Raw genomic sequence first — 72,089 nt, 5'->3', positions numbered from 1 at the left:
GAGCATTGGGTTTCTCTTTGGAGTTTTATTTTATAATGAGTTATACTGATTATACATTGTTGATATCTATTGGATTGCCAAATGTTTTGTATGCTCCAAGAGTCAAGCATTGTTTTATGTGTTGTTGGATACATAGGTTGGGCATGCTGGTTATGGCATTTGATTTTGGTGGGATGCTAGCTTGTGCCGAAATCTTGCAAGTTCTTTTTTGGAATAGTCTATTGGGGTAAGGCAATGTGTGCCTATTACCCCAAATTGGATGCACCATACATACCCAATCATTCTTTATAGTACAAAAAATAAGGGGCTCTCATAAATAAAGGCACATTAGGAAGAACTACCGGAAGTGAAAAGAGGACCTGAAGAAGGAGAAGCTTGATAATAGCAAGAAAGAGGACAAGGAAAACACCAAGATTGAAGAGGTTAATGCTATCACAACTAATGATGAAGATATCTTGTGAACCTCTTCATGACCTTTATATTTCTTCACAAGCAAAGATGGATCATTTACCCATGATTGGATATTTGACTTTGGTGCAACCTTTCATGCTACAACGGTTCTCTACTTATGATAGTAGTAGACATGGATGTGTACACTTGGAAAATGGCTTTGCTTGTGACATAATTAGGGCATGCGAGAGACATATCAAAATTGCCAATGTTTTTTTGTTTGGTAACATCAACATGAGGCACGTTCCTAGTCTTACAAAGAGTCAAATTTCCATTACACAACTAAATGATTGTGGCTTTTGCACATGCTTTGGGAATCACTCATCAAAAAATTCGGGAGGGATTGGCTAAGGGAGATAAGTGTGGCACACTATAATGCAAGATCATGTTGCACCATAATTGAGTAGCTAGATACCTCTTTGCAGCATAGCCGGTTGGGCAATTTGAGCCAAAATGGAATAAAAGGAAAATCTCTTTTGGTTTATGTAACTATGTTCAAGAGGTGTTTACTTTCTCAGTTTTTGAGATGTGTGAACATTGTGTGTATGAAAAACATCTTAGATGCTCCTAGTGGATTTGAGCATGCCCAAAGTAGTGGAAGTTCATCCAGTAACACTGAAACATAATTTGAATAGGAAATTCCTCAACCAAAACATGCTGCATTTAGAAGGTCAACTACTCATCAACTAGAGTTGCTAGGCCACCTAAACTGTATGTGCCTTCCATCATGTTGAGAGATTGTGGAGATTCCTCTTGCTATAATGAGACTTTCTTACATGATGACAAGCTTATAGGAGACTGCCCTGAAGTCAAAGATGGATTCTTTGCAGAAGACTCAGACTGGGAACTTAGTACCTCTACCAAAAGGAAAAAATGCTTTGCCATGTAAAGGGGTTTACATGCTAAAGATCACAGCCAACGATTGGGATTCATGAAAATATTGCATTGCAGTAGGAGTCATCACTAGATCTATGGAGCATCTTGACAATAAGCATCAATTGGGAGGTAGTGAAATTTGTGATGATATATTTAAATGGACAAAAGGATATGTACATTTAATTTGGAGGCAAAGATGCATGTGGAGCTGGCTACACGGATACAAATTATGGAGGGAATGTGGGCATCAATAGATCTTAGGCTATGTCTTTAAATTTACTAGTGGTGCACTTTCATGTTGATCGTGTTTGCGAGATTTTACGCCTCAATCTACCACAGAAGTAAAGTAAGATGCTAATAAGGAAGCTATATAGATTACTCATCTAATGGGAAATTTTGACATTAATCTAGAAGATCTAGTTTTATCGTGATGGAGTGATATCTAGCTAGCACAAAATGTGGAGTCTCCTATGAGGAACATCGATGCAAGATAACACTTCATTCACAAGGTGTTTGAACAGAAGCATATTGAGTCTGTCAAGATTCAAATGATAACCTTGTTGATCTACTAATTGTTAGGAAATAGGACGTAGCTAAATAGATATTTCAGTAGCTTACTTAATGGAGAGAGACAGATTTTCACACATGAGATTATAGAGTAGAGAGAGAGAGAGAGTGCACATTATATACGTGGTTCACCGAATGTGTGCTACATCCACAAGAAAGCAGCCACTCAATGGCTTTAGTACTACAAACAAGAAGTAGGTTACAAAGGGATTATTCCCTTAATAGAGCTCCAGCCTTGCTTCACTCTCACCACTCACACCCACCTTGTTGCATCAACTTCACACTATGAAATATGTGTAGAAATGGCCTCCTTTTATAGGCCAAAAGGGCTACCCTCTCTCATGAGAGGCAGCCATGTGTAGCCGCCCTTGTGTAGACAAGTCCAAATCGGACCCTCCAATCCACCCATGTGTAGCCGCACTTGAGAAGACAAGTCCGCCTTTGAATTCGGCCATCGACCATTGACTTTCGATCATCGGCCACCGGCCATTGGATTCCAATCACCGGACACCAGCCATTAACTACCGACCAACCGGCCAAACGACCGACCGTTTTTCGACCACTTTTCGGCCGTCGACCGTCGGTCATAATATTCCGGCGAAAAGGAATATTCCGGTGAGAAAATTTTGGTCTCCGAAGAGTGATTTTTCTTCACACACGATGGCTTCTCCTCATAACGGGAGCCTTACAAGTGTGCGTTTTTAATACAAAAAATTACAAGGGGTAAATTAGGCTCCATACTTAACAATCTCCCACTTGGAGACTGATCTTCACACCAAACCTGTGACTGCTTTCCATCTTGGCTTCTTATCCTTGAATGTCGATTGAAGATGAACAGAAGCTCAACTTTTCCTTGTTGACGACCTTTGTAAACATGTTTACAGGATTTGCACTTGTATGCACCTTTCCTAGCTTTAGTTGTCCCTCTTCCAAAAGAGTGCGTATGAAGTGATATCTCACCTCAATGTGCTTTTTCCTTGAATGAAAGGCTGAATTCTTTGCAAGATGGATAGCACTTTGGCTATCACTGCACAAGACACAATTGTCTTGTTTGAATCCAAGCTCTTCTAAGAATCTGTGAAGCCACAGAATTTCTTTGCTTGCCTCTGTCATTGCTACATTCTCTGCTTCCATGGTAGAAAGGGAGACCACTTTCTGCAGCTTTGAAGCCCAGTTTATCGTTGTGCCTCCAACCATGAAGACATAGCCAGTAGTGCTCCTTCGTGTATCTTTGTCACCTGCGTGCATCAACATACCCTTGCAAAAAAATATTAGTTTCTCCAAAATACAAAGCATTTGTTGTTGTCCCTTTTAGATACCTAAGTATCCACTTCACAGCTTGCCAGTGCTCTTTACTTGGGTTGTCCATGAACCTACTTACAACTCCCACTTCATGTGCAATGTCTAGCCTTCTCCAGACCATAGCATACATAAGAGAACCTACCGCTGCAGCATATGGAACTTTAGACATATAGGCTATCTCCTCTTGAGTCTTTGGACACATATCTTTGGTTAGTTTAAAGTGACCAGCCAAAGGTGTAGAAACTGTTTTCGCATTTTGCATTGTAAACCTTTCCAGTACCTTCTTGATGTAATCCTCTTGAGATAGCTTTATTGTCTTCTTCGTCCTTTCCCTTGATATCTTCATACCAAGTATCCTCTTTGCAGCACCTAAATCTTTCAATGAAAAAGATTTAGACAACTCTTCTTTTTGGTCTTTGATGTCCTGCATGTTAGCACTTACAATCAGCATGTCATCAACATACAACATTAGGATGATGAACTTTCCATCTCCCAAATTCTTTGTGTAGACGCAATGATCTAAGTTGCACCTTCTAAATCCATGATCAAGCATCCATCAATCGAACTTCAAGTACCATTGACTTGATGCTTTCTTTAAACCATACAAGCTCTTCTTTAATCTGCAAACCATTTTCTCCTTACTTTTTACTTCATACCCCTTTGGTTGAAGCATGTAAATTTCCTCCTCTAAGTCATCGCGAGGGAATAACGTATTTACATCCATTTGCTTAAGATTTAGATAATGAGCAACCACAAAGCTTAAGAAAAGCCTAATTGAGTTCATTTTTACAACAAGAGAAAATATTTCATTGAAGTCAATACCTTTCTTTTGAGAAAACCCTTTTACCACAAGCTTAGACTTGTACCTTTTCTTCCCACCTTCTTCTTTCTTCAGCTTATACACCCATTTGTTCTGAAGTGCCCGCTTACCTTTAGGCAACTCAACCAACTCCCATGTTTGGTTGCGATGTAATGATTCCATCTCCACTTGCATGCTCTTTATCCATTCTTCTTTGGATTCGTGTTGCATAGCTTCCTCGTATGATTCCGGCTCTCCAGAATTTGAGATCAAGAGATGGTTGAAGGAAGGAATAAACCTTTCTGGAGGTCTACTTGCTCTTGTAGATCTTTGGGGAATAGGTTGAGGTTCCTCATTTCGTTGACGTTGTTGTACATTGTCACTGTTTGTACTCCTTGAGTCTTCACCACCCTCAAGCTCCATGTACTCATCACTTGTTTCTTATGTTTGTTTTCTTTCCAAGTAATCTTTGTATACCTTGTTCGTTAAAAATTACATCCCTACTCCTAAAGATTTTACCATCTTCAGGATTCCATAGGCGATACCCAAAGTCTCCTTCTCCATAGCCAATGAAGAAACACTTTTTGGACTTTGCATCTAGCTTTGATCTTAGGCTTCTATCTATGTGCATGAAAGCCTCATACCCAAACACTTTGAGAAATGAATGATTCAAATGAATAATTTACCGGTTTACCTGTCCATGCCTCCTCTGGAACTCCCCCATCCAATGCCGTTGAGGGTGACTGGTTGATCAAATACACAGACGTACTTACTGCGTCTGCCCAAAGCTCAAGCGATAAGCCTACATGTAGCCGCATGCTTCGTGCTCGCTCCATGATTGTCTTGTTCATCCTTTCCAAAATCCCATTTTGTTGAGGTGTCCTTGGGGTTGTCTTTTGCCTCCGAATGCCATTGCTAACACAAAAGTTTGGCTGCAATATTCGCCTCCATTGTCAGATCTGAGGCATTTAACCTTAGTACCTGTTTCATTCTCCACAAAGGCTTTCCACCTTTGAAATATGGAAAACACATCGGATTTATTCTTCATTACATAAACCCATATTTTCCTAGTTGCATCGTTGATGAATGTTACATAGTACAATGATCCACCAAGTGATGGTGTACTTGCAGGACTCCAAACATCAGAATGAACCAACTCAAGTTTTTTATTTTTTGAATTTTGAAATTTTACCCTCTTTTGTTTACCATAAACAAAAATCTTCATAGAACTCTAAGTCCACTTCTTTCAAACCTGGTAGAAGCTTCTTTGTTTGAAGGATTTGCATTCCTTTAGCACTCATATGCCCAAGCCAATAGTGCCACACCACACTGTCGACTTCTATAGCTATTGCACAAGTTGAAGATTGTGTGTTGAAAGTACACAAGTAAAGTGTACCGACTTTTTCTCCCTTGGAAACCACCATACTTTACTTGCCACATTGGCCTCCAATGTTGGCTTGTTGTCTTGAGACTCCGACTCCTTCTTCTTCTTGGACCAACAATCCTTCTTGACATGGCCCTTCTTGTCGCAGTTCCAACATTCAAGAACTAACTTTGTGCGTGACTTGATCCGCCTTAAGCAATCACGACCCTTTTGGTTTTTGAACCTCTCCTTAGGCCTTCCTTTTGTTTCCACTGATAGTACAGCACTTGATGATTCTCTTGTGCTTCTCCTTTGCATTTCCTCACTTAGGAGAACAGCCACAACATCATCAAACTTAAGAGTATGTTTGCTAGAGATAGAGTTACTTGCAACCATCACAAGGTTGTCCCAACTATCCAGTAGAGACGATAGTATAAGGCGAGCTCGCACTTCGTCATTAAAATTGATTTTCACTGATTGAAGTTGACTTATGTTTGTGTTAAAGTCATTTAGGTGCTCTGCAATTGAATCACTTTCTACCATCTTTAAATTGAACAAGCTCTTCTTAAGAAATACCTTATTGGATGCCGATGGTTTCTCGTAGAGTCTGTCAAGTGACTTCATCAAGTCCTCCGTGGTCTTCATCTCCAAAACATTACTGTTGATGCCAAGCTTATTGGGATTGTTCCTAGCACATTTTGATCAAGGACAATCCATGCTTCATCTGCCATCGTTGTGGGCTTCTTTGCAAGACCGCCCAGTGGAAAATAGAGGTCCTTCTGGTAGAGATAGTTTTCAATCTGCATCTTCCAATGTTGGTAGTTTTTGCCGTTGAACTTCTCAATCTTGAGCTTCCCTTCCTCCGCCATTACTCCCACTCAATTCCTTGAGATACTTTAGCTACGAGCAAATCCTGCTCTGATAGCAGTTGTTAGGAAATAGGACGTAGCTAAATAGATATCTGAGTAGATTACTTAATGGAAAAAGACAGATTTTTACACACAAGATTATAGAGTAGAGAGAGAGAGAGAGAGCACACACAATATACGTGGTTCACCCAATGTGGGCTACATCCACGGGAAAGCAGCCACTTAATGGCTTTAGTACTTTAAACAAGAGGTAGGTTACAAAGGGATTATACCCTTAATAGAGCTCTGGCCTTGCTTCACTCTCACCACTTCACACCCACCTTGTTGCATGAACTTCACCCTATGAAATGTGTGTAGAAATGGCCTCCTTTTATACGCCTCTCTCATGAGAGGCAACCGTGTGTAGCCGCCCTTGTGTAGACAAGTCCAAATCGGACCCTCCAATCCACCCATGTGTGGCCGCCCTTAAGAAGACCAGTCTGCCTTTGAAATCGGCTACCGGCCATTGAATTTGGCCACCAAGCATTGACTTTGGCCACCGGTCAAAGTCAATGCTTGGTCACCGGCCATTGACTTTCGACCACGGGGCATTGACTACCGGCCAAACGATCGGCCACTTTCCGACCGCCGGCCGGCCATAATATTTCGGCGAAAAGGAATATTCCGACGACAAAATTTTGGTTTCCGGCTGTGATTTTTCTTCACGCACAATAGCTTCTCCTCATAATGAGGGCCTTTCGAATCTATATTTTTAATACAAAAAAATTACAAGGGGTAAATTAGGCTCCGTACTTAACACTAATCACATATCCATCCTCTGAAAAGTATGCACAATGTAGAGAGCTTATGGGTATTGTATAGAGATCCAGACTGTACAAACCTTGTATATATTCCATAGCTTGCTTGAAGACACATTTGGCTTTAAGTGGGGGTTGTTGGGTAAAGGGTCAATGTGGCCTTGTTGGACATGGCATGTCCAACTGACAAGTATATACTAACCGTACAAGAACTATTCTTTGTGTCAACAATACACATGGATAAGGGAGCACAAACAAATCTGTAGTGATTATACGAAGTCTTAGTCTTCTCTCTCTATTCCCTTGGTGCATGCACTGCCTAGCTCTAAAACCAAGCATTTTATGGTGGGTCAAACCCACCATGCGTTGACCTCTAGTTAAAAGTATTTGATTGGTATGCTAGCGAAACCAGCAAAAAGTTGGTCCTTAGATTGTGAGTCATAATTAGCCATACATTTGCTTTTAAAATTCTATATCAAATAAGTTGAAAAAGGTCATAAGCTGAAACTAGTCTTTCCCATGTTGCTCAAAAAGCGACAAATGTCAAATGTGGTAGTTTTGAAACTTTCTAGCCACCATAATTGTGCTACAATTTAGAATGAATACCCAAAGATTAATATAGTTTTCATGTGTGACGCCTTTAGTTTGTATCCTTGGCTTTATGTATGAGAGAGAGAGAGAGAGAGAGAGGAGAAGTTGTAGGGAATGTTCCCTAAGGGACCATTCCTTGCAATCTTGCTCACACAGGACTCTCGGCATGTGTGACACCTTTAGGTTGTATCCTTGGTTTTATGTATGAGAGAGAGAGAGAGAGAGAGAGAGAGAGAGGTTAAGGTGTAGTGAATGGTCTGTTAACCACTGGCGTCCACTTCTAGTAGTCATGGGCCGGGCTTGTCGGTCCAATAGGAAAAGGGTAAGAGTGATCGCCGATGAAAGGCACACTCTAACTGGAACATTCAAGGGTTAGTTGGCTAAGCATGGGCGCCCAAGTGTGAATGTGCGAGCTCATATAAAAGTCACCTAAACCTAAAAATCACTCATTCTCTCATTTGTGCAATTGAAGAGTGCTCTTACTCCATCTCCATCTTCTTCTTCATCTTGGCTTCATCTCCTTGTGTGTGTGTGTGTATCTGTGTGTGTGTGTGTGAGAGAGAGAGAGAGAGTGTGTGTGTGTGTGTGTGTGATCGAGCATTGCGACGGCACAGTAGTGGCGAGGCGGTTGAGCGCGGCATGGTGGTAGCTCCTCTTCTTCGCGGTGAGGAATCCTCCACGAAGGCGAGCGTAGGGCGGTGAGTGACACACCCTTGCTCTCTTGAGCTTGGTAGATTAGTCTGGTTGTGTGCTTGCAGCCATTTGTGGCTCGCACACAGTGTATGGCAAGTCCCTTGCTTTGACACGTGCGACAAATGCACACATTTTTGGCACCGTTGCCGGGGAGATGCCGTGCACTAAGCTCAAATAGCACTCTATGTTTCTTTGTGGTGCAATATGAGATGTAGGAAAGGTAGAGAAAGAAGTTGTGTGGTTGTTGAGAAGGATTTTTTAACTTTGTTTTTGTTGCAATGTACTGTTTTTTGTTAATAGGGTGTTGCAATGTACTGTTTATTGTGTTAGAATTAAGGTATTAGATCTATGACGTTAGATCTGTAAGGTGTAGTAAGTAGATATGTTAGTTGTTTAGTTGTTGTAGTACTATGTTAGACAGTGTGTAATAGTAGCTCTGTTAGTTGTAAGTAGGTAGGTTAGGTAAGTGAGTGTGCGCACGTGCAGCACGGCCGCGACAACTTTATCCCCAACAAAAAAAATAAAAAATAAAAGGGAGGACTGGGATCGGGAACATTCCCCAAGCCCAGGCTTAGGCCTCAATCACCCTTTGTACTTACTTATTTTAGCATCACGCCTAAGTAAAAATCGACCCTTTTCAGGACCATCAGAGCTTCGGGTAATCGAACGTTGTGCTATAAAGCACACCACGACCCTCTGAGTGATACACTCGTTTCGAGCTATTGATAGCCGTTTTTTCGGCTCTTTGTAATTGCCACAGTGAGTTACCTCACCCTACCAAAATCACCCAAACACTGTGGCTATCCCTACCATTTCACTGTACATAGGCGTGCGTGAGTCACGGGACTTTTCCCATATCTTCTTAAAAAACCCTCAATTAGCTAGTCATTGGGCTAGTTGAGCCAAAAAAATAAAAAATATAAGTATATTATGGCCCATGCGTATGTAAATATTTCTTTGTATATAGGGCCTAAATAAAAGATTTTTTCATTATTATTTTGGTATTTATTCAAATATTTCTACCTAGGTGTGTGCTATTTATGCTCTGTACATTGCCTCACCATTACCACAATTTTTTTTTACCATTTTTCATACTCTTTATTCCATATAGAAATATTTTCATGTAAGCTTCTCTTATATTTGGTGTAACTCCACCCCAACAAAAATCCAAAAAAACTAGTTTTATTTATGTGTATATTTTTTTCACTATTGTGATTTTTCCCTTCCTACATCTATTTTGTTTTTTTTTCTAAAAAATTAGAACACCAAAAATATTTATCTTTTTATGGTAGCCTCATAATGAGAGAGATTTCTTTTGACCCCTTTATATTTTTTTCCACTTATATTATTTATATTTGACATGTACATATTTTTTAGACCCCTCAATATTTGATTTTCTTAGTTGTACTATTCACTTATATCATAATCTCAACAATATCTTCAATTATAGACCTACCAAATAAGGTCAAGGGTAGGTGGCATGCATACATGCACTATGGAGGGCTCACTCTTGGAGGTATTCAAAAGAATCATCCAAAGAAGGACCCCACAAGGACCTTGTGCAGTGGAAAAAAACGATCGGTTTTGCTGAATTTTTAAAGTTCACTTGCTCTCCGAATTTGAAAAGGTGATACAAACAAAAGTTGTAGCTCGTGGACTGAACTTTTGCCTCAAATTTTTTCATATTTTTTTGAGCTACGAGCTGTGAGCTATGATTTTATTAGTGGACCCCAGTTTTCCCATGCTATGCAGCCACACTCTCTCTTCCACTTTATCATTTTCCTCTTTCACACACACTTCTCCACTCATCATCCCCACCTCTCTCACCACTCCTCTTTGCACCCTACTCACCTTCTCCTCAACCTTGAAGAATAAGAGAAACCATGGTGAACTCATACCTCCCACACACAATTCCATTCCAAAATTGACCACCTAGTCTCATTTTTCCTCCTCCAATTTACCCATATCTATCAAAAAAACCACAAAATTCAGCCTCTTCTCTTAAAAGATAGCATCATGGTGGTTGATTACTCAGCTTCAATTACCTTGTCTCTCAAGGAAGGTCAAGAGTGGAGAAAAAATGTACCGTCAAAGCTAGTGGACCGTCAACAAGCGTCAAAATTGGCCCTACTCAAGAAACTTGGAGCATCAACCTTGTAAGAAATCCACCTTTTCTTACCTCTTAAGAGTTTTTCTTCCTTATTTGTATCCTACATGGATACTCCCATTGTAAATATCCAATTCCATTTGTAAATTAATACTAACTCTACTAACACTAACCCACTATGAAAAGTCCTATCACCTCCATTTCTCTCCTCTCTCTTTCCCCACCAACTTCTTGATAATTCCAAGCAAAAGAAATTAGATAAATGGCTGAAAATCTAACCCAACCATGGTTAGAGGAGTAACCCTAGCCTTCAAAATTGCTATAAAAGGAGAGTGTGGCTAGCACAAAAGGGGGAGCCATAAGCAAGAACACTATGCTATAGCTTGAGAAGCCAAGCTCAACCTCTCTAGAAGGAGCTCTTGAGTGGAAGCTCATAGTCTTATGCATGTGCATGTGTTGTAATAGGGGATTAGCAAGGGAACTCTATGCCATTGTAAGAGAGAGAGTGATCATTCAATTGAGAGTAGGAAATCTATCATTTCTCCTACTAGTGTAAGCCCAACATTTGCTGAATCAAGGAGGGTGGATTTGGACTAAGCTTGGATACTTTGTCTCCCTTCCAACGTGAAATAATGGACAACAATGATGCGTAAGTGTCTTAGTGTTTTTTGTTAAGTTCTTGAGAGCTTGTCTCTGGTGTTGTCATCAATCTAGCCATAAATCCCACATACTGTAAGAGGGCGATAGGGTGGAGAGGACTCCCCTGGCCTTAAGACAGTGATTGGGGTGGCTTTTCTTGTGATGTGTTGTGGTGAAATTTACGCAAGCTATGTTGAACAAATACTAATCTCACTTTGATTTGTCATGACAGATTTGTAAGAAGGTATTAATGCAACAAGCACCCCCTCCCCCTTTCTCTCTCTTTCTTACATATATATATATATATATATATATATATATATATATATATATATATATATATAAATATATATATATGTTTGCTTGATCATTACCGATACACTTCAAAGCAGCCCGAGCACCATCTCTCTCTCTCTCTCTCTCTCTCTCTCTCTCTCTCGTGTTTTAGTGTGTGAGAGTGTTCCATTGGTGTTAGGGTTAGTGTAAATTCCTTGCTTGTTTGTGGGTTGATCTAACGATTCTCCTCTTTTGCGTCCTAGTTCGCTCTTAAACTAGGTGGTGCCCCTTGTGTAGTTGGGATTTGGCTGTGGGTTTGTTGTTTTGGTTTGTGTTGTGTTGTGCCCAAGCCCCATTGAGCAGCACGGGAGCCTTGAAGGGTGTCTAGAGGTTGCTCTTCTTGTTGCCCGCCCCAGATCGCCTCACTATCACACGCTCCAATCCAAAAATTGATTGTAAAAAAACATCAAAAAACGAGTGAAAACGGGGTGCAAAATGCCCAAAAAATCCAGCGGTTAAACTTCGGGGGTATTTGCCGACGCTTGTAGGGTGCCAAAGGCACATGCATCTGCGCTCTGGTCGTGTGCTAGAGGCCGAGAAACTAGCGAGCACTTCAACTTGTGCAGGTTCTCAATACCCACCTACCTTAGGTTATGGGCCCTCGGCGGTGACCCAAGGTAGTACAACCCAAGACCCAAACATAGCGGCTAGTGACTCTTCATCTAGCTACGATATTATGAAAGGACATCCTACACCAAACCCCAAGCAAGTAAATGAAAATGTACCTGTCTGGGCCCCATAGCTTGGATCTAGTGTGTTTAGTCGCTTTATAGAAACCTTTACTAGAGCTACTCGCTCTGGACCTGTGCTAGTGAAGTTAACGAAGGTGAGGGAGAGGTAGATTCACCTTTGGTATCTCAGGGGGAGCCTATACTCCACAAGAGTATCCACGTTGATATCCTGACCCCTGCTTTCATGGAAGACCCTACAAAGCAATCACCCCCCGAAGTTCTACTACCCGATGGTAGGAGTCTTGCAGAGGTGCAAGAAGTTGAGCGCTATATGCAAGCGGCTAGGGAGTGGGATAGAACAACACCGAGCCATGAAGGGAAAGACCCCTGGGACAACAGGCATGGCAATCGAGAAATCGGGTTCTCCTGAGTTAGTAGGCAATGTGGATCAAACAATGGGGAACAACATAGCTTCCACCTCAAGGGAACCTCTAGTACGCCGGGCCTAGAAGGGTTATTTCTCAACAAAAATTGGGAATATGACCTACAAATTGAAACCTTGACTGACATGTACATGGGTTATACATACCATATAGGTTGGTTAGAAGTTGTACAATCTACTTCTACCGCCACAAGTCTAGAGGAGCGGCAACATACGGTCTGCAATGTCATCCATAGCATCATCCAATTGGAGAGGCAAAATCGAGGGATTAACATTCCTTCAACGGGCCTTATGAGATTCTTGGATATAGGCAAGGCCAAACAACCGACACTATCACAAATGGAAACTCCTTCAGTGAGTCCAATGGACCCTTCATATATTGTGTCGCCTGGAGTTTCGGTACAGTGTGAACCCACAAGTAGTAGTTTTACTTTTCCAAATCTAGCTCATCTGTCTCTCGGAGACACTACGGCTACAATACCTACTCCGACGATGAGTACAAAAGATACACCTTGGACCTCGTTTTTTAGCACTGCACCGCTACCTAGTAGCACAGTGGCCCCAACAATACCTCCAGGTGTGCATTAAGCCTATGTACCCGTCGCACCTCATGCCCACGTAGCTCCCACACCCCCAATTATGCCAAGGGCTTGCACTCCACAATGGCATTATCCGAGCTCTTTGGAGCCATACCATTTAGCAATAACATGTCGTATTCGGCACCAGCTATGCCTAGGGCCATGTTGGGTTTCCAAGCCCAAGAGGTGTCTAAGCCGCGTGGGAACACTCTCATAATGCATGCAGCTATAGGCCACCGGTTCAGTTGAGTTTGCATGATACACTTTTTTGCTTTATATATATTGTAAGGCTTCTACACAAGGACAAGAATGAACAATAGCGTTATTTTTTACGTGCTGAATCTTCTCTCTCTCTCTCTCTCTCTCTCTCTCTCTCTCTCTCTCTCTCTCTCTCTCTCTCTCTCTCTCTCTCTCTCTCTCTCTCTCTCTCTCTCTCTCTCTCTCTTCTCGCATAGCTTCTCGCCATGAGTCCTGCACCTCAAAGGCTTCACCCACGATAGCTGCAACCCGGCAAAACTGGTATCAGAGCCTTGGCGGCCTCGGATCGACCTGGCTTGTGAGAATTGTCGCCTGTAAGGAGAGGAGAAGTTCATCAGCTTGCGACAATTGCGGCAATTCAATCATAACCAGCATCAGTCAGCTCGCCTTGGTATTCTGGTGTTTTTTTGAAACTGGATGAGCTTCTAATCCGCCCGCTACAGCTCTTTGTAAGCAAGTAACCCTCAGCGCAATTTTTTTTTCCACTATCTATCTGCATTACAGAGTTGGAACAAACAAAGCTCGTTTTTCTTTGGATTCCACACTAGTTCTTTAGTTGTCCATTTATTTAATCCCCTCAAGAGCTCATTCACACCTCACAAGAGCAGCCACATCTTTCGTTGCTCGGTACCCATTGAAAAAGGCTCACAAAGTTGGCCTCATAGGCTACAAATTAGCCTCGAAAGCTATTGGTTTAGCTTGCCATAGTATTTCAAGACACACCGATTGCTACAAGATGAGCATCATACAAAAAATCTGGTTATTGATGCTAAAGAAAAGCATGAGAACGACTCCCAAAAAAAATCGAAGCTTCTCGAGAAAGAAAGACAAAGGTGATTATTCCATGGTTTTGCTTCAAGCTAGGTTTACGACATGCAAGAACCAGATACATTGAAACCACAAAAACAACAAAGATTTGCTTTCAAGAATTTGGTCCATCAACAATTGATTTTACATGTTCAGTGTCATAGGTTTATTTCAAATTTGGTATGTTGTCAATATAATCTCAAAGCCTTGTTTTAGCCTTTCAGTTGCCGGTTACTGTCATGCTAAAAAATTTGTATGGGTTATAGACACTGCCACATAAAAAGTGGTAAGACCACCCCTTTGTTGTTTAGTCGGGTTCTGGTATGTCTCATGCTGATGGTTGTTTGACGAAAGTACACACACACCTATGCTATAGTCAAGGGGGGGACTTCTACTCATGGTTTCAAGTGAATGAACTTTGCCATGGTCTGTCTGTATCAAGTCCATAGTCAGTGGTTTGGGCTTGAGGGGGGGGTTGTTGGGTTTCCAAGCCCAAGAGGTGTCTAAGCCGCGTGGGAACACTCTCATAATGCATGCAGCTGTAGGCCACAGATTCAGTTGAGTTTGCATGATACACTTTTTTGCTTTATATATCTTGTAAGGCTTCTACACAAGGACAAGAATGAACAATAGCCTTATTTTTTACATGCTGAGTCTTCTCTCTCTCTCTCTCTCTCTCTCTCTCTCTCTCTCTCTCTCTCTCTCTCTCTCTCTCTCTCTCTCTCTCTCTTCTCGTTTCTCTGCTCGCATAGCTTCTCGCCATGAGTCTTGCGCCTCAAAGGCTTCACCCGTCATAGCTACAACCCAGCAGGCCACACCTATGAACTTTGGACCACCACGTGGTACACCACTATACGAGGTATGGAACCCGAGGACCGCACGTATGCCAAGGCCAAGGCCAACTCCCATCCCACATGTAGTTCCAGGAGCGCTTGCACCTACGGCCACTATACTTGCTTATTTAGGAGATTTGGCAGCAATTGCTCAAACCATCGGTCGATCTATTGCTGAGAATATGTGTAACACACCTGAGAGCCCAGAAGTAAGGTAGTACAAATAGCCAAGCTCACACAAAAATTTAGTGCAGATGGGGACGTGAGAAAGCATATTGAAGTGTTTGAAAAAATATGTGATTCTCTAGGAGAACACAATGACCTGCATAAGAGTAATGCTTTAAGCCTAACCTTAAGTGGGAAGGTTGGGGATTGGTATAGAACCCGAAGGGTGGAAGAAAAAACGATTTAACCTACTCTTAGGAGACTGTTCTTGAAAGATGCATACGAGAGGGAGTGCTTTGGGGTGTAGCATCTCAGCTCCAAAAAGCCCAATGAGAGGAAGGAGAGTCGTTGAGAGACTTTATTAGTCGCTTGAAGCATTTGAATTCTCGTTGTAATCAAAATGAGTGCTTCAATAATAATCAATTACTTGATAGATTCATTAGGGGATTACGACATGAGGATATCTACAATGGCCTAGTCATTAAAGGTATCACCACTTGGAAAGCAGTCACCACCAATGTGATCCAATTAGAGAATAATTTAATGATTCAAGGAGAAAGAGTGTCTGTTGAGCCTAAATCTACTAGCTCGCAAGCGTCAGGGCATCATCCAATGACCCTAAAGCCTATTTCTAAGGAGCCAAAGATATATGAGATGAATTTATCATAACTCACCAAGGCCATTCAAGAGAGTCTTAGAGATAATCATGCTTTGCAAAACAATCATATGTATCCAAGAAGGGAGCAACAATGGTGCTCAATATGCTATGGTCCACATAGTACCACTGAATGTCCTACTTTTAGAGTAAAATTCAATGGGAATTGCAATGCCTGTGGGAGGTTTGGTCATCAAGCTAAGGATTGCATAGTATTTAAGCGCGCAATGGCCAATAGGCCAACCTTAGCATGGATAGACACACCTCCAGTGCCTGCATTGATGCCGGCCCCACCTCTTGAACAAACGTCACAACACATGGTCCCTAGGGCCCAAAATGTTGTTCAAACAACACCCTTACCACCTCCAGTGCTAGGACTGCAACCACCACATCCGAGAATCACTTATGTAATCAGGGGGTTGTGAGTCATCTATTGCTTGTTTGGAAGACTGTGAGGAAGATATAGACCCTAATATTGCCTATGGGATTGATGCGCTTGAAGAAAGTCCACAATACTACATGGAGGACTATTGGGGACAAGTCAAACCTGTCTATCAAGCAGCTGCTTTTGCTCCAAGAGGCCAAAATATCAATTACACTGCCAAGAGACCACCTCTTCAATGATATGAGTGTGGAGGTCCACATCGTGTGGCCAAGTGTCCTAGTAGGCTACAAAAGAACGCCACACTAATGCAAATCAATCAAGCGAGCACGTCTACAATGCCGATACTCATGTGTAGTCGATGTGGCATAGATCAATTGCCCAATGTCTGAATAATCCAAATGCATCGAAGATCACACCATTAAACTTGATTGAGGTTACCGAGGATCCATCACAAAGTACATCTGTGGTACCAACAAACGTACTCACACAATCGATGCTCCAAAAACAAAATTATATTCTTAAAGCAAGAGACACGGCATCAATTGCCCAATCTTAGAAGAAGAAGAAAACACGAAGGAAGAGATCGCAAAAAGCAGTGAAGTCAGTCCCCAGTTCAAAGACCAACATATGGACTGGTGACGACCCCGTATATATGAATGACGCTAAGAGGATTCTGATTTAGGTGAAACCATCGAGACCAAACGACCACTAAGAAAGAAACCAACAAGGAAGATCGTCATAAGCCACAATGGCCAGGATCCAAGAAGAAGATAGGAACTTATCCAGACCCTACAGAGGAGATTGAGCAAGTCAAGCAATTAAGGAGTTTGGTAGAAGATACCCAAGGGGGTCTAGAACCCGCAACTAGGCAGATCCAGATTACAGACACATTGTTCCCTACGCAACAACAACCTCACAAAGTCCATAGACCCCTAACCATACCTAGTGTCATCCAAGAAGAAAGTGACTTAAATGGGAAAGTGGACGTACTCACTTCTTGTTGGAAAGAATGTTTACAGAGGGACTACCTGACCCTATCAAAGAAATGGAGATCCCATCTTCCCCACGTCAAGGAACTAAAGTCCAAAAGGTGCCATTAAATTTTGCCAAATTGATGGATTTCATGGCTTCAAAAGTCATAACCACCATCATGTTCAAGCTATATGGAGACCCCGAGCTATTCTTAGCTCTTTGAGCTTTCCTCAACGGAGAACTGAAGGTCGGGCTACCACAATTTACACAAATGGATGGAGCTAGGGAGATGCCAATAGAGGAGGAACACTTAGATCCACAACCCAACCTAGATGAGAACCCTGTTGTAGTAAAACCTGTTAACAAGTTGGGACAATACTTTGAGGGCGATGAATCCAATGCAATCATACCAATCACTACCAAGGGATTAATTGTGAAGGGAATCCTTGATGGTGGTGCTGGGGTTAGCATTGTGACTAAAAATTGCTGGGAAACTATGGGAAGACCTCACTTTGGGACCACAACCATAGTAGTAAAGATGGCCAATGGGTATATTATTAAACCTATTGGGATGCTAGAAAATCTCAAGATCAAGGTCTTTGAACATAAAATAAGAAATACCTTCATTTAATGGATTTCTCTAAGCACACTATGGCAATTGAGATGATCTTAGGATATCCTTTCATGAGGGAAGCAAAAATGGTTCACGACTGGTCTAAAAACCATGTCTACTTGCAGTTCCAAGATTCTGTCATTTGAGTGGATCTTGTAACTGTTCAAGCACATCCTCTAAGAAACAGGTTTATAATTGATCATAGATATGACACCACAGTTCACTCGGTCCCATTGCAGTATTGTTACACATGTAAAATGGACATTGATATTAAGGAAGATTCTCCTTATATGGATGTCCTACCTGGGATGAGTGAGTTGGAAAATGTGGATTGGGTCCACTTAGCAGCAACCATAGACACTTGTGGAAACAGGGGGATGACCTAGGTAACACCTGAGGGGGATGAAATTCCACCACTCATACCCATAAATATGCTAGAAGCAATGTATAGAGCTTCTGATGCCATAAAATCTAATATTTGACCAACCCAAATGATTTTCTCATATTAAATTGATCATTTAATGTGGGAGAATAAATGAAAACAAGGGTTAGAATATAGACACGTGTTTATGGATCTGTCTCAACACGGTGCCAAGGTTAAAAGGGGTCCAAAGGAGAGATGGTATGTTAAAGAGCAATGCTACCTAATGGAGCTTAAAGACCGTAGGGTTAGCTTCATTAAAGACCTCCAAAAGTTAGTGTTCAAAAGTCCTTTGACCTTAGGCAATGACTTTAGGCAAGTTAGGACTGACCTTGAGGTGGGAATCCTACCCAAGCATGAGGTGCTTGTTGGCTTGCTAAGTGTTAGTGGGAACCTTACTCAAAAGCTTGAGGTGTTTCTCACATGCTTAAAATGACTAAAGTTCTTGAAGTATTCAATTTAAAGATAACTCTCAAGAGGCATGAATGTTTCCATGCCTGATTGACTAAGTCCTTGAAGTATTCAATTCAACCAAATGACTTAATAAGCATAAAAGACACATGTTCAAATGATCCTCTACATGTGGCCGTCATGATGTGTTTGAATGCTATTGGATAGATTTTAAAGGGGTCCAATGATAATTTAGATACATAAAAATAAATAATTAAGTTCTTTCTCTCAAAGAGGAAAAAGAGGACACATGTCCAAATGGAATAATAAAATAACGAGAGAGAGAGAGAGAGGTGTGGACCAAGCATGAGAGGATGGGTATACTCTCCCACACACACACACACACACACACACATTCTCTCATTGTGTGGAGTGCAAAATGCAAGAGCTCCATCTCCTTCTCCAAGCTTGTTGAGAAGTGGAGAGCCTACACCAACACTCTTGGCTATGAAATGCAAATCCAACCAAGAGTCATGCTTCAATGATTAAGATTGACATCTTCTTCATCTTCATTACTATTCTATGCTAAGCAAGAAGAGTGATAAGTAAGTGAGGAACTATTTCTTTCTCCTCTGGATGATTCTTCTTCCTCTTCCCTACCCTCATTCCCCGCTAGCTCTCTCCACCTTCGAAGGTGTTTGAGGCCTTGGGATTGAGGCTTGAGATAATTAATGCTTTTTGCAAAGTTTATGGTAAGCTCGTGATGCATGAAGATTTCTATCTTCATAGCATCACCAAGGTCACAAGGAACACAAAGATTGTATTGTAACAAGTCTCTCTCTTGATGGGAAAATCTATAATACAAACGCCTTTTGAAGAGGGATCGGCTCCAATTAAATCCGATCGTCAACTATTGTCATTTTCTCTAATATGCTCTCTCTTTTGCAAAAGTATTTTTCATGCCAAGTTAATTAAGTACTATGTTTATGTTGCTACCATCAATTAAGTTCACCCTCCATGTTCTCAAAGTAACCTCACAAAAATGCTCACTTTAATTCTCTTAATTCTGCTATTCTCAAAGTTTATAGGCCATTTCCATTACATTAGTATCAGAGCATTTGGTTTCTCTTTTCTTGCTTAAGAAGAGAGGTCCTTAAGTAGCCTATTAATGGTTGATTTTGTTAATTATATTAGGGTAAGTGGGATTGGGACCTATTATCGGTTTTGTTGAGGCCACTATGTGGGATATGGTGCACACCTCGGGAAATTTGGTTTTAATAATGGGGTCTTTTTAGACTTGCCTATGGATTTACCATTATTGAGCCATAAGAAGTTTGAAAGGAGATATCCCTCGGCAATTCTGCTATGTTAGACCCACCCCACTACTCTCTATAATTAACCAATTCGAGCCATGGGTGTAGATACTTAAGTGCTTATTTTCAAAGGCTAAGAGGAGTAGCAACTAAGGTTTTAAGTTGCCAAATAATACACCAAGTAAACACATAAGTATAATTAGCATGGATGACAATAACCGAGAGAGTAGAATGAACATTGATAACTTTGATTTTGCACATGAAGGTGCTAATGATGATGCCCCATGTTTAACAATTATCTTGTTACTAAGTTGCATCATCAAGCTATGGGCACCTTACTTTGCAAACCAAAGTTACTCAACAACTTCGTGCTTATGGGATTTCCCTTCCTCTCCAAGAGGAGAGAGAGAGCTTAGGAGGCCTCTTAATGAGACCCCAAAAGAAGACTCTCTCCCATATGAGAGGAGGAATCCAAAGAACAAGAAATTAATAAATCCCTAAGTTCCTCTAAAGATGTGTCTCCACAAAGACGGCAGTCTAAGATGATTGCCAACTCCTCCCATGGGGAAACGGTCAACACATAGTTCTTCTCCTTGTCACTCCAAAAGGGAAGAGAGAAAATAAAGGAAGAAAAGGTCAAGAAAGAGGTCACCCTCTTCTCCTTCTGCTTTACCTTCCTCCTCTCCCGAGGAAAGCTATGGCTATTCTCCTAGAGAATACAAGAGTGGAGGACATCGAAAATCATAACCTGCATGGTGAAGATCACAAAAGCTCAAGAAGTTCAAAGAGGGAGGAAAGAGTATCTCTTTTCTCACCCATGATGGCACCTTTGGTGCCATCGATAAGGTATTGGCCTTCATCCAACCATTTCATGCAGCCTTTGGAGACGAGGGCTTCAAGGAGTCCTCCAAGCTACACCATGTAGCTATGCACTTCCAAAACTCGGCTCGTCAATGGTGGGCTAGCCTTCGTGGCAATGGTGAAGCCCTAAAGACATGGAAAACTCTACGATTTTACATCATGAAGCAATCACTTGCAAGCAATGCAAAGGACAAAGTACTTAACGAATGGTCCAGTTTAAAGCTTCTCTCACATGAGTCTATTCATAAATACGTAAGTTTTGGGATTTACATCTCAAGGCTACTGTCTTCCAAAACATAGACTTCGTCGAGCAAAGGTTGCAATTTTGTGCGAGATTACTTGAAGAAATGGCCGAGTATGTCAACTCCCAATGGCCTGGTTCTATCACCGAAGTAATCCACCACACCATGGTTACTTCCCGCATCAATATCCAACAAGGGGCTAGACGGAATGTCAAACCCATGGAAAACAAAGACAAAAATGATGCAAAGGGGAAAACCAATGCCCAAAATTCTTCCCAAGGCACTTCCTACAACAACAACAATAGGTCCAAGGAGAAGGGATTTTATAAAAGTAAAAACAAACTCTCTCATGAAGAGCTTGAAGCTTTTCGCAAGGACCATAAGTGTTTTAAGTGTGGGGAGCAAGGAGATGGCTATCGTTCTTGCCCCAAGAAAAATGCTCGCAATGAGACTCCTAGGGCTTTCACCATCGAAGCTCCAAAAGAGGATGCTCATTGCAAAGGATCATCTCTCCCCTATGCTTGGGGAAAGGTAAGGGAGCTCGATGCCTTCATCTTGTTTGACCCTGGCTCTACTCACAACTTCATATCAATGGAGTTGGCCACCAAGTTGGCCATTCAAGCTTTCAAAATGGGAGATATTGTAACGGCTGACACAGCTTTCAAGGGATAGTAAGCCTCCGTTACTCCCTTGATTGGGAAGTTGAGGCTTCATGTCCAAAGCTATGTCGACAAAGAAGAATTTTTCATCTCTCCTCTTCAATATGAGGATACTATCCTAGGGGCGCCATGGTTTGATCGCATGGCTGTCAACATGAAGTTCATTGAAAGGAGAATCTACTTCACCTACAGGGGAAAGAACATGTATATAGATGCTAATGATTCTGGTCGTACTATACCACTTGTAAATTCACCAGCTTTTGATAAGTCAATGAAAAGCATGATTTTTGCGTACATGATTTTTGTCAAAGAACCCACTAATGATGCTAATGGTTTATCAAATGAAAATGGTAGGAATCAAGAAGAGTTAGACTTTTCTAACTTTCTAAAAGGATTCCAAGATGTGTTCATCGATGATATCCCTATGGACTTACCTCCAAAACAAGAGGATTATGACCATCGAATTGAGCTCCTATCAGGAAGCTCACCGCCTAACAAGCCTCCTTATAGAGTTTCCCAAGCTCAACAAAAGGAGATTATGAGGCAAGTACAAAAATTGGTAGACAAAGGGATGGTGAGGCCTAGCTCCTCTCCCTTTTGTTCTCCAGTCCTTTTAGTGCAAAAGAAAGATGGTACATACCGCATGTGTGTGGACTATCGCGCACTAAACCATATCACTATCAAAAATAGATTTCTCGTACCTCGGGTAGAAGATCTGTTTGATAAGCTACAAGGCTCTACCTACTTTAGTAGGATTGACCTTTAAAGTGGCTATCATCAAATAAGGATAGTGAAGGAAGATATCCTAAAGACCGCGTTTCATACAACATTTGGTCTTTATGAATATCTAGTCATGCCTTTTGGCTTGACCAATGCACCTGCCGCATTCAATCGTTTGATGGAGAAAATATTTAGACCCTACCACAAGTTCACTAGAGCGTTCTTTGATGATATCATCATCTACTCCAAGTCCTTGGAGGAACACAAGCAACATCTCCAAGTGATTCTTCAAGCATTGAGGGAGAACAAGCTTTTTCTCAACCAAAAGAAAAGTGAATTTTTCCTTCAAGAGATTCAATACTTAGGTCATATTATCGCTCAAAGATGGTATCCGTATGGATCCATAAAAGTTAGAGGTAATAAAAGCATGGCCTAATCCAGGGAATCTACATGAGCAAGAAGCTTTATTGGTATGTGTGGATACTATAGACACTTCATAGCAAAATTTTCTCAAATAGTAGGACCATTACATGACTTAACAAAGAAGAACGTTAAATATTCATGGACTACTAAGGAGCAAATTTTTTTTGACAAGCTCAAAGAGAATCTTACCTCTCAACCAATCCTCACGCTTCCGGATCTCTCAAAGCCATTTGAGGTCCAATGTGATGCTTGTGGTGATTGCCTTGGAGCAGTCTTGCTTCAAGAAGAGCGTATGAGAGCCGAAGGCTCAATACGGATGAATAGGTCTTGGGCATTTATGAGAAAGAGCTTTTAGTTGTTCTACATGCCCTAGACACATGGAAGCACTGTTTATTGGGGACTCCGTTCATTTTACGAACAGACCATCAAAGTCTCAAGTACTTCATGACGCAAACAAAGCTTTTCGACAAACAAAAGAGGTGAGAAAATTCTTTTTTGCAATTTAATTTTCATGTTGCTCACATTGCTGATAAGCACAATCAAGTGGCCGATGCACTATCACGACAACCAAAAGTTAATGATGTATCTATAGCAACTCACAATGATCTATCTTCTATGATAGATGAGTATGCTATTGACCCTGAGTTTAAAGACATAATGTCAGCCCTTGCTTCGGGGAAGAAAGTGGAACCATTCACCTTTCAGGATGGTTATCTTCTCCATGGCAATATGGTATGTGTTACCATATTGCCATGGAAAGTCATGTATGAATCCCATGCTCCTCCGTATGCAGGGCATAGAGGCATTCAACCTACTCTTCGAGGAGTAGAGACGTATTTCTATTGGCCTACCATGAAAGTGGACATACAAGAGTATATTTCAAAATGTGTGGTATACCAAAAGACTAAGTATGATAGAGGGAATAAACCTAAATTACTCTAGCCATTGCCCATCCCTAATTCACCATGGGAGAGTATATCCATGGATTTTATCTTTGGATTACCCAAGTCTATCCATGGGAATACGGAAAATATGAACAATAGTCAACAGGTTTAGCAAGCAAGCACACTTTATTCCTGTCAAAAAGATTATTAAGGCACACCAAATGGCAACCATCTTCATATCTCAGATTTTCAAACACCATGGATTACCAACATCCATTGTGTCAGATAGAGATCCTAGAATGACCAGTAATTTCTGGAAAGTTCTTTTTGAAAATCTAGGTACAAGATTAAATTTCTCTTCAGCCTACCACCCACAAACGGATGGCCAAAGTGAGATAGCCAATCTTACAATACTCGATCTACTAAAGACTTATGTTACAGAAGTAGATCAATGATCACAATGGGAGAAGTACTTACCCCTTGTAGAGTATTCGTACAATAATACTGTCCATACTACTATAGGAAAAGCACCTTTTGAGATCATAAAGGGAAGACCTAAAAGTCCCTTGCTACTTAAAGTACGTGGGAAGATCTTCGCTGCTGATGAGTATAGCCATGACCTACAAGAATCTTTTCAAAAGGTTAAGGAGGCTATATCCATCTCTCAACAAAGACAAAAAGCTGTTGCTAACAAGCACAAAAGGGTCTTAACATTCAAAGAAAATGATTGGGTCTTACTTAAGTTTCCCAATGCTTGATTGAGGCAAACAACGGGCAAAAATCTTACAGGCCATCAAAAGTATTATGCTAAATTAGCAAAAAGATACTATGGTCCTTTCAAATCTTGAATCCAATCAATGACATGGATTATCAACTCAAGTTTCCCAACCATTGGATCATACACAATGCTTTTCATGTGACCCTAATTAAGCCCTACAAAGGAGAGCCACCAATAGAACCAATTACTGAAGACCCTCCAAAAATCGAAGACAAAGAAGAGGTGCTACAACCCGAAGCTATCCTTCGGCATGAAGACAAGCTACTACGGCATGGTAAGATTATCCAACGGTATCTTATTAAGTTTAAAAATTATCCATTTGAAGATTATAGATGGATGCAAGGAATACAGCTTAAGGATAGTATGAACCTTGTCAATGCTTACAATGTTGCACTAGAGTAAGCAAATGTAAATGCTTTCTTAATGAACAATGTTTTTGTCTTATAAGACTAATCCTCTTTTGTGCACAAATTTAAATAGTATGCATGCTTAGAATCATGTTTGTGATGACGTCACTCAAACACCAAGTAGAATTTTTCACTCTACTTTGGGAGTATGATATGGACTAAAGAGCAGACATGCTTGCGGCAACTACGTCTCACAAGCACCAAATGGACTAATTATCCATTCTAGAATGATGTCGGAGGGTAAAAAGGGATCCTCTACCCGCTAAGAAACATAGACTAATGACTAAGACTTTATCTCTTCTACCTCATAGTCAAGGACGACTATGATTTCAAGAGAGATAATATCATAAAATCTAATATCTAACCAATCCAAATGATTTTCTCATATTAAATTGATCATTTAATGTGCGAGAATAAATGGGAACAAGGATTAGAATATAAACATATGTTTATGGATCTGTCTCAACAAGGTGCCAAGGTTAAAGGGGTCCAAATGAGAGATGGTATGTTAAAGAGAAATGCTACCTAATGGAGACCGTAGGGTTAGCTTCATTAAAGACCTCCAAAAGTTAGTGTTCAAAAGTCCTTTGACCTTAGGCAAGTTAGGGCTAACCTTGAGGTGGGAATCCTACCCAAGCATGAGGTGCTTGTTGACTTGGTAAGTGTTAGTGGGAACCTTATCCAAAAGCTTGAGGTCTTTCTCACATGCTTAAATGACTCAAGTTCTTGAAGTATTCAATTCAAAGATAAATCTCAAGAGGCATGAACGTTTCCATGCTTGATGATTAAGTCCTTGAAGTATTCAATTCAACCAAATGACTGAATAAACATAAAAGACATATGTTTAAATGATCCTCTACATGTGGCCCTCATGATGTGTTTGAATGCTACTGGATAGGTTTTAAAGGGGTCCAATGAAAATTTAGATGCATAAAAATAAAAAATTAAGTTATTTCTCTCAAAGAGAAAAAAGAGGACACATGTCCAAATGAAATAATAAAATAATACAAGAGAGAGAGAGAGAGAGGTGTGGACCAAGCATGAGAGAGGGGGTATACACTTCCACACACACACACACACACACATTCTCTCATTGTGTGGAGTGCAAAATGCAAGAGCTCCATCTCCTTCTCCAAGCTTGTTGACAAGTGGAGAGCCAACACCAACACTCTTGGCTATGGAATGCAAATCCAACCAAGCAAGAAGAGTGATGATAAGTGAGAAACTATTTCTTTCTCCTATGGATGATTCTTCATCCTCTTCCCTACCTTCATTCCCCGCTAGCTCTCTCCACCTTCGAAGGTGTTTGAGGCCTTGGGAATGAGGCTTGAGATAGATAATGCTTTTTGCAAAGTTTATGTTAAGCTTGTGATGCATGAAGATTTCCATCTTTATAGCATCACCAAGGTCACAAGGAACACAAAGATTGTATTGTAGCAAGACTCTCTCTTGATGGGAAAATCTATAATACAAACGCCTTTTGGAGGGGGGACCGGCTCCAAGTAAATCCGATCCTCAACTATTGTCATGTTCTCTAATACTCTCTCTCTCTCTCTTGCAAAAGTATTGTCCATGTCAAGTTAATTAAGTACTATGCTTATGTTTCTACCATCAATTAAGTTCACCCTCCATGTTCTCAAAGTAATCACAAAAACGCTCTCTAATTCTCTTAATTCCACTATTTTCAAAGTTCATAGGCCATTTCCATTACATCTGATGACCTATAAGATGAAGGTTTGACTGGCATTGGAACCAGTAGCGTCTCACAAGACTATAGCCCACACGATTTGGGGTCAGAATCATCAATTGAAATTGACTCCGAGGACAAAGAATCTGAGTTAAATCTTAGTGCAAATGTGGGGACAAACCATTTAGGGCCTAGTGGTACCCTATATGACAATCTATCCAAGGGAGCAGAAGACACAAGTAGCGATTCATCCAGTGACTCTTCACTAGAGATAGGCCGTAATCGAAAATTAGACAAGAAGAGTAAGAGATATAAGAGGCGATGATATCGAGCAAATGTGCATGCTAGAATAAATGAAAAGAAATCTCTTGTAGAATGGCTTAATTATATAGGAGAAGAGCTTAAAAAGATCCAAGCAAGAGTTGAGGCTCAAGAAAGACAACGTCTTAGACACCAACGAGAGGCTAATCTGAGAATCATGGAAGCGTTTTTTGAAGACACTGATGATGATTCATTGGAATCTGAGCCACCTCTACGATATCCAATTGAAATAGATAGCCTCCAAGGGAGAGTACTATATAACGCATTATTGGATACATGAGCTCAACATAATTTGTTATCCTATGGTGTTTGGTTTTAGCTAGGAAAACCACCCCTATCCACAAGCACCATCCAAGTCAAGGGTGTCAATAAGAAGAAGACCACTGTTTTTGGAATCCTACACACTTTTGTTATTTATGACAATGGAACCGTGGTTCAAAGATTTTTGGTCATGCCTGTTGGTACTATGGAGGGTAATATAAACATGGGGCGCAAATGGATGTCTGCAGTCAAATGTAATATCAATTGGGAGATCGGGAGTATCACGACGTAGAAACCAACTTAGGGCCCTATGACTCCAAGGAATAACACCTAAAATCTCACCTCTTCATAACACAAAAAACAACAAAATATTGCCAATCCAAAACGTCACAACATCCTTGCCAGTAGCACAATCCTCTAAAGCTTCAACTTCCATGGCTACGACAAACAGTGCTACATCAAAGGCTCCAGGTGATTTGACCAAGGGTACATATCAATGGGTCCCCAAGGTATCGTTATCGGACCCCCCTATGGTTCAAGTTAATTCACAAAGGAAACCTCGAAGGAAGGCGTCCACTCAGGTTAAGAAGGTGAAAACCAAATCATATTGGATTCCCAAACAACTATTAGAAGCCCAAGGCTACTATGACGGAAATGATCGAATTTAAGTACCTAAGCGTAAATCGTGTCCTTCCCTATCCGTTACGAAACCATGTGAGTCAAACCGTGTGATTCCAAAGCCGATGGAAGACCGTGGGAAGGGAAAGATCACAGAATGCTATACACCTATTCCAGAGCTAGTTTGGGTTCCAAGTCAAAACCAATCTATTCGGCTTAGCTCAAGAAAGGGGGAGTTCCATGAAGCTTCTAGCTCCTCATGTAATGCATCCATAGAGGTAAAAGCTTCTACACCACCTCCACCTACCATAGGCAGCCTCCATGAAGCTACAAAAGATTCGACACTTCCCATTGTTCAATTATTACCTGATGCACTACTTCAAGTTCGTTCATGGGAGAGTACCTTACCGCCCTTGCAACTCGATGAGACACCCAAGGTAATAGAGAACTATTGGCTAAAATCCTCACCTATTACCAATTGGAATAATTGGTTCCAAAAGGTAATAACATCCTTTTAAAGTATGATCTACCCAAGGAAGGGGAGAGTCTTCATTCATGTCAGCCTCGGTTGAATTATTTCCCTCTTGCCCTTCTTTCTCTGACCCTTAAGCTTTCCAATTTTAAGGATTGTATATATATAGATACATAGTAATTAACCACCCTAGTTTTTTTTATAAAAAAAGTAAAGAGTAAGAGCAATTAGCAAACGAGTGTGCCCAGACTAGTCAAAATCATTGACCCAGACCTACACTTGTTATATCAAGTACACTAAAACAAAAACCTATGTCATCAAACACCTAAACATCCTCTATTTGTGTTCACAGATATGGATGATTCTTACGAATATTCTTTTTACTTGTCCCAAGTAATGCACTTATGTTATCCTCATATTTCCTTTGAATGGGATTTGGTTGAAACCCTCGCTTGTGAGAGAAACGTTGAGGAGTTAGAGTGGTTGGTCTGCCTCTTGACTATGACGGATCCCTATTCTATTGAGGAAGTTCGCCCAATTGTCCAAGTTTACCCTTTTGCCCAGGCTGAATATGCACACATCGTGACATTCTTAATACTATTCTGCATGGAAGAGGACGAGGACGATAATGGTGATTGGACATACGAGACACATGGCCTTACCAAAGAGAATTAAACCTACCTTGATGATGAGGATGGCGGTTTAGCCTTAGAGCTACCGATCCGAGCTCTCCAACCTCCACTTACTTTAATCCTTATCACTAGAGTGATGGAGGGTAGGTAGGATTAGTACGATATGACTGTTTTTGTTTTAGAGTTTAGTGATTAACAAAGTAATTTTTTCCCACTGATGTGCCTCTGGAAGGTGGATGTTTGGTGGTGACTAGTCTGCACTTTGTGACTACATAAGGATGCCTTCGAAGGACAACGACAATGGATGTTTACATGTTACAACGGATGTTCTCCATTATATCAGGTGTACTACTTCCTTTTATCTATGCTTTCGAAAGTTACATGTTTGCATCTTGTCATTTGAGTTTCTAACAATGCACAAAATTTATGAAATTGTGACATTGCCAATTTAGATGCTATAATTTTTTCAAACTTCTAGTACTTTGTTCTTCTCTTTGAGTTTGGTCTATTAGTTGGCTTTAAGTAGGTATCAGGACGTTAGGCTAAATTAAGCCACTTAATTGTTGACTTTAATTCCTAAATAATCTATTAATTGTAGTAACTTTAGTAATGTTTTAAGCTATGAGGATATAGTTCTCTCTAGCTTATTCCACCTAAGTGTGACTTGTGTTATGGAAGTCCATGTGTTAAGCTGGTATTTGAGACCTCGAGTCTCGCAGCTGCTGGTATTTGAGACCTCGAGTCTCCCAGCTACTGGTATTTGAGACCTCGAGTCCCCCATCTACTTGTAGCAACTATGACCAAAAAAAAAAACAAGAGGAAAGAGAAAGTAAATAGCACAAACTTCCTTGTATTTTATGTTGATCACACTTAAGTGGTATAAGTGACAAGATCACTAGTCTTTAGACCACCCCAATGAACATTCTTAGGGTTAACTACTCTTTAATCGATATTTTTTAATTATCGTTGGCCAATCTAGTACTTACTTTAGCCCTAGCTCTTGTGTACTTCTCTTAGAGTCAACGTAATAGTCCTTAACTCAATTGCATTTCATTTAGGTACTACGCTTATTCTAGTTGGCAATGTTACAATTCATGATTTTTATTTTTTTTGCATTTCCTAAAATATCATGTATGCATCTCACTTATTGTACGCCTATACATGCTGCCTTTGAGATTTCACAATGTTGTTTTTCTTCTGCTACATGTACTCCTATGTGGATCCCGATGCTGCACTGCTATATTCCGAGGGTGGAATCTACATAAGGAAGGGGAGCATGTTAACCACCATCGTCCACTTCTAGTAGTCATGTGTCGGGCTTGTCGCTCCAATAGGAAAATCGTAAGAGTGATCGTCGATGAGAGGCGCACTCTAACTGGAACATTCAAGGGTTAGTTGGCTAGACATGGGCTCCCAAGTGTGAATGGGCGACCTCATATAAAAGTCACCTAAATCTAAAAATCACTCATTCTCTCATTTGTGCAATTGAAGAGTGCTCTTGCTCCATCTCCTTGTGTGTGTGTTATGCGAGAGAGAGAGAGAGAGAGAGAGAGAGAGAGAGAGAGAGAGAGAGAGAGAGAGAGAGAGAGAGACCATTGCGACGGCACGGCGACAGCAAGGTGGTTGAGCACGGCATGGCAGTAGCTCCCTCTTCTTCGCAGCGAGGAACCTCCACGAAGGCGAGCGTAGGGCGATGAGTGACACACCCTTTCTCTCTTGAGCTTGCTAGATTAGTATGGTTGTGTGCTTGCAGCCATTTGTGGCTTGCACATAGTGTACGGCAAGTCCCTTACTTTGACACGTGCGACAGATGCGCACATGGTCCTTTAGGGACCATTCCTTGGAATCCCTGCGACCAAAGGGTGACCGACGGAGCCGAGAGTCCTATGGGAGCAAGATTGCAAGGAATGGTCCCTTTCCTGGCCGTCAATGATTGTGGGGAGCAGCGCCACTGGATCAAGAGGTCAAACCCAGGCATTGCCAGACAGACGATTAGTTCTGTAGGTTGACTTGTCAAAATTCCCTGCATTTGTGATTCTGCGTGCTGAGCTAGAGGCATGCGATTGGCATGCAGCCTATTTGTGATGCTTGATATTCTGCCTGCTGAGCTGTCTAGCATCGGGTGGTTGCAGGATGACATTCTGGCCAGTAAAGATGAGTGGATGGAGGACCAAGATCTGAAGCCCTCCGACCCACAACCTTGACGCGAAGAGAAACTTGACAAATACCCTTAAAGTTTTAAATTTTATTGCTAGAAAATCACACAATCCCTTAAAATTTTCCAATACTTTTTAAAAACACTGTGTCAATCTCACAAACATATCTAAAGACATTATGCGTTGCAACTTTTAAGGTCATAACGAGTATATCTGAAACATATTTGAAGACATTATGTTTTGCAGCTTTTCAGGTCATAACGAGGATATCTGATGGTATTGTGGAGTGTTCGGAAAAAATGTGTGTCAGCTTAATATCGTGCCGTTTTCAATTTCAAAAATGCCGGTTGAGGGCAAGGGGAAAAGGAGAAATTCCGCCCCAAAATAGAGAAAAATAGTGTAAAAACCCCAAAAATAGACCTAATTTTCTAAATTTTCCTATTGGGAAATTCAAGGGAAGGAATTTTATATGTTTGGAGAAATGATTTTTCCCGAACAGTGGTATTGTGGGCCCATGAGATGAATTTTGTAGACACAAATACCAATGTTTGTGATTAATAAATGTCCTGGGATTAATCCCAACTATCCGCAAAGAGCATTGTTTTTTTCCCCAGCCAACCTTAATATTACCTTATCCTGGAGAAGAGTAACGATAGTTACGAACGTCGTACACTACGGACTATATGGCACGTTATGCTGCGTATTTTAGTATCAAAAAGAATTGCCATCACTTATTACTTTACTGGCAGACTTGAGATAACAGCATAAGTAGCACAGACAGAGAGAGTCTCTTGTGTAAAGTCCTTGGCACCCACCATGAATGCAGGATTGGAGGCAACGTTTATAGAACGAGCCAGCTCTTTATGTATCCTGGATTCTGACAAGAGTAAGCAGTTGCTCTGCGAAGAATGGAATTGCAACCGCCCAAATGCAGGTTTGAGAGAGAGAGAGAGAGAGAGAGAGAGAGAGAGAGAGAGAGAGAGAGAGAGATGTTGGTGGGCTGCGTCATGTTGACCTACTCTCGGCATTGTTCACAGGACAGTCCTTTTTGATTATGTGCTAATTTCATCACCTTATTCAATTTGCGTGGCTAGGTGCTCAATCTCAGCTTCTATTCTTGTTGAAAATAATTCACAGTAGGAAATTATACTCCATTGATTAGTATGCTTCTTGGTTGCCACAATGTCACTAAATTTTGTGCTGATTGCCTTTTCTTGATTCTAGTGATGATTGCTGTTGATGCGTTTTAGGTGAGCTTCAGCCTTCGCCAGCAGAACACTCTTATATGATGCTAGGCCTTTGTACTTAGATTGATTCGGTAACATCTGCCTATTTTCATATGTTGTGTAAGTGTTTTTATACCCTATTTAATCAGTAAGTTATGATGGTACATATACCAATATGACTGAATAAACAAAGAATTCTAATCTTTCAAAAAAACTGTGCATGCAATGCAGATGAATAAACAGACAGGAGTGTCAAACCGTTCATAAAACACACGCAAACAATGGGGTCGAATCTTGACTTTTTGATCTAAATCAATCATCTGTGGCAAACCATAATGGAAATGCCGGTGCTTGATGCTCAATCTTTCTTGTGCTCTTTCGGGTACTGTGTCATGCCAAGGAAGAGATTTTATTTCAATGCTCCTAAAGACAATATGAAACTCTGTATATATTGTGACAGGGCTGCCCTCTGGCACCATACTTGTTCTTATCTATGGTAGAGGCTGTGTCACTTGTCCTCAGAGCTTAGCAGCCTGCCCTCAGAGATTTGATTATGCTGCTAGCAGAGGAGGCGGAGTTGGTGGATCAAGAGTATGTAGATGACACCTTGTTGTTCTCGCAATATATGATATGTATGTGGGATGCAATTCGTAGAGCTCTTGATGTTTATTGCTTTACCGGTCTTGCCCGCATCAACTGGCACAAATCGAATGGCATCTTTCTGGGCTCTGATGATACTCCTCCATGGGACAACTCAAGAGGGCTTTACTTGGTTGCGCTCTGGACAAACATGTAATTATTTGAGCATTCAGATTGGAGGAGATGTCACTAGCGACTTACCCCTGCATTGCAGTTATGAGGAGGAATCTATGCCATTGATCTTCTAAGCATTTATCGTTAGCTGGTAGAGTGGTGGTGGAGAACCAGGTTCTCCTTGCTTCGGTTTGGTTCATTGCTTCATGCAGGAGTGTTGCCACAGCTTTGATGCCTGGTCTGGAGCTTCCTTTGAGGCTTGAGCATCTTACCTAGGGCAGAGGTGGGCTTGGGCATCACTGACTTCTTCCCGAGCTAAGTGTCCGAAGCCTTTCCTGGGCAATGAACTTTGGAAGATTTTGCTACAAGCCACAGCTTTGATGCCTGGTCTGGAGCTTCATTTGAGCATCCTACCTAGGGCAAAGGGTGGGCTTGGGCATCACTGATCCAGAGATGGAGAGCACTTCTTACCGAGTTAAGTGTCCGAAGCCTTTTCCTGGGCAATCAACCTTGCAAGATTTTGTTACAAGCCACGCTGGCATAAGTGGGATTGCGTTTTGGAGATAGAGATACGCATCCTTGGTGTCGGTGCATGAGGTTTCTATTTACAGATCCGCCTCTCTCACTCATGTATCTCGTTTTGTGCTTCAATTGAAAAAAATTGGATGTCCATGAGGCACAACGTGATCAGGTTGCCACCCTCCTCCAGGGTGGAGGTAGAGAGACAGCCACTCATATGGAACTTTCATGTTTTGGATTCGGAGCGCCCAGTTGAGTGAGAGGAAATTCATTGATTGGGCCATTTTGGACTAGACCAGCACATTCTGTGCTTCTTGGTTTGAGGTCAGACTCTTGCGAGCACATGACATAGCAGAACAGTACGATATTGGCATAGGAGTGAGTTAGAGGATAGGTGAGATTGAGGCGGTTATTCTTGTGCAGTAGGACAAGGTACTTCAAGGTGTTGCTACTATGCCAGAGTATGTGGATTGGTGGGCTAACTTTGATGGGGGGGGGATTTCCATCCTAGTACAATTCTTTTCAGTGTGGCTCTACAACAGGATGGATCTTGCGATATTCAATGAGGAGATCCGTGGTCCCATCCTAGATAGTAGTCCGTTAGAGTAGAAAAAGATGAGACACAGTGTAGATCCCTATTTATTTGCGGAGGAGACTTCATCCCGGTGGTTATGGATATGGGAAGGGAGACCGATCTTAGCAGTGGGCTTCTGTAGAGCATGTAGAGCTCTATTGTCATTCTTTGAGTATATAGATTTGGACTCATCGCCTAGTTCGAGAGTATAGAGAGCAGTGTATTGGATGGTTACATGTGGGTCTGTCACATGCATATTTGAGACACTACTTGTCAGCACGTTGGTATCTGCATGTAGCTAGATGGATCTCCTTTTTCCTTTGGCTGCTTGTTCATGGTGGATTACCCGTAGGGACTTGGGCTGCTTCCATGGGACATGATCCTACACACATCAGATGTATATTATAGATTGTTGTGTCTCCCAATCATTGCATATGGATGTGCTTTGCCTCACATGTCGTTTGGAGAGCGACGCCCTTCTTTTGAGTAGAGTATTTGCAGTCTGGCTTTGTCACTTGGGGTATAGTATCTTGGCTTACGCAACTTCTAGGAGAGCATCTATTTCAAGAGGAATTTGACACTAATCTGGTGTGCATGCTTAAATGACTAAGATGCTTGAAGTGTTCAAATCAAACATGATATCTTAAGAAGATTAAAAGACACATGTCAAGATCCTCCCCATGTGCCCCTCATGATGTGCTTGAATCTTATTGGATAGGCTTTAAAAGGGTCCAATGAGAATTTATATGCATAAAAATAAATAATTAAGTTTTTTCTCTCAAAGAGGAAAAAGAGGACACGTGTCCAAATGATTTAATTAAATAATACGAGAGAGAGAGAGAGAGAGAGAGAGAGAGAGAGGTGGACCAAGCATGAGAGGGGGTATACTCTCCCACACACACACTCTCTCATTGTGTGAAGTGCAAAGTGCAAGAGCTCCATCTCCTTCTCCAAGCTTGTTGAGAAGGTGAGAGCCTACACCAACACTCTTGACTGTGGGATGCAAATCCAACCAAGAGCCATACTTCAATACTTAAGCTTGCTATCTTCTTCATCTTCATTACTATGCTATTATGCTATGCTAAGCAAGAAAAGTGATGATAAGCGAGAAACTATTTCTTTCTCCTATGAATGATTCTTCTTCCTCTTCTCTACCCTCATTCCCCGCTAGCTTTCTCCACCTTCGAAGGTGTTTGAGGCTATCACGTGACACATCCAACCTTATATGTCCGTGGATAAGCTACACCATAAGGGTCCATAACAGGGTTTCCGTCAGTCCAGTCAGTCTAGATTAAAAGCGATCTGGCACTTTTTGTGAATCTATTCGTAGACCGTGCATGCCCAGTCACTTAGTATAGATGCATATCCTGTGGTTGCACACAGCATGATCATCAGTATTCCCATCAGAATCCATCAGATTCCATCAGATTCCATCACGGGAATTTTCCAGTGCATTTAGCCTATTTTCCCTATTTTTGACATTTTTCACTTATTAATTTAAGTGACTTTCCAACAAAAGTAGGTAGGGCAATTTGGGTAAGAAAATATATAAGCAAACCAAAGTTAGCACTAAATGGCAAATGAGCAAGGAGAACAACAGGCCATTGGCGAGACAGGTTCCCCCCTCTCTCAGCAAGACTTTCCAAGATCCTCTTGGCGTTTTCCCTCACCCAAGACCTAGCGTTTTGCAGCATCGCCAGCAGCCCCCCTTTTGCCTTGCGTTTTCAGCAAATGCTTGACCGTAGCCCCCCCTTGCACCTAGCATTTTTCAGGATCGCCAGAAGGCCTTGTGGCCTTGTTCCCTGGCGTTTTTCAGCATCAGATCGCAGCATTACAGCAGTCTTCAGCATTTTTATCAGGCTATTGCAGCGTTTTTCAGCAGCCCAAAACAGCCCCGAAAAATCAGCAAGTCACCCGCACCAGATTTCAACACAGCTAGCGTTTTTGGACAGCAGTCAGAAGCATTCCATTTTCAGCCCTATTGTCGTCATCGCCATCCCGGTTGTCGTCGTTGACATAGCCTAGATTTGCATCAGTTTTATGCATCATCATTGTACCCGTTTGTGCAATCATAAGTAAACCACTCTCGCCGACGAGAGTGGGGCCTTCGGAGGAGGGTTTTACGTCTCTAGTGTCGTATCTCTCTTCTCTCTATCTCTCAGTCTCATACACTTGCACGCACAGTATCCACTCACTTTGTTCGTGATCATAGCACTCTCCATCAAGAACGGAAGGCTCTTCCTTTCATAAGAACTAAAAGGAACCTTGAGCAAATATGGATCACTCATCTTGATAAAGAACAACATTCATTCCGCTGCACCTTACATTGGTATCAGAGCTTTGGTATTGTTCTGTATCACTTAAGGAAAGAACCACAAGAATCACAATAATTTTTTTTTGCTTGTTGTGGTCGCACGGACCCAAGTTCGCTTGGGCGTGTCGATTCCTAATCGTGTTTTTTGAAGAGTGACAGGAATCCCAAGAAAGAAGGGCTTGTCCAGCCTCCCTTTGTGTCTCTTTTCACTCATTGAGAGCGGACCGTGCACTTAGCGGCAGGCTAGTTGATGTGAGGTGGAAAAAAGCAACCTTGGTGTGAGCGCAAGGCCGCCAAGGGGTGCGTCCGCGGAAAGGAGTAGAACTCAGGTGAAGAGAAGATCCTTCTCAAACACAGGAAATAGCAAAGTTTTGACGGCAGCTATGTACCTTGCCGGTGATGCCATTAATTGGTACCACGCATGGCAAGAGGCACAGCTAGCCGCGCACCTAGAGGAAGCCGATGAACTTACGCCCCTGTCCTTCAGTTGGGCTGATTTCCAAGACAAGCTCAAGGCGTGGTCTGTGCCGCGCGGTTTATGCCACCTCAGTACCTCGCACGATTGAAGGACGATTGGCACGCTCTCAAGCAAAATGGTATGCCAGTTATGTGTTTTGCAGCTAGGTACCCAATTACGCAAGTCGGATGATGAACGCAAAGAGGCATTCCTTTATGGATTGGACGAGTATATCAAGTACGATGTCGAGGTGCTCGATCCAATCGATCTTAACAAGGCGGTAGCGATTGCTCTCGCACAGGAGATGAAGCACAACAATGGAAAGCCTAAGGAGAACAAGACGTCCATAAGTACCTCGCAGACTTCTCAGAACCCTCAGAACAGTAAGAACGGTAAGAATGGTAACTCTTCTAACCAATCTTCCAACAGTCTCTCAGAAAAGAATTCTTCCAATGAATCTAAGGGTAAGGCTAACACAATTGCTAAACCTAAGCTGACTCCAGATGAAAAGGTAGCACAAGGAATTGTAGGAGGATACATCACGTCGGAAGAGCAAAGCACTTATTCTAAGGAAGGTCGTTGTTTTCATTGTCACATTAAGGGTCACATAAAAAGAACATGTCCTAAGCTTGAATCGAATGAATCTAAAGAATCCACAGAATCCACTTCTTTTGTCCATGCAATTAATGATAACACGAGTGTGCTCGAAGTTTCTCATGACCCTCCCATTGATGATTCTCTCATTAAATGTTATGGTCATATGACGGGGCAGCGTTTTGTCATATTGTTTGACCCAGGTAGTATGCATGATGTGATCAGTCCCTCTCTTGTTGAGAGAGCCCGCCTAGAAGTTAGTTAGAGATCTCCTATTGAGGTCTCTGGCTTTGTTCCCGGTATGGATGCTCTCATCACGGAGGAGTGCCTTGATGTGTTGTTTGCAATTCAAAAAGTTGCCTTCACTAGAAGATTTGTGGTCTCTCCTCTCTCAGGATGTGATATGATTTTGGGCATTCGATAGTTTCATGATGCTAACCCTCTCATTGATTGGGAGGCTAACACTTTCACTCTCAATGCGAAAAGTGATTCTGTCATTGACATTCATGGAGAGGATATCGTTCATTCTCCATCTCTCATTGCTAATATGCAGGACAAGATTGAACGGATTCATGGGAAGGAGACTCTCTCAGTCTCTTTTTCTCCAAAACATGACACACAGGATTTGCATGATTGTGAGTAGCATGATGATTTGATTGACAATGATCAACATGATGATTTTGATGATAATGATGAGCATAATGATTTGCATGATCCAGATGTGATTTCTCACAAGCATGATGAGTTGCATGAAGAAGATGTGATTGTTCACAAGGATGATATGTTAGTTGATGCTTTTTCTAGCGAAGCTAACCTCGTTGTAGATTCGATCAGTCACGAAGAACCGATCTTGGCTCTCGAGCTTAGGTCCAGAGAACCCTCACAGGAAGTATTGTTCGAGTATTGATACGCACGCATTGTTCGAATGTTTCATTCGTGATCGCCATTTAGTATCTCATCCTGAAATGGGAGAGGAAAGTGATCTCTTTTTGTTGCCTCATTGAGTGGACGGTAATCCACACACCCTCCACTTGCCGTTTTTCTTGGGAGTGACAACAATGGGAGAGACCCACTCTAAATTTTCCACTGGATAAATGAAACATGCTCCTAGAAGCTTTCTTACCTCCTTGAGTAAAGCCTGCTCCTTGATGACTCCTAGGCTTCGTAGCTTTTGAGCCTTGGGTGTGGCCTCTGGCTTCAACTCAATCTTGTGTTGAACAGCATCTACTTCACGCACATCAATGTGGTCTTTAGCAAAAAGCCTAGGAAATTTCCTTAACACACCTTTGAACTCCTCTCTTTCTTCCTTTGTAAGTGTTGTAGACAGCATACCTTTTAACATTCCTTTATCTTGCACATTTTGGCTCTCTTGAGTACCTACCTCTTCCAAACCTTGACAAGAGGTCTCGTGGTTGTTTGGCTTAAAGCTTACCCCCATGACTTCGATGAAAGACTCCTCTTTAGTAATGCTGCCGCTACTTTCTTCTTCTGAAGTGCTATCGGTCCGGCCTTCCTCCGTCTCACTTTGTGATGATTCTTCATGGAGCTCCTCTTGGCGTTGCTCCTTCATGTCAAAGATAACCTTCTTATGATTGTCATTCCTACAAGTTAACTTTCCACTTTCCCAATCCTGCAAAGCTCGCATTTTCATTAGCCATGGTCTTCCAAGGATAAATGGATAGCCACTTCCCTTGGTCGACATAACATGAAAATCCACTGCCTTCTTAATGCCAAATGCCTCTACAAAAACATTTTTACAAATGTCTACACACCTAGCTTTGCTATTGTTTGCCATCTTCACTTTGATTTCAGGTGTCTCATGGATGTGCATGCTTAGTCTTTGCATGAGTCCCTTTGTCATAATGCAAATTTGTGCACCCCCATCCACTAGACCTTTCCTAACCAATCTTCCTTTGATGTAACAGTTTAGCACCGGTGTAATGTCCTCATTCATTTCGGCTTGTGTAATTTTTACAACAGGCACACTCTCTTTTACCTTTCTCCTAGTGCTAACTACCTTTGTTAAATCCCTCCTAACTTGTGGACATAATGCAAGAAATTGAGGCCATGAGATATCAGGACCCTTACCTCTCATGTCTTCCAACAAGTTGTACGGAGCCATGCCATGTCCAAGAGGGAAGTCTTGGAGGTTGATACGACGTCGAGTCCTCTTAGCTTCCTTGGTCTCCTTCGCCTTCTTTTTTTGTCCATGGTCACTTTGTGACGTAACTCCTTCTTTCTCCTTATCTTTTCCTCGACCACGCTTAATCCCATTTGCTTCCATGTTAACCTCTTTTGAATTCGTCACCTCTACCACATGCACATTTGGATCTGGCAAAGGTGGAACTCCTTCCACTCCTTGTGGAGGTGGTCTTGCTTCATTTGGCCTTTGTAGAAGCCTTGGTTGTTGACTAGTTCTTTCACCTGCATTCATCACTGGGTAATTCAAGTTAGGTCTCCCTGGCTCCTTACGGGGCCAAGGACAATTATACATCCCATGTCCAGACTATCCGCAATTCCAACATTGCAAGACTCTCCTAGGTCGTGGCTCTCGCTCCTCGGCTTTTTTTGTTTATCCCTTTGGACCTATAGCTTGTGCAAGGTAAATCGACAGGTTGCTTAAAGATTCATCTAACTTCTCAATCACTTTTGTCGTTACCTCAGGAAGCTCCCTAGATGTCGATGCTTGTGACTTACCTTTGGGTCTAAGAACTTCGATTGGAACCTCTCCCCTTAGGCACTTGAGTTTTCTATACTTCTCAACAGCCCTAGTTTCAGTTGCATCAAAGGTAGGAGGTGCACCCATCTCCACCTTTACCTTAAGATCAGGGAAGAGTCCAGCTATGAACCTCTCCTTCTTTAGAAATTGTGCACCATCACCAGGGTTAGCAACATTTTGTATCCATAGAGTCCAAAGACGTAGAAACTCTTGCTTGTACAAGTAGTAGTCATCTAAGTCTTTTGCTTATGAGAAACAATGTCTTGCCATAGTTTTTGAGAGTATCGCTTGAAATGATTCACAACTTCTGTGTAATCCCCCTTAACTTCTTCAGGCAAAGAGTCAAACCAAGTGCTAACATCTTTTCTAAGGACCACCTCAAACATTTCTACACGTTCTTGATCAGTTACTATCCTCTTGATACGGCAAGACATCTTGAAATTTGCTAAAAATAATTATGCATCCTCTCCAGGCTCTCCAAAGAAAAGAGGATATCCGGACATTTGGCGTTGGGCCTTCATTGAATCAATTTCAAAGTGACAACACGTTTTTGTTTTTCTTACTTAAAAAGATTTACACAATAATGTTTTTCTAAATTGCAATCTGTTCTACAACAAAATAAAAATATGTACATCAAATGATCTATGATAATCAACAAGAGGCAGGATGACAGGGTTTGGTGATGCAAGAATTTCTCCTACTCTGTGAGCACCAAACATGAACACCATACGTTGTTGAAAATGGATTTTTCTACTAATTGCAACGTTTATTCTAATGTGTGGAGTGAAATGGAAGGGAAAAACCTCTATTTGTGGACCATTATCCATGGTGTATGCAAGACCTAATACTTAAAACAAAACAAAAATATAGATGTCCAAACTAAGGTCGTATCTAATGAGAGGCAAAATAAAAGCATTTACTAATGCGTTTATCTCGGCCAGCTTAAGAAAGCCCAAAATTCTACGAACTACTCGTTGAAATTGCAACTTGGTATTAACAATTATGTGCACCTTTTGCTTTGCAATGGGAATGAAAGGATCGTACAAATTCTCGTGATTCATGCAAACTCCTTGACTATTCTAAAGGTTGATTCTACAAAAAAACATACACAAGTTGATTTCTCAGTGAGGGCACTAATTTGAGGCGGTCCGGGATGGGCAACAAGAAGAGTGGCCTCTAAGCATCCTTCTAGGCTTCTTTCAATGGGGTTTGGGTTGGAAGAAATAACAAACACACACACAAACACGCAACTTAATCCTACACAAATTTGGCACACCACCTAGTTTTGGATGTGAACTAGGACGCGGAGAGAGAGAGAGAGAGAGAGAGAGAGAGAGAGAGAGAGAGAGAGAGAGAGAGAGAGAGAGAGAGAGAGAGAGAGAGGTACTTGCTGCACTAATATCTTCTTACAAATCTGTCATGACCAATCAAAGTGATTAGTATTTGTTCAACATAGCTTGAGTAAATTACACCGCAACACATCACAAGAAAAGCCATCCCAATCACTGTCTTAAGGCCAGGGGAGTTCTCTCCACCCTGTCGCCCTCTTACAACATGTGGGATTTATGGCTAAGTTGATAACAACGTCGGAGACAAGCTATTAAGAACTTAAATAAAACACCGAGACACTTACACATCATTGTTGTCCATGACTTCACGTTGGAAGAGAGACAAAGTATCCATGCTTAGTCCAAATCCACCCTCCTTGATTCAGCAAATGTTGGGCTTACTAGTTAGCATATGTTAGGCTTACACTAGTAGGAGAAATGATAGGCTTCCTACTCTTAATTAAATGATTACTCTTTCTTACAATGGCATAGAGGTCCCCTGCTAATCACCTCTAATACAACACATACATGTGCATAAGCCAATGATATTCCACTCAAGAGCTCCTTCTCAAGAGATTGAACTAGGCTTCTAAAGCTATAGCATAGTGCTCTTGCTTAGGGCTTCCCCCCTTTTGTGCTAGCTACACCCTCTTTTTATAGCAATTTTGAGGACTGGGGTTACTCCTCTAACCATGGTTGGGTTAGATTTTCAGCACTTTATCTAATTTCTTTTGCTTGGAATTATCAAGAAGTTGGTGGGGATAGATGAAGAAAAGAGAGAGGAGAGAAATGGAGGTGATAGGACTTTTCATAGTGGGTTAGTGTTAGTAGATTAGTAGAGTTAGTATTTTTATTAATTTACAAATGGAATTGGATATTTACAATGGGAGTATCCATGTAGGATACAAATAAGGAAGAAAAACTCTTAAGCGGTAAGAGAAGATGGATTTCTTACAAGGTTGATGCTCCAAGTGTCTTGAGCAGGGCCAATTTTGACGCTTGTTGACGGTCCACTAGCTTTGACGGTGCGTTTTTTCTCCACTCTTGACCTTCCTTGGAAGCCAAGGTAATTGAAGATGAGGAATCAATCACCATGATGCTGTCTTTCAACAGAAGAGGCTGAATTTTGTGGTTTTTTTTTTATAGATATGGGTAATTTGGAGGAGGAAAAATAAGAATAGGTGGTCAATTTTGGAATGGAAGTGTGTGTAGAAGGCATGAGTTCACCATGGTTTCTCTTATTCTTCAAGATTGAGGAGAAGGTGAGTAGGGTACAGAGAGGAGTGTTGAGAGAAGTGGGGATGATGAGTGGAGAAGTGTGTGTGAAAGAGGAGAATGATAAAGTGGAAGAGGGAGTGTGGCTGCATAGCATGAACAAACTGGGGTCCACCAATAAAATCATAGTGCACAGCTCGTAGCTCAAAAAAATATGAAAAAATTTGAGGCAAAAGTTCAGCTTGCGAGCTACAATTCTTGTCTTTATCACCTTTTCAAATTCGGAGAGCAAGTGGCCTTTAAAAATTCAGCAAAACCGACTGTTTTTTTCTACTGCACAAAGTCCTTGTGAGGTCCTTCTTTGGATGATTCTTTTAAATGCATCCAAGAGTGAATCCTCCATAGTGCATACATACATGTCACATATCCTTATCCTTGACTTTATTTTGTGGGTCTATAATTGAAGATATTGTTGAGCTCATGATATAAGTGAATAGTATAACTAAGAAAATCAAATATCGAGGGGTTTAAAAAATATGTACATGTCAAATATAGAAAATATAGGTGGAAAAAATATAAAGGGATCAAAATAAATCTCTCATTATGAGGCTATTATAAAAAGATGAATATTTTTGATGTTCTAATTTATTAGAGTAAAAGAGAATAGATGTAGGAAGGAAAAAATCACAATAGTGAAAAAATATACTCATAAATAAACTAGTTTTTTTTTTTGTGGAGTTACATCGATAATAAGAGAAGCTTGCATGAAATTATTTTTATATGGAATAAAGAGAGTACAAAATGGTAAGAAAAAATATATTAATGGTGAGTCAATACACATAGTATAAATAGCGCACACCTAGGTAGAAATATTTAAATACATACTAAAATAATCATGAAAAATCCTTATATTTAGGTGCTATATACAATGAAATATTTACACACAAAGAGGCGATAATATACTTTTCATTTTTTCATTTTTTATTTATTTTTGACTCAACTAACCCAATGACTAGCTAATTAAGGATTTTAAGAAGATATGAGAAAAGTTCCCTAACTCACACACGTCTATGTACAATGAAATGGTAGGGATAGACACAGTGTTTAGGTGATTTTGGTAGGGTGAGGTAGCTCACTATGGCAATTTGGATAGCCAAAAAACTAGTGTAACAAGGAACGGGAAGAACACAGCCCAAACGTTCCGAAACGGCGTTCTGGACGAGTCCCATTCTCGAAACGGAGATGAGAACGGAACGCCGTTCCGGAACGGGGTGTGTAACACACTTGGACACTCGAAGTCAAGAATCAACCGCGACAGCACCAAATAACCACTTCAAAACAATTTACAGATCACAATAGATTTGCACTGGCCCGGCGGAGTTCCGTGCCTAGAGATATTGGCCCCAAAGACTGGCGTCCCTTTCGGTATTTCTTTTTGTATTAATCAATCATCAAAGTACAAGAGAGCGGTTAGGGTTTCACTCTCAGACTCTGTGTCCAGATGCTCTGAGAAGTGAGGCCCTCACCACTAATTTAAAGGTTACAAGGGATGCCCAAAAGCAGAGCCCCGAAAGCTTTTAAAATCAAAAGCATCAGTTCTCTCTCTCTCTTAGAGAGTCTTTTTTCTTTTTTTTTTTTAAAAAGCAAAAGTAAAATTCGCGTCGCTCATCATTTTTCAAATTTTTTTTTTAATTTTATTTTAATAATCCGCCTCCGCGATTTCCGAAAATTAGGGTTTCTGGCAGAAATTAGAGTTTCTGCTGTCCGCCACGTCATCACTTTGTGACATACCCCCCTCTTGAAAGCATTGTAATCGACCGCGATTACGCCTGCAAAACCGACAAAAGCCATAAACCGTCTTAGCAGACACTGACTGTTAGTACCTACGTACTAGGAACGCACATCTAGCACATGTACAAAATCGACAGTCACATGACACGACATCACAGGACATCACCAGACATCACAGGACATCACATGACATTCAACATTCATTCGGATCTTAGACCATGATTATCGGCAATGTAGCTAGCAATCACATCTAGGTCCAATCGGGACCTCATCGATGTCCGATTGACTAACCCCTATTGCAACCATGTCTATTCGAGATCAATCAGACCAAAATGCTGCAGTCATTTCGGCTATCAGTTCCTGCACTCACAAGAAGTCAAGAACAAATCAGTATCATAATCAGGAATTCCATTTCATAAAGTCATCCAGCAGAATACTGTCAGCTCTCAGTATCCCTGAAGCTCAAAGAGACATCAGTGACTTTAGTATCAAAATCGAGGCATCTGTTGACAAAGGAGCGGAGTAACTTCCCTCTTGTGCATCCCACTGTACCAGATCTTCGGCCAAGCTGAGTTTCTGGGTTCCGTTTGGAGTAGACTATGCTAAACCAAAACATCGAGGTAAAGTTTCACAATCCGAGGAGTATCTGCTAGGTCCTCCTCCTCCATCCACTTCGCATCAAATGCAGGAAAGTTCTTGAACTTAACCAAGAACCGCCTTCGGACTTTACCTTTCTTCGTATCATTATGTGCCAAAATCTGTTCAGGAACAAGGATCTCCTCGTTTTCTTCCACTTTGGGTTGCTCATCAGGCTCCCCATCATCAGGCACATCACCCTTAACAGGGTTCAAGAGACTCACATGCAATGCATTGTGAATCCTCCAAGTATCTGGCAGTTTCAATCGGAAGGAGACATCATTTATCTTGTCAGTAATCTGGAAAGGTCCGTAGTATCACATACTAAGCTTTGGAAAAAGCCTCTCCGTTCCCTGTTTCTTTCTTAGGCGTGCCTTCTCAAAAGTAAGAGCACCCAATCATCCTCCTTTAGTTTCCAGTCGCGACGATGGCGATCCGCTGCCTTTTTCTGTCGTTCTTGAGACTCCTGCAAAGTCTCGCGAACCTTGGCAAAAGCCGTATCCAAATCTCGCGAATATTCATCTGCTTCAAATTTCTAATCTTTCGTGCTCAGGAAGGATGGAACCTTCGCAGCAGTTTCAACAATCTCACATGGCATCTTCCCCGTCGAAGAGTGTATCGTGTTATTGTAGGCAAATTCCACCAAAGGTAAGTTCTTTTCCCATTGAGTCTTCTGATGCGAGATACAAGACTTCAATAAATCTAAAATCACTGAATTGGCAATCTCAGATTGCCCGTCAGTCTGCAAGTGGAACGATGACGAGAACTGCAACCACGTGCCAATGTTCTCCCAAATTGCCTTCCAAAACAAACTCATAAATCTGGGGTCTCTGTTGGAGACAATCGTCTCAGGTGTGCCATGTAATCGGAAAATCATCGTGATCATTCTGTATTCTCGGGAGATCAAAAAAAATGAAATCCATTTCAATATTTTCTCAGGGGCGGGTGGGTATGGGTAAAGGCTGTAACAATCCTTGTGCCTTATGCCTGTCAAACTTGACCTTCTGGCATACCAAGCAACTGCGCACAAACTCTTCCATATCCTTCTTGAGTCTCTGCCAAAAGAAATCTCTCTCTACCCCTTTCATGGTGGTAGCAATGCCGCGGTGACCCATAAAAGGTGGACAGTGGCAATCAGTCATAACCTTTTCCCTCAACGGCTGTGTAACGCACAATATAGTCTTTTTCATCAAGTAGCCTTCCCGAAGGGAGTATCCAGCTACTGTCTCCCCATCCCGTATCCGTGTGAAAATATCTGCAAAATCTGTATCTGTGGCACACTGATCGACCATATCCTCGAAGCTCCTATGATGTATCGCGGAAATAGCCAGAACCAACGGTTTCCGAGACAAAGCATCTGCCACCACATTCTTCTGTCCTTGCACATGGACAATTTGGAAGTGGAACTGTGACAAGATGTTCACCCACCGCATCTGCTTTTCCGAAAGCTGCTTCTGTGACAAGAAGTAGCGCAAACTCTGATGGTTTGTAAAGACAGTAAAATCCGCTCCGAGTAGGTAATGCCGCCACTGAGTAAGAGCGTGGATAACCGCCAAAAGCTCTTTCCCATAGATCTGTGCTGTCATCTCCGGCCTAGAGAACAAACGGCTCTTGTAAGCTATGACATGGCCTTCTCGCATCAAGACCGTACCCAGACTACGACCACAAGCATCACAAAATACTTCAAATGACTTCTGCAAGTCCGGCAAAGTCAAATCTGGTCGTGTAGTGAATTTCTCTTTCAATGTCTGAAAGGCAGTCACCTCTGTGGGTCCCCACGAAAAAGGTACTCCTTTCTGTGTCAAGGTATGCAAAGGGAAAGCAACCTCTGCAAACTTTCGTATGAACCGCCTGTAGTACGAACACAGTCCCAAGAAGCTTCTAGCTTCATGGACATTCCTCAAATCGGGCCAATCACGGATAGTCTCTATCTTGGCCGGGTTCATTTGCACTGCTGCTGTTGACACAATGTGTCCCAAAAAGTGTATCTCTGGTAGGAAAAATTCACTTTTCTTAGCATTAATCACTAATGTGTGATCTCGTAATGCCTGAAAGACTTGAAGCAGATGATCTCTGTGTTCTGCCTCATTCTTCGAGAAAACAATGATGTCGTCAAAGAAAGTACCAACAAATAGCCCGTACTCTCGAAAAATCCTATCCATCATCCGGTTAAATGTCGCAGGAGCATTGGTTAAGCCAAAAGGCATCACCAAAAACTCAAATAACCCAAAAGTCGTCCGAAAAGCTGTCTTGTAGACATCTCCTGGCGCTATCTTGATCTGATGATATCCACTCCTCAAGTCAATCCTGCTAAAGCACGAGGATCCCTGTAACCTGTCGAGTATATCATCGATCCTAGGAATCGGAAATCTGTTCTTGATGGTGATTTCGTTGAGAGTGCTATAATCGATGCACATTCTCCAAGATCCGTCTTTCTTCAAAACCAACAACACTGGAGAGCAATACGGTGAAGTACTAGGCTGGACAAGACCCTTTTCCAAGAGGTCTTTCACTGAGTTCATAATCTTTTCATTCTGTACTCGGCTCACACGATAAGGTGGCCGATTCGGTGGCGTGCTTCCAGATTTCAGATCAATGGTATGATCTTCAGGCCCTCTCAAAAGCAATCGGCATGAGTGTGGAGAAAAAAATCTTGGCGTTCTTTTCTTCAGGTCAAAACATATTCAACTTTTATCCATCGTTCAGTTCTCCCAAAAGAATGAGTAAGAAAACTGAAGTTCATCAAGTACAATCTCTAAGCCCTTCATTTATCGAAGTCGCTTTCTCGGCCCGGTAGTCAACCACGGCGTAGTTCTTGTGGTACCAAGGGATCCCGAGCAGAACGTCACACGCGTGCCCTGAACACCCCTGTCATTGCAAACAAAGTTTGCCTATGCTCGGTGTAATGGCAACATCCCATCCGGGTGCCAGTCGAACTACCTCCGCCTGTGGCGTCAGTCTGTCGAGCGTAGTTCCAAATCGAGCCGCCAATTCCAAGTGAAAAGAAGTTGGCCTTGGCTCCTTCAAAAGAGCTTCCTGATCCTTCACTTTGCCCCAAAAAAAAGCGGCAAAGTTTGTACTTTCATTCATTTGATTCGGTGCAAGTCCCACGCCATGTGGTACCAGTTCTACTTTTCTATCTGCCTTTTTTGCCACATTCCTCAGCTGCTCTCAAACTCTTAGGCATGTCGTCGTCTTTATCATTCTATTCTTTCTGTGCCTTATCACGGCACTCTGCGGAGATATGTCCATGTTCCCCGCATCCAAAGCACTTCCCCTCTCTGATGAAGCGAGCTCTCTCCTCAGGAGTAAGCTTGGGTCGTGTATCCTTTTTTTCTCTAGGTTGCTCTTTTTCATTCTACTTTCATTCCCAGAAGTTTGTTCGGCTCGTTGTGTCATGGCCTTATCTGTGGGGTAGGTCAAACTGCCAGAGTGAATGGCAAAGCCCCGCTTCGCATGACTCATCAACTCCTGAATAGAAGCTGACTTCTGTTCCAAGCAGTGATCTCGGATCTCTGTAGGTAGACTCAAGGTAAACCGCTCAATCTGTTTTCTGAACGAGATCTTCTTGAATGAAAAGGCGGGTAGAAAAGAGCTCCAGAATCTTTCACAATAAGAATTCACTGTATCGCTCTTGGTCATCCGGAGATGGTTCCAAGCAGCTCGTATATCTCGCTCAAACTCTTGAGTCAACCAAGAAGAAATAAAAAGCCTCTTGAATTTCAGCCATGTAACTGGCACAGTCTTGCTTAATAGAAGCGTGGACCACCAAGTACGAGCATTCCCCTTATAGTAAGAGGCAGCTCTCCGAATCTTGGAGTGCTCTGAATAGCGTCCTCCCGCGAAAGCGATGTCAAACTGCTGTATAAAAGACAAAGCCTTCGAAGCATCTGAGTATCCTGAAAAGTATCAAACTTGATCGAGTGGCCACCTTCCTTAAACTCTCGGACTTTCTTGCTTTTATCTTCGAGAAAGTCATACTGGTTGGCTTTGTAAAAATTCTTTTTGTTCGCATAAAACTTTCCGTCATCGGAATCTGAGCTGTCTGTAGACGAGTCCTCAGTAGAACTGTCAGTCTCTGGGCAAGATGTAGCCTTCTTTGCCTTTTTCTTGCCCGTTCCGAAGCTTTGTGTCTTGCTTCGCTTTTTGCTTTTTTCTGTCTTCTTCGCTCTAATCCGAGGAGCTAGAAGAACTGTCAAAAGAAGAAGAAGAAGAAGAACTGGGTACTCCTTCAAATCGAACACGCTTCTGCCGTTTCTTTGCTTTGTCGAATGTCGACTGACGACCCAAATATCCCGGGAAGTCAGTACCTTTGTTCTGCTTTTTGCCGTGCTTTTTTGCCTTTCTTTTGCACGTCAAAAAGCTGAGCAATCCGTGCATCAACCACGTTCTCCAGTTCCTTCTCCGTATATTTCTTGGAGGCAGAAGGTTTCTTGAGAGCGGGTTTCGGGAGTGGTGTTGTGGTTCTCTGCCACTCCATCTGTACCTCTTTCAAAGAGGTCTGGTTCATATATTTTGCCATCTTCGGGTCCTTGGCAAAATTGAGCATCATCTTTGTTGCATCGCCGATCAACTGGCGACGCTCTATCTCTCGCCGCTCCGCCTAAGTAGGCCAAGGCGGGCCATACTCTCTGCCTGAATCTTCGTTGTGATCCCAGCCCGCATCTCCAGATGCAGAGGGAGTCGACTGATCATTGCCTGAAGCCATAGGTGCCGCGGAAGAAAATTCGGGGATCGGATTTCCTGTAGAAGAGAAATCGGCCGTGCTCTGATACCACTGTAACAAACTTGGACACTCCCAAGTCAAGAATCAACCGCGACAGCACCAAATAACCACTTCAAAACAATTTACAGATCACAATAGATTTGCACTGGCCCGGCGGAGTTCCGTGCCTAGAGATATTGGCCCCAAAGACTGGCGCCCCTTTCGGTATTTCTTTTTGTATTAATCAATCATCAAAGTACAAGAGAGCGGTTAGGGTTTCACTCTCAGACTCTGCGTCCAGATGCTCTGAGAAGTGAGGCCCTCACCACTAATTTAAAGGTTACAAGGGATGCCCAAAAGCAGAGCCCCAAAAGCTTTTAAAATCAAAAGCATCAGTTCTCTCTCTCTCTCTTAGAGAGTCTTTTCTCTTTTTTTTTTTTAAAAAGCAAAAGCAAAATTCGCGTCGCTCATCATTTTCCAAATTTTTTTAATTATTTTTTTTTAATAATCCGCCTCTGCGATTTCCGGAAATTAGGGTTTCTGGCAGAAATTAGGGTTTGCAGGAATTTTAGGGTTTCTGGCAGAAATTAGGGTTTCTGCTGTCCGCCACGTCATCACTTTGTGACAGGGTGTAACCGGAACAGTGTTCCGGAATGGAGGGAACGAGGCGGAACATGAGGCGGAACAACAAAACGCGGGAGGGAACGGGAAAATGTAGGCATTTGGGGGGAAAAAGTCGGCTTTTGGGGGTAGATTTGGGGCTGTTAGGGGAACATATTTGGTGCAACTTGAGGGTAGTTTTGGGGTTGTTTAGGAGTTTATTTGGGACTAAGCTGAATAAAGGTAATTCAAGCCTTACTCTAGGTGGACCGTTCCGGCCCCGTTCTCGTTCCACTCCCCCCTCCTCCTCCCCGTTCCCGTCCCGTTTCGGACCCTCCCGTTTCTGTTTCCTGTTTCCGTTCCGGGTAACTATGCGAAAAACGGCTCACTGGGTCATGTAGTTGTTGTATCTGGGCCATGTTATCTCGGCCGATGGCATTCGCATCGACTCCGAGAAGATACGTGTTGTGCTAGATTGGCCCATTCTTCTTATGATTAGGCAAATGAAATTCTTTTTGGATTTTACAAGCTTCTTTTGAAAATTTATCAAAGACCACGCTCGTATTGCATAACTCTTTACCCGTTTGTTAAAGGGTATGCAAAGCAAAAAGCGTAGTGTCAGTCCGTCTATCCAATGGACCGACGAGCTTGATGAATGTTTCCAAACATTGAAGTGACTTGTTACTATTGAATCGATGTTGCAGATTGTGGACCCGAACAAACCCTTTGTGGTGGAAACAAATGCCAGTGATTATGCAATGGACGTTGTCCTATACCAAGATGAGCGGCCTGTAGCATTTGAGAGTTGAAGCTCACATACGTGCACACTGCAAATACGTTATTTCACACAAGAGAAGGAATTTTTGGCAATCATTCATGACTTCAAGGCTTGATGCCATTACCTCTTTGGTGCCCACTTCGTGGTATGGACGGACCACCATTCTTTGAAACATCTTTGTGATCAACCCGACCTTTGTGGTCCGGAAGGCAAGGTGGGCCGAACTCATGCGAGAGTTCGATTTCAAGATATGATACCGTAAGAGTGCTACCAATATGGATGCCCTTAGTAGGATATTGGATGCCCTTAGAAGGATCTCTGAGGTAAATAATCTTTCTCTCAAAGGGCGTTGCCAAAACGATCGTCACTTTGGTGTAGTCTGGCAATGAGTCCAAGACAGGATACGTAGCCCAAAAAGCTATGGCGGTCCGGACGCCCCGGGGCTGACCGCGGACAGAAGGTAGCGGAGAAGTATTCCATTCGTAATGGATTACTTTTCAAACAAGGCAAAGTGTATGTGCCCGTCAATGAGGATATCCGCAAGCAAGTTTTTTTTGAGTGTCATGACGCACCAAGTGCAGGGCACCCTGGAATACACCGTTCTTTGGCCTAAGTTGGCCAGTATTTTCATTGGCTACACATGAAAACTTTTGTTGAAAAGTATGTGCGGGAATGTCCGCAATGTCAGCTCAACAAAGCTGAATGTCAAAAACGCGTTAGGTTATTACATCCTGTTAAAATTCCCGATAGCAAATGGACAAGCATTTCTATGGATTTTGTAGTTGGATTACCTTGAACCATCTATGGTCACAATGCCATTTGGGTCGTCGTTGATTGACTCACGAAGATGGTGCGATTTATCTCTACGCGTTCCACAGCGAAGAGCCACGAGCTAGCTTAGCTCTTTGGAACATTTATACAAATTATATGGTTTATCCGACGAAATTATGAGTGATCGTAACTCAAACTTCACAGCCAATTTCTGTCAAAAGGTCTTCCAGAAATTGGAGACCCGTTTGTGCTTGTCGTCCTTAGACCATCTTGAAACTGACGGACAGACCGAACGCTCAAATCAAACCATGGAGGATATGCCATGAGCATACGTCTCTCGACGTCAATTTGATTGGGTACGCTATCTCTTGCAGATTGAGTTTGCTTAGAATAGTACAAAGCACTCGGCTACCAGCTATAGCCTGTTTATGCTTATGTATGGTTATGAGCTGAAACCACCAATCACTACCGGATTCAAGGGGATCAAGATGCGATCGGTAGCCTATTTCTTACATGATATGCAGGTAATGCTCGAGACCGCAAAAGACGGCACAAGATCGTGCCACTTTTTACGCTAATCAGCATCGACAACCCTGCGAACACCAGGAGGGCATGTGGGTGTATCTTAGGGTACCGAAGGATTCTGAAACTATTCGAACTGGTCCATGGTCAAAGTTATCTTCTTGTTATTGTGGTCCGTTTCAAGATCACAAAGAAGATAAGTGAGGTTTCTTACAAATTGGACCTGCCTCAAGGCATTGCTGTACATCCTGTGTTCCACATAAGCCGTCTTAAGGAACGGCTGGGGCTGGATGACTTAGTGGTTCCTCGTAAGCAAGTCGCGAACTTGGAAGACTCCAGTCGTTACATTCCACTCGAACCTGAATCGGTTCTCCATCAAAGGGACCGCAAGTCTTGCAAGTCTTCGTACCCCGAATATTTGATCAAGTGGAAATGTCGTCTTGAATCCCATGCCACTTGGGAGTCAATTAAATCATTAAGGAATCGTTTTCCGGTTTTATAACCGAGAATATTGTTGAGGACATCAATAAAAAATAAGTGGGGAAGTGTTACTCCCTAAACATCAGGATGGGTGCCTGCAATATGTCTTTCCAGTGTGAACCTGGCCCTTTGGTTATGAAGTCCTATAAATAGGACATGAGTCTCATTTGTGAGACATCTTGTGTGATCACCACACTTGGAATCTAGGCCCTTGGCAGCTCTACCCGCACACCGATACTGATGTGGGCTAGGTGGTATGGGACACCAGCCCTTGTGGTAGAGGCTAGTTTGTTTGGCTACATGCTCCCAGGCTTGGGGTTGAGCCCGTTTTGGCTCTTTGGCTGGGAGGTGAGCATGATGTCCGCTCACTTCGTTTGTCTAGGTGTGAGTTTGGTTTGCATCATGTGATGTGTGCAGGAGGGATTCGGCTAGGGACTATCAGTGATTGACTAACCGCATGTGGACGGGGAGACTAGGAAGAGACCAAGTCGCTATAGGAGAGGAGGCACCAGGTGGCGGGCTGCCTTGTTTGTGACCAAGGGAATGCCAAACGCTGAAAAAAACAGACGAACTGCAACTTGGTGGTGAAGGATCGAATGTAACGAGCCGGTGATGGGCTGCCATGGCTTATCGGAAAGTCACGTTGTAGGGCAATCCTCTTGATCCAAAAAAATGCAAGCCAACAAGTCTGCATTGCAGCATTTTTGTAAAATGCTAGCAAGATTTGCAATTGGTTCTACAAAATGCCAGCAACAGAAAACGTGCATACTTTACGGGGTCCCTGCTCTTCCCAACATCAGGTAAGCTGTCAATCATCTGTTCACAAAAAGAAGGTCGAAACCATCACTATTCACGTGACCAAACCTATAACGCCACAAATTCAGAAGTAGGAGAGCTTGTAACGGAAGAAAGAGCTTGGAACTTGTGGAGTCCATGCGATGTTTGACTGCTGAAAACTGAAAACGCTGGTGCTTACTGAGGTCTTGTCACGACGGAACTGCAAAACGCTGGCTGTTATGCTGCTCCAAAAACGCTAGGGCTGAAAACTGTCCGGCTTGTGGAATTTGCTAACGCTAGGACTGATTTGCTGTGTCTTGTTGTCGCCGAGGTTGATCTGCCATGCAAAAACGCCAAGGCTGGTCTGTGGCTGAAAAACGCTAGGTCCTTGCTGTGATGCAAAAACGCTAGGCCTGCTCTGGGGGTCCTACTGAGAAGGTGCCTGTTGAACCGAAGTTCCTGCTGCCTCTTCTGCCAGAAAGTGCTAGCGCTAGGGTTTTCTTATATATTGGCTCTGCTAATTTGCCCTACCCAGTTCCCAACAAAAGTCACTTAAAAATAATAAAATGTCAAAAATAGGAAAAATAGGTCTATGCACTGTAAGAATGCTCTTGATGGGTTCTAATGGAAATCTGATGATCATGTTGTGTGCAACCAGAGGATATGCATCTACTCTAAGTGCCTGGACATGCACGGTCTACGAACAGACTCACAAAAGTGCCAGAACACTTCCTAAGCTAGGCTAACTGAACTGGATTGAACCCTTGTCATGAAGTAGCTTGTCCACGTACACATAGGGTTAGATGAGCCAGTCAGGGCTAGGGAGCCCAACTTCTTGGCTGAATTGAACCACTCCTCCTGGGTCCAATACTGTCGGGGCTAAGGAATGAAAGAGTTCAAATGTTATGATTCTGAGATTCTGAGTCTATTTGCATTGATATTCATGCCCCTTCTTTGAGCTAGGGAAAGCTGCTTTCTCTGTCACCAAGGTCACAAAAATTTGACGAAGACAGTTTGGTCTAGGATATTTAAGTAAAAATACTTGCTCAACTTATTTCTTTTATCATTCTTGTCTTTGTTCTTTTTTGGCTTTTGGATCATTATTCAGCTTAGCTGGAAATTCTACATTTGCCCGTACAGCTACCCTAGGTTTTTCTCTCTTGTGCTCTCAATCTCTCTCTCGTGCTCTCAATCAACATGTTTTCTTAAGAAGATATGGTATGTCTTAATACTAACCAAAGTATGCAATACTATTGGAGGGCGTGTGGTTATTTTTGTTGACAATTAAGTGCTACATGTACACGCTTTATGAGACTGAGTACTTCAACGACAGACTAGGCTGCATTTATATGTTAAGGGAGATTTTTCTTTTCATAGTTTTGCTAGGCATCCTCTCCTTCACACTTGCTTGTTTTGCAGATGCTGAGCTGGACGTCCCCATTGGTCTTCCTCCTCAGGCATGGAATCTCAAACTGGAAGTAAGTTCAACAGAAAACTTTGTCCATCCTGGTTTGCATGATGCTTTTAAGAATCTCTTGATTGGTCTCATCATGGAATTCTATAAATCTTCAAATAAATGTTTTTGATTTATGGAACATGCTAACGATCACATGAAGCCTGAATCAATGCACAGAAGTCTCATCCTTTGACTGATGCATGATGCCTGTGTTTGTGATTGTATGTAACAACTGGCCTTACTTTTTTTTTTTCTTTCTATGCTTTGCTAAACAGATGAAGTCTGAGGACCTCCAGAAAAAGAGTGTCAAAAGCTGCACTGGGAGGAATCATGCACCTAGAGTCGAATCATGCAACGAGAGTTCAATCGACTCAAATGGTTACCAAAGCTTCAAAGGGCCTGTTGACTTGGACATTCCTTTTGTGATGGACATTGAGGAATGCAAAGATTTTAGTCGGCAAGAAGGCAATTTCTTGGATTCTTTTAGCTTGGAAGAGGCAATAAGCTTTCTGGATAGTAAGGATGAGGTGTTGTCCATTGAAAATTACATTTGTAGCATACTTAAGTGTAGAAAAAGGAAAATCCCACAATTTGGGGAGCACATTTATTTACTTTTATGCAAAAGTGGTTTGGAATTACAAGAAACTTTGAGTAACCATTGTGTGCCTATGCTTGTAGACTGTGAGAGTTTGCCTCTAGCTCTGCAGTTTTCCAAGAGGTTGACATATGTCAGTGAACATGCATGGTCTTCTCTCATACTCGGGCTTGCAGAGGCTGGACAGCTACATGTTGCGCTCACCTTCTATCAAAGAATGCAAGAGAATGGTGTGCATCCTAGCAGCCATACCATAGTCACTCTACTCAAAATATGTGCTAGGTTAAAGGCAGCAGATTTGGGCCGATGTCTTCATGTGGAGATTACTCAGAGGGGGCTTGAGAGCGATTCTTTTATATGTAACACTTTGATACACATGTATGCTAAGTGTGACATGCTCTTAGAGGCGAAGGCAATTTTTGACAAGTTGCCCCTGCGAACTGTTGTTACATGGAATGCTTTGATAGCTGCTTATACCGAACATGGTCTGTATCAAGAGGCTTTGAAGCTCTCAGAAACTATGGAAAAAGAAGGTATTTCCCCCGATGCATTCTCATTTGCCTGTAGTTTGAAAGCTTGTTGTAGCATAGGTGCCATAGACAAGGGTAGAGAGCTGCATAAGAAGATTAATTGTGGCGTATATAAAACTGATACTTTTATTGGGAATGTCCTTGTTGGAATGTATGCAAAGTATGGCTCACTTTCAGAGGCAAGGGAAGTCTTTGACCAATTGCCAAAACAGGATGTAGTGGGCTGGTCTGCATTGATTGCAGGGTATGCTGAGCATGGACCTTTTGAGGAGGCCTTGAAATGTTTTGAGAGGATGCAGCTAGTGGGTTTATTTCCTGATTCAATCACTTATGCTTCTGTCCTGAGAGTTTGTGCAAGTGCAGGATTTTTAGAGAGAGGCCAAGAATTGCATATGGAGCTGGTTGAGAGAGGCTGTGAACTCAGGCCAGTTCTGGGGAATAGTTTGGTTGGCATGTATGCAAAATGTGGCTCGTTTCCAGAGGCACGAAAAGTTTTGCAAATGATTTCAGTTGGTGATATTGTATCTTGGAATGCCTTTATCACAGGGCTTATAGAACATGGTTTTTCTGAAGAGGCTCTTGACTGCTTTAAAGACTTACGCCTGCATTGTGCCTCTCCTGATGCTGTCACTTTTGCTTGCAGTTTGAAAGCTTGTAGTGGCATGGGAAATGTGCAGGAGGGTCAAGAAATACACATGCAAACTATTTCTCGAGGATTTGAAGGGGATTCTCTCGTTGGAAACACTCTAATTGGAATGTATTCTAGGATTGGCTTCTTTCCAGAGGCTCTACAGGTTTTTAAGGATCTTTTAGACCGAGATGTAGTGTCATGGAATGCGCTTATTGCAGGTTATGCTGAACATGATTTGGCTGAGGAGGTACTCAAGTGCTTGGAACAGATGCAAGTAGAAGGCACCCTTCCAGATGTGGCAACTTACAGGAGCTTGCTCAAAGCTTACAGTAACATAGAGTTTTCTGATAAGGGTGCTCGTGTGCATTTGAAGGTATTTCAAATGGGCCTGAATAAGGATTTTGCAATAGGCAACGCATTAATAAATATGTATGCGAAGGTTGGGTTGCTTGATCAGGCGCAAAAGGTTTTTGATGAACTTTCAATATGCGATGTGGTGTCTTGGAATGCTTTGATCTCAGGGTATGGAGACCAGGGTTCTATTAATGAGGCCTTCAACCTTTTAAAGAAGATGCAGTTAGAGGGCTTTTCTCTGGATGCCACGTCGTATGCTTGTGTGATTAAGGCTTGTGACAGAGAAGGTGGGTTTGGTATGGGTAGGGAAATACACATGGAGATCACTAAGAAGGGCATGCGCCATGATGTGATTGACAATGCTCTGCTTGGTGTATATGCGAAGTGTGGTTTGATTCTTGATGCACAGTATGTTTTTGACAGGCTTCTTGTTCCAGATGTTATTTCTTCGACCTCGTTAATTGCAGGTTATGCAGAACATGGACCGTTTGAGGAGGCATTGACAAAATTTGATCAGATGCAATCTGAGGGAATTTTTCAAAATGCTAGTATGTATGCTTGTGCATTGAAAGCTTGCAGTAGCTTGAAAAACATTGACAGGGGCCAGGAAACACATGCAGAAGTTATAAAAAAGGGGTTTGATAAAGATGCTGGTACTTTGAACACCTTGCTGAACATGTATGCAAAATGCAGATTTCCTCAAGAGGCAGAGGTGGTGTTCGACAAGCTGCCCATGAAAGAGAGCGTATCATGGACCGCACTCATTTCAGGATACTCTGATTCTGGACTCTGCAAGGAGGCTTTGCATTGCTTTGATTGCATGCAACAAGAGGGTGTTTCCCCCAATGTTGTAACATATGCTTCGGTAGTCAAATCTTGTGGGAGCATTGGAGCTATAGATAAGGGTCATGACGTAATTCAGCAGCTTTATCAGACAGGCCTTGACAAAGATCCATTGGTGGTGAACAGTTTAATTGGTATGCATTCAAAATGTGGCCAACTTTCAGAAGCCCGCAAGGTTTTTGATGGACTGTGTTCACAAGATACTTCTGTCTGGAGCTCAATGATACAAGGTTATGGTATGAACCATGAAGGTGGCATGGCTGTACAATGTTTTGAAGATATGCAAAAGCAGAAAATAAAGCCAGACGTTGTTACATTCACATGCCTCCTCAATTCCTGCAGCCATACTAGCTTGATACATAAGGGCCTTGAATACTTCAAGCTGATGAGGGAAGGTTATGGAGTTGCACCAAGGGAAGATCACTACACTTGCTTCGTTGATCTTCTCGCAAGATCAGGAAAACTGATCGAGGCAGAGAATTTTGCAGAAATGATGTGCCCTTCCAATGAAGGGGCATGGTTAGCTTTACTGACTGCTTGTAGAACTTGTGGGGAGGTTGAATTAGGTAGCCGATGCTTTGAGCACTTGGTTTGCTTGAATGCTGAAAGTGCTGCCTGGTACGCAATAATGGTGGACATATACGCAGATGAGGGCCGGTTAGATGGCATGATGAGATTAGAGGATGTAAGGAAACATGTAGCTGCAAAGAAGAAGCGTGCAAGTGCATTGATAGAGGTCAACAAGCAAGTGCATGAGTTTGTGGTAGGAAGCAACCCAGGGAATGACATCACATCCATGTTGGAAACTTTGAATAGTCGCCTCAAGGGAGGTGGGCACATGCCAAATCATGTTTCGCACTCTGTATATGACGACGTTAAGGAAACTTCCATGCATGAGCATGCAGAAAAAATAGCCATAGCTTTTGGTATTTTGAACACGCCGCAAGGATTAACACTGCGTGTAACAAAGAACTTAAGAATGTGTGATGATTGTCATGATGCCACCAAGGTTCTCTCTAAGGTTGAAAGACGAGAAATCATTCTCCGAGACACCTGCTGCATCCATCATTTCAAGGATGGTGTGTGTTCTTGTGGAGATTCGTTTTAAGTTGAGAGAGACATTATGTAACAAAAGTCAAGAGTCTTCAGCATCATGTTGAGCTTTGTTGATCATTGTTGAGGCATTTCATTTGATGTAGCTGCTGAGAACAATGGATTCTTTGGCTCGCTTTAGGCAAGGAGATGCCTGCAAAACGAAAATCAAGGCATGGTTTGGACGTTTTGAAATGTACCGAAGTGGGTTGCTGTATCTTTTGGGGGAGGCCAAATCCACTATTTGTGTGAGATATGCACTTGTAGCAACTGCAACTACGCGAAAAAATTGCGGTCCTATCAAGGTTGACAATGCCCATTACTAATACCCTTGCAAGTGTGAAGGACAGAGCAACTTTATTGTAACAGCAGCATCATACCATAATCTATTTTCGCCAGAAATCCAAATGCTGGATTTCTCTGGTAAAGATGTATCGTAAATGTGACAATGTATACAGCATGTATAGTTGATCTGTATGGACCTTCAGAGAGTTGTGTTGTGGCCTTAAAAGCTGCAATCAAATGAGGGTTTTCAAACGAGGGTCATTCTTGAGAACTTTGTGTGAAACACCTCCATTTTGTGATTGAAGTTGGTGCCTGGTGCAAAGTGGCAAGCAATGCTGATCTCTCTTTTGAAACAACTTGCTGAAACTGATGTAAACCGTGATAACGTGCAGAAAACGACAATTAATGCCAATGATTCTCGTCTCAAAGTAGGAAACATTCTAGAATCTCAAAGACAAAATGGTCTGACCCTTAATATCTGCAGGCTCATCTCTCTAGCCTTCTCCACGGTCACGACATGACCATCGGTGACGCTCTCAACAATTAATCTGCAACCTTGCCTACAGGCAATGGTAAGTTTGATCTACACAGATTCCTCCAAACCGTTGTGCTCGTTTACAATGGTGAGCAAAATTGCAACCTTGACTACAGGCAATGGTAAGTTCGATCTACACATATTCCTCCAAAGTGTTGTGCTTCGTCTGCAATGGTGAGCAGAATAACCAATCGCGACCATGTTTGGAACCTCGGGCCATCTGGGAAGACGTTCTTAAATTGCTGCGCTAGCCCATGCAAATGGTTTTGTGCCCTCGCTCTTAAAAAAAAAAAAACCCTTGTCCTCCCCGGCCCAACCCTATGCTCTGTCGTCCCGCTCCCCTACAAAAGCTGCCATGCAGTGCTCATTCAGATAATGCCATCGTCGTCCTTTCTTTTTGGCTTGCTCCAAGGGTAGAGGCTACAGAGATGCTTTCTCTTTTTCCTGACTACATATTAAAAAAGTTGCTCTCTTTTTGCTGACAACAATACGAAAAAAGTTGAGTGCCCACTATTTTATTTCAATCAATAACATTTTTGGCCTATCAAAAAATGCTTGAAAATACAACTCGACTTTTTTTAGATGACTAATGTGTAAACCTAATGATGGACTTTAAAAGCGTCTTGAGTTTTGAAATAGGAAGTGAATGCTCATTGACCAAAGAAAGGAATTTGGCCTGAAAGCATGAAACCTTGAAGTTTGAACTAGACTTTTACCTCAAGTAAACTTTTGCTAAGTTGATAACGTAAGTCTTGTGTAAAGAGAGTTCACATGAAAAAAATAGACAACGGTTTATTTTTAAGCTTACAAACTCTTAAGTCAATTATTAGTCCCAAACATACCACATGATAGGTTGTTGTTGTCCCATAGGTTATACTTGGCCTTCCAGGGTGATAATAAAATCTATTTCTCTCTCTCTCTCTCTCTCTCTCTCTCTCTCTCTCTCTCTTCTTTCTTGTGTATTATACACGAGGTAACTGATGGGTGGGACAAGGTAGGGGATAGGGGAGAGCAAGAGGGTGATAGGGGATGCATGGGGCTTGTTAGGGGATTGATTGAAGGGGTGTCCACTTTGTCGAACACGTAGCCGAACACCACATTTATACTTTATTAGTTTTCCGAGCTAGTGTGGTGATACTCTGTGTAAATCCCGATTCCAGAGTAGCAGTCGATTCCCTAAGTTGTAATGTCGTCATTATATTTGTGAAGGTCTATGTGAACTGGCCCCTGGCCCCCATTGGCCATTTAGAAAGCTCTAGATATAAAGGTCAATAACTTTAATGTGAAAAGATGCTATTTTTTGAGAAGAAGGGAGCTCTGAAAACGTATGCTCAAGCTACGAAGCTGCTCTAACTAACCATTGCAACTATTGAATGGGTAATCAGATTTTAGTTTTGAAACTTACATTGTGTTCCTATCTCTTTGCTCTTTCCAAGTCTAAGCATTGTCAGTTTTGTTGAGGTTTGCGACTATGCGTTAGTGAGCTTAATAATCAGATGTGAGTGCTTAAATCACTGTTTTTAATCGTTTTGACTATAGAAGAGTATTCTTACACCATAGAGCGACCTTTCTGGACTGTCTTGTTACAGTTTTCAAGACTTTTTTTTCATGATAGATCATGATTTTGGTACCTTGTCAGATTGCGATCAGACTTGGTAGAATAGTGTCCCTAGGTGTCCTAAACCTCCTCCTAATGTTTCGTTGCATTTCGAATCCGTTCAAGTGTCGAAATGGTGCGAACACAAGCTATGAGAAAGAACATAGGCAGATTTCCTTGATCATTGAGTGTCGGTTTGCTTGTTGAGTTGGTGTGTTTGCTTGTTAAGGTTCACTTCTTGAGATTGACGATCTCAAAGAGTCTCCGTGTCCCATCCGAGTCACTTCCTTGAGTATTGACATTATGTTAGTGTCAGATCGCTATGCTACAGACGTCCTCGGGCGACCTGCTCACATTGGTGTCGTTGTTGCCGAGGATATGATCCTTGAATGGTGAGTGACCTAGTGTGTATTTAGAGAGTTCTTCTTCAAAGATTTGTCTTTCCATTCCTTTCACACCTTAGCAATGAAGCAGCTAGACATGGAGTGTAGTGCTTAGTAGAGTTTAAAAGTCAAGGACTTGCTAGATCTATTCTCGAGAGGTAAAGAGGTTTGTGAGTGAGATAGCCAAAACATTTCATTCTTTGATTTTCTATATGCTTTTAGAGTGCTGTATTGTTTTTTGTTTCGATTTTATTTTGTACTGTTTTGTTTGTTTTTGTTTCATGTTTCATTTCAGTTTTTAGGAGTAGGGTAAGTAGAAATTACCACCATCAAATTTGGGCTAAAAGATTTGAGGAAAAAATTGGTGAAAATCATATTTTGGCGGAAATGACCATGACTCTAAAATCTTAAAAATTTGATGGTAGAGACCTCAAAAGTCATCAAAATTCAAAAATTGATCAAGGGCATCAACATACTCTCTAAAAGCAATACGGAAAGTCTGGCCAGATTTTGTGGAAGAGCATGGATCGCGATCTATGTACCCCATAGATCAATTTTACAGAAAATTGATCAGTGATACTATGCATCAGTGGGACATTGCTCTCATTAAGTTTGTTTGAAAGAAAAACTCAAAAATCACATTAGAATTGGCCGATACATAAAAAACAACAAAAAAGACAGTGAAGACACAAAATTTGGGATTTTTCGACTTTTTAGGATCCAAATTCAAAAAAGGGTGAGATTTGGCTTCTATAGGGAATAAAGAACTAGCAGAACAAAATTCATGAAAAAATGATGTCATAGATGGATCGTGATCCATGTATCTTTTGACATTTGGGACTGATATTTGACAAGGCACAATGTCAAAAAACTGAAAAAAGTTGGTCAAAATAACTAAATACAGAAACTAGTCAAAAACCGCAAGACGGACATAAAAACTCACTTTTGAATGGAAAAAAGTTGTCCAAATTAAAAAAGTAGTGGTGAAATAGACTATTGACACTGCGGGTAATCATAAGACCAAATTTGGAGTTCAGATTTGATGGTACATGGATCGCGATTCATATACCTTATCAAGATTTTTGGCTAAAATTTGAGCAATAGGTAGTGAAGACATAGACAAACACTTTTCCCAAAATAACCATATGCAAAAAAGTTACAAATAGTGGTCAAAAGAGCCAAAAACTGAACATGTACCCCTTGAAGAATTTTTGGACAGAAACTTTTCTAGCCTGTATCAGAGATCATTGTAAACAAAAGTCCCCAAAAAAGCATTGTCAAAAAAGTCCAAAGAGTGGGTCAAAAGAGCCAAAAATAGTGCAAAAAGAAAAACCCTAAAATAGACTTAGAGATTGACTTTTGCCTGACTTAAATAAGTCCAAATCATACAAAAACCATATAGCAAAGATCAGTGGACCAAGGGGAAGCTGTGTGGTAAGTTTCAGTGCAATCTGACATATAGGTACATGGATTGCGATCCATGTACCTCTGTCCACAGACTGATACCAAACTTGTACTATAGCTAGAGGACATCACAAGGAGTCTAGTGGTCTTTTCAAAACTGAATTTGGATATTAAAAAAAGAAACCAAAAGCCTAGAATTGTCAAGTACTCTGACAAAGTGCCAAAATTGACCTAACTTTCAATTCAGAGGTCCATTTTTAAAAAAAATGATACCATAGGACCTACTAATCATGCTGATTCTGATGGTACCAAGAAAGGTCAATTTGGCCTCCAAACATGGGTCGCGATTCATGTACATAGTGACAACTTGACTTGAAACTTTCCAGATCAATAGAGCATACTCAAGGAAACATATCCCCAAGTCCAATTTTGCAAAAAAACCAACAAAACTGGGTCAAAAGAGAGCAAAACGGGTGACAAACCGAAAACCATTGTGCACACCTAGTGTTGGCCATTTGACCTATCAAAACAATTCCAAATCCAAAAAGATTTGAGATTTAGCTTGTGGACATAGTCAAGAATAAGCTGCCAAGAGATCAAGTCCAAATGTGGTTGAACATGGATCGCGATCCATGTACCTTAACCTCAGAATTTAATAAAAATTAGTACAGGGCCTGCATATGACCTTGTCTACATACTATCAAAATTTGGAGAAAATTTTTTGGCAGGGGAACATGGATCACGATCCATGTACCTCAGCGTAATGGGAGTATTTGACTTGGTGATCTTGTAGACATACTTGAGAATATCCCAAATCTCAAGTTTGAGCTAAAAATACCTTTTGGAGACCAAGATACAAGCCAAAGTTCTTGTGTTCTGGTTCTGAGATTGTATTGAGTGCTGTTTCAAGTGTAGTTCACCAAAATTGCTCTAAATTATGATAGAAAACTCCAAATTGAGTCAGGTAAAGCCAAGAAGGAAGCTTGCGAGTAATAGAACACACCAAACTTGCGGGCAATAGAGATGAATCTTTTCAAGTTTCCTAAATCCAAACTTGTAGGGTACCCATAACCAGTTTCTTGAGACCAAAGAGTCACAAATTTCTGACCTCTGAGAGACCTGACCAGGGGCAAAAAGGGGATAAGTTGTACTAAGCCAAAGTGGGCTTGTCAAGTACTATCTTGAGAATTTTGAGTGAGCTTCAAACATGACAAATCACCCGCTACCAGGGTTCTCTACTCCTCTCAGAGACATAAAAAACACTGCAATGCCGACAACAGTGGGAGGGAGAATACCTAGAGGAGAGGCATCCTCTGATCAACAAATCGAATGTGACAATCGTCAAAACCAACGAATCCATGAGAGTTCTAATGGATTATTCTTACGAGGGCTTATATAGGTTCACAAACAGGAAACTATGTAAATTCTACAAGTGTGTGGAACCCAATGTTGGAGAGTTGACCACTTATAAGAATCTCTATGCCTTCACATATGCAGATGCCCACGGAGTGCAAGTTTTGATGGTAGATAAGTATGGGCGTGAGTACAAACTTGTTGATCCAATTGACTTAGAACGATACACATACAAGGGTACTCCGATCTCTGCTTACTTCCATCCAAAAACGATGCTAGAGTACACATCATAGAGGATTCCACCAGGATTTTCTCCAAGACGAGAGGAGAGAGCAAGAGCCGACTTTGCCAGAGACCATGAATTTGCTAGGTTGGTGACTAAACCACAACATTTAAGACCATATCAAGTGGCTCAAAGTGTTAAAACAAAATCTGATGGATCTTCAGGGGATCCATATTCTCATGTCTCACTCTTCAAACAAGTTTTGAGAGCTGAACAGATTGTGGATTTCCATACTCAGTATGAGGGATTTGGGTTGACATTGGAAGGAACAACCTTGAGTTGGTTCCAACCACTAAATAGAGATGATTTTCTCAACATAGCACAACTCTTACAAGAATTTGTAGAGGAGTTCTCAAAAAGGCGGATCAAACACAACACAGTGTCCCAGATCTACGCTTTCAAGCAAAAAGTGAACGAGAGAGTGAAGGAAGCTTTACTTCGCTTCAAAAAATACATAGAGAGATGTCCTACATGAGAGTTATCGCAAGATGAGAGATTATCAATTCTCTTCATTGAGAGCTTAAAGAATGAAACTCTCAAAGAGGATCTACATTTGAAAGGATGCATGATGTTCGAGCAAGTCACTAGATAAGCTTTATGTCTATTTGACAATTGCAAGGCCTATGGAGAGGTGACTGAAGATACAGACAACGTGACTAGTAGCGCCTCATCTCCGAAGAGTGAACCCACGACAAAGCGATATTTTCAAATTCCTATAGAGCCGAGCTTTTATCAAGTGGTTGAGGAAGTGATTAGAAGAATAAACAAAGGCTACAAGCAGAACCTGAATGTACGACAACCACATTTGAGGAGATAGAATACTTGTGGAGGGGATCACCCCACTCCATGGTGTAGCACTGAACCGAAGCCACAACAAATTCTAGGGCAACAACCACCTCTTATGAATGATGGTAGAGTAGTAGTCAACTACACTCAGCCAACTCATGTGCCACAATTCGTGAAAAACCAGTACTCCATGGATGCAAATACGCTAATGTTCATAGCCAATCAGGAGTATGGTTCGAAGAACATTCTTACCAAACAAGAACAACCATTGGGTGGATCACCTGCTATGAAACAAGAAGGTCCACGCTATGAATGTGAAGGTTGTAGAAGGCTACAATGTCACTTTCACAGGACACACAGTTTGTACAGTTGGTCTAGTCTGGTTCACACTGGATGGACTCTCTGGGCAGGACAGTGACACGTGGCAGGGATACGGACGGTGGTCTAGTGGACATCATGGCCAGGTCACCATCAGTTTGGGGTAGACTTAGATGGCTGACATTTATGAGCCGTTGGTGGCTCTTTATGATTGTACATGTGAGTAGTAGCTGTTGGGTCGGGATTATCTTCTTCTTCATATATGGCCTAGCGTCGTCGTCTAAAGTAGCGAGTCTATACATACAGCACGTCTGCACCATCCCTGCACATCTAAGCCTTGACACCCCTATTGTACTCGTGAGTTCTGGGCTGGAGCTGAGTGTGCTGCCACGCTAGAGTCTGTATCGGTTCTTTGAGATAGTCGAGTCATATGTTCTGGTCTGCTGCCGTGTATTTGTGTTGATCAGCTGTGATCTATTGTTTCCTTTGTTTTCATTCTGTTTTGAGTGAGATGTCATGCACATTGCACTGAGGAGCACCCACTATAGAGAGAATGACACACTATCCGCGCTAAAGGTGCTCTCATTTTTGGCACGCCCGGTGGGACCTCAATTGAAGTCTCACTCTCTGTTGAGGTGCAAATCAAGGAGCTAGCTGGGTTCTACCTAGCCTCGCCTACTTCGCCTTGCCCATTGCAGCCTACTAGTCTAGTCCTTCCTCGTCCTGGTCCTTTCTCACCCTGGTCCAACAAAGCTCTCGTTTTGGTCTAGTCCTTCCTTGTCCCTGGTTTAGTCCTTCCTCGTCCTGGTCCAGCCAGGTGGTCTAGTCACTTGCCTGGTCTAGTAGAGTCTCGACCTGTGTTCATCCAGTTAAAGGTCTTCTTGCCCAAAGCTTGGTTGGGTTTGTGGTCACTGCATGACACATACAAGGGGTTCATTAGACCGTCAAAGAGCACTACTGAGTTCTCTGAAGCACTACAATAGAAGACGTCAACCCTTGGTACCTAGTCGAAGTCCACCAACCTCATCACCCATACCTCCACATACGGCTCCATCCGGTTCTACATCTTCCAAGTCACCTTCCCCGGTAAAGCTCTCTCCCATTTTGTTACAACAAGATATTCAACAAATGGGATCCTAAGCAAGAGTGCATGGAGCCGTTGACCAGTGTTTTAGTCAAGGTAAACATCAAGTTTTCTACTTTCAAGGGCCTCTCTTCAGAAAATGCAGACGACCATGCAAGGAGGTTTGTATCTCTCTATAGAGGTCGTGGTCTTAATAGAGAAGATGCTTATTTGGTACTCTTTCCTTCTACCTTGGATAGCTTAGTAGATAAATGGTACACTCAGTTTGCAGAGTACCATTTTGCAACTTGGGCAGCTTTAAGACAACAGTTATGTGCATCATTCAGGCCAGGTGACTACCAGGAAAAGGTTTTGGATGAGTTGGCCAACATGATGCTCCAGCCAGAGGAGACTTTTGCAGAACTCATGACTAAAACCAAGTCGCTGGTTGCCAAGCTTCCTCAACAACCAAGGGAAATTATGCTTAAGAAGTGGCTGGAGAAGGCTCTTCCTAAAACTTCCCAGCAAAAACTCCGAGAGAGTCTCTAACTTGACACCACTCTGGAGGAGTTTGTCGCTGCTGCTACTAGGATAGAGGGAGCTAGGAAGCTGTTCACCAACCCCCCTCAGGTAGAGACCCCCTCACTGTTTTCGGAAAGTCTTTCTGATCCGTTAACTTCTTTACGCAGGGAACGAGAAGCCCTAAAGTTACAGCAAGCTCGTCAAGAGGAGAAATCAATCTCTCTTAGACAAGAGAAGCCCCCACATCACGAGGCTTTGGATCAAATAAAGAGAGAGCTAGAAGAGCCTCGGTCTCAGTAGGAGACTACAGCTATGGTATGGTGCAGCTCGTGTCACTCTCTAGGACACCCTCCACAGGAGTGTCCCCTTCGAGCTTATTGCCACTTATGTGAAAAGTTTGGGCATGAAGACAAGGATTGCTACTATATCAAGGTATTGTGGCAAATACAACAAAGTCTAGGTCCTTTTCTCCAACAAGGGCTAGCACCAACATCCAATATGGTTTCCCCCTATAGGCCATCCAAATTACATGCCACCTTTGCTCAATACACCTACTGTCCAAGGTACGTCAAGTACGTTTCTGTCTGAATTTTTTTATACCCATGCTCCTTCAGCCCCTCAGAGCTTCTACACCTCAGCCTCCAACTCCATACAGCCATAAGAGCAAAGACCACCTCGTCCCCCATTTTGTCCATCTAATCGGCCCATCCTATGCTACAGATGTGGAGAATACGGGCATTACCAAAGTAAGTAACCTTTACCTGAAGGGTCTCCTCCTTGCCAACGTTGTCCGAAGTCTAAGGACCACTACAGTAAGGATTGTCCCAAGCAAAGGGCATCCTCATCTTCAGGCCCAACTTAGAACCAACAAGAATTCACATTCCCGAAGATCAATCTGATTGCAGTGAACACCACCCCTCAGCCATCACTTGCTACTCATACAGTTCGGCCACAAAAAGTGGGGGATCCCGCAGGCGTACTCACTCGAGACAAAGATCAGCTCTCGGTCTTATCTTGCCAACAGGTCCATCTCGTCCATCTCCACTTCCACAACCTGACCAAACTGAAGAGCCCTTCATTGGTGCTAAGAGTAAGCCAGTCTCTATGCTTTCGGACATTGATGGAGCCTTCTTAGAAGCAGTGGCTGACTTGGAACATGTCAGAGTTCTAGAGGAAGCCCAGATTAAAGGAGCTAAGCCCACAGCAGAAGCAATCCTGAAGAATACCTTTAACAAGTGTCCCTTTATATGAGACGCCCTGACTAGATGCAACCCTCAAAAGTGGCACCCTCTCAGTCATTCAGTCTCTGTACCCGGGTGCAGGGCCTAGTGGCGGGCACCCCCCTGTACAACCCTCAGAGTCTTACATGATTTCTTATCCAGCTGCTCCCCCCACTGACTACAAAAGTCCTCGTCTCACTGTGTCTATTCTTGAGCATTAGTTCTTAGGCATCATAGTGGATGGTGGATCTAGGATCAATCTTATGCCAGAGTTTACTATGTTGGCTTTAGGTTTGTAGCCTACTCGCCCTGCTCCGTTCACTGTTACATTGGCTGACCAGAGGACAGTCTATCTTGTGGGCATAGTAGACAAGGTGCCTCTGAAGGTACAAGACTTCACCTTTAGCTTGGATTTTATGGTGGTCAGTCTTCCCCAAGTGGAGGGAGGATTTCCTTTGCTTATTAGTAAACTATGGTTGTGGCATACTAAGGCACTTCATGATTAGGGAAACGACACCATGTGGATACATATTCTTGGCTCCCCCATGCAGCCAATTTGATTTGAAGGAGGTATGGATCCAGTGGTTCATCATAGCTCGTTGTCAGTACACTCCAACCCTGACCCCGAGCAGCCTATCCCACTTGAGGAGTCTGACAAAGACCTGCTGCAATGGTTGGAAGCCACCGCATTGATGCCGTGCTATGTGGTCTCTATTCAAGCCTCACCTGTGCTTGTAACACTATCTCTCCCGGCTTTTCAGGATGACTCAAGTGACCCAAGCGCTACAACAGAAAGTGTGCCAGTCAAAGAAGCAAGTTTGTTAGTCCCTGATGACCATGATTCAAGTGTTCCTCTGATGGAATTTGTCGGCCTGGGTGAACCCATAACACATCATCGAAGGGGGAAGAAATCTCCTCTGCATGAGTTTTCCAATGTTCCACCTCTAACATCTCCCGAATCTGAAGCCCCGCCCACTCAAAAGCACTCTGCTATGTCTGTGTCTGAAGACTTACCCTTCGAGGAGCTTCCACCAGGATGGTTACAAGAGGAGTATGTGGAGTTTCCAATTGATCAAACACCAGCCCATGATGTCTCAAAGCTCCAAGAGGCAGCTCACTTTTCATCTTCCGAGGCACCCTCTCCAGTTACACCTCCTTACCTGGTCAAAGAAGTCAACCTGGGCGACCTTGGCAACCCTCATCGCGTCCTCTTAGCAGCTTGGTTATGGGAGCATCCTGCATTACTCAATCAGGTAGTTTCTTTTATACACTCTTTTAAAGATGTTTTTGCTTGGTCCTACAAGGATTTGGAAAGGATCCCACCAAAATTGGGTGTCCATATTGTTCCTCTAGTTGAAGGGGCTAAGCCTGTTAGAGGTCGAGCTTACAAGCTCAACCCAAAGTATGCAGAGGCTGTCAAGTCAGAGCTAGAAAAAATGCACGAGGCAGGGATCATTGTACCTGTGGAGCACTCTGAGCGGTTATCACCCATGGTGATAGCGCCTAAGAAGGAGTCAAATAAAATCCGTGTGTGCGTAGATTACCGCACTCTGAACAAGGTAACTATCCCAAATGGTTTTCCCACACCTTTCACTGAGCATGTGCTAGAAGATGTAGCAGGGCATGTATTGTACAATTTCATGGATGGGTTCAGTAGATACAATCAGTTGGGCATCCATCTAGGTGATCAGATTAAAATGGCTTACGTGACTCCCTGGGGTATTTTTATCTACATAGAATGTCGTTTGGGTTGAAAAATGCTCCACCTTCCTTCAATCGAGCAATATATCTCATATTCTGTCCTTTACTTACGGATCATCTTTGCATCTTCATGGACGATTTTTTGACCTTCTCAGGTGCTCAATGTTCAACCCCAGTGGAAAATCTAGAGGAGCACCTTGCTTAGGTCTCTGCTGTCTTCCTCAAGTGCAGAGAGGCACGCCTAAATCTCAATCCTAACAAATGTCATTTTTTGGTCACTGAGGGTACACTTTTAGGCCATGTGGTGTCTGTCAAAGGTTTAGCGCCTGACCCATAGAAGATCGTGGCCATCTTGAAGTTACCACCTCCCATCAATCCGAAAGGTGTTCTGAGCTTTGTAGGCCACATAGGCTATCATTATGCAACAGCAACAGGCTACAGAAAGAAGGGAGGTGTCAGCAACCAGATCCCTTCAAACTATTGTGAACAAAATGGACCAATTCGAAGGGAAGATGTCACACAGTTTCTTCTTCGTGGTTATGTAAAGGAGATGGAGCCTCAACGGGTTCTAGAGGTGGACATGATTCGTAGTTTTGAGCTTGTTGTGGTCCCCGAGATTAGAGACCATGTAAGGGGAATCAGGGAGGAGCATGGAGGAGGTTGGGAGAAAATCAAATTAGCCCTAAAGGAGGAATACTTCATGGAGGACTCTGAAAGGTTTACAAAAAGGACCTTCTTGGAATGGGTTGCAAAGCATAAAGAAGGACTTTCCATCACCGAATCGTTGAGAGAGTTTGAGCGACGCTATGCTCAACTGTCAGGAACAGAGCGGGCTACTTTGGATAGTGAAAATACCGAATTGTTCCTTCAAGTTGCAGGTCATGAGCTCCAAGAAAAGATAGAGCTACTCCTTGAAGACAAGAATACAGACCACGGTCTAAAGGCTGAGTGGAAAGGGTTGAAGACGCAGTCTCATTGCTTGCTAAGAGGCAACGTCGTAGGGACAAGATGGTGGTGAATGGTACTACCTCTCCTCCTATCACATCAAAGATTCCACCAAAGCCTACTGTTGTGAGTCCAAAAGGTGATAATTCAATGCTTGATGAGCTTGTTAAGGGCATGCGAGAAATGAAGTTAAAGCTAACAAGGCTTGAAGAGAAAAGACAACCTATTGGAGGAAAAAAATCCCAAAGCAAAGAAGGATTTGTGCACATATGCATATGGTGCGATAGCACGAACCATGGCAGAAGGGATTTTGATAGATTTAGTGATGCCTTAAAAAGAGATCTTGTGTTTTTTAAGGATGGCAAGATCCATCTACGGGAGACAGGTATGCCATTAGGAACTAACCTTGGAAAAGGAGGTA

The 72,089-nt window shown here is 42.2% G+C and overlaps 1 protein-coding gene across 4 annotated transcripts; it reads left to right on the top strand.

The window, feature by feature from the left end:
• Positions 1–31,654: 31,654 nt before the first annotated feature.
• On the top strand, positions 31,655–60,601 carry LOC147443720 (pentatricopeptide repeat-containing protein At3g03580-like). Of its 4 annotated transcripts, XM_086526526.1 has the most exons (5): positions 31,841–31,947; positions 32,051–32,107; positions 32,264–32,331; positions 55,192–55,250; positions 55,504–60,601. In XM_086526526.1, the coding sequence occupies exon 5, from the start codon at positions 55,504–55,506 to the stop codon at positions 59,287–59,289; it is 3,786 nt and encodes a 1,261-aa protein (XP_086382652.1). In that variant the 5' UTR covers positions 31,841–31,947; positions 32,051–32,107; positions 32,264–32,331; positions 55,192–55,250; the 3' UTR covers positions 59,290–60,601. The 4 variants fall into 4 exon arrangements, with proteins under 4 accessions (XP_086382649.1, XP_086382651.1, XP_086382650.1 ...); XM_086526525.1 differs by lacking the exon at positions 32,051–32,107 and having other exon boundaries at positions 31,810–31,947; XM_086526524.1 differs by lacking the exon at positions 32,051–32,107 and having other exon boundaries at positions 31,810–31,947; positions 32,264–32,359.
• Positions 60,602–72,089: the final 11,488 nt, after the last annotated feature.

Source organism: Adiantum capillus-veneris, chromosome 13, assembly GCF_014529385.1.
Source record: "Adiantum capillus-veneris isolate H3 chromosome 13, ASM1452938v2, whole genome shotgun sequence".
Lineage (NCBI taxonomy): Eukaryota > Viridiplantae > Streptophyta > Polypodiopsida > Polypodiales > Pteridaceae > Adiantum > Adiantum capillus-veneris.
Note: the sequence above shows the minus strand (reverse complement) of the source record. Positions and strands in the feature narration are given on the sequence as shown.

Coding starts and splice junctions, on each gene's coding strand:
- LOC147443720 (XM_086526523.1), top strand. CDS start 31,830: ATGAATGCAGGATTGGAGGCAACGTTTATAGAACGAGCCAGCTCTTTA. Junction 31,948..55,191: donor TTGCAACCGCCCAAATGCAG/GTTTGAGAGAGA, acceptor CTTGTTTTGCAG/ATGCTGAGCTGGACGTCCCC. Junction 55,251..55,503: donor CATGGAATCTCAAACTGGAA/GTAAGTTCAACA, acceptor TTTGCTAAACAG/ATGAAGTCTGAGGACCTCCA.